The sequence below is a fragment of the Lissotriton vulgaris genome, chromosome 4_1 (assembly GCF_964263255.1).
Source record: "Lissotriton vulgaris chromosome 4_1, aLisVul1.2, whole genome shotgun sequence".
Taxonomy (NCBI): domain Eukaryota; kingdom Metazoa; phylum Chordata; class Amphibia; order Caudata; family Salamandridae; genus Lissotriton; species Lissotriton vulgaris.
In genome coordinates this window covers 415,255,444-415,327,532 of record NC_141691.1, presented here as the reverse complement: position 1 = coordinate 415,327,532, position 72,089 = coordinate 415,255,444, and positions in this window count along the sequence as shown.

The window sequence follows — 72,089 nt, the reverse complement described above, 5'->3', positions numbered from 1 at the left end:
ACGAATACTTAACTAAATGGTCTTCTCACGCCAACAGAGGTCCGTCTAATGTCTCGCAATACCAGTCATCACCAGAGGGTCCAAGGTAGGGCGGCAGTCAGGGCAGCAGTCGTCAGCAGCCGTCGGAAAGGAATAGCCACGCTGCAAAAGACCTTCGGTCCACTTCGACATACTGGGGTCGCTTGACGTGGTTCGCGAATCCTCCGGAATTTTCTTGCGGGGCTTCTCACGACCCTCAGGCTGAACCGCTACCACTGAAGCCGCCCCACGTTGGGCACCAGTTGGAGAACCGGGGCTTATGGGCCTGGCGGCGCAGGGCAAGCCTTAAATCCCCGAGTTCACCTGCCTTATCGAACAGAGACACAAAACACTCTGTTGAGCGTGGAAGCCAGATTTATTAGCTGCAGCCAAGCACAGTTATCCCAGAAGTTACACACAAGGTGGGTTCTGAGGAGACTGCCACTTCAATCCGTGGCGCACAATCTTTTATAGGAAACACATTTACAGAATTCACTCCTTACACATATAAAACGGACCAATGAGAAAAGTTGGAAAACAAGCTATCAAGTATTTCAAATATGCCCCTTTCTCAGACCCCGTGTGTTACCCTCCCAACAATTTAATCAGTGATGGTTGCAACAATCCAATTTGCAGGTGGCAGGACGTATTTGTGTTCATCAAAGGATAGCTGTGTAACAAGAGAATACAAGGAAAGAATAGGGAAGGCCAGTCGGATAAGATAATGTAAGGAAAGAATAGGAGAAGGCAAATAGTCAATCGAGACGGGGACCAGTCAACCCAGACATAGATTAACGAACTTGGCCATACCCTGACATCGGTTTCATAAACAAGGGCAATGGAGTTACACTTTAACTGAAAGGACACGCAACAGCTGGGAAAAGCAAAAACACTCAGTTCGCCGTGCGGCCTGAGTGAGGGCAACACAAAATGGCGACGAGAGACAAAATGGCGGCTAGATACGGAACGAAGTCAGAAATCAAAGAACCTCACAACTGCCCCTAAAGCAACTGGGTTCAAATCTTCGCCAGTGTAATTATGTAGGCAGAAGTAAAGTTCTTCACAGGTGACTTAATTTCACGCTCAGCACATCCTCAAACCGGCGCATCTCCAACTCCAAACAAGGGGACAGAAGGAAGGAACCAAGGGATGGGAACATGGTAGGGTAACTCAAAACATTTATACACATCTAAGAATGTTGCAATACTACTATGAGAAGGGGAACACTTCTAAACACATTATGTGTGCATGAAGAATACATAAATCACAGTACATACACTCAATGTGACATGCACACCTTTTTGTATCATGGCTCAAGTAGCATTGCTTAACACAATTCAGTTATTTTCTACATATATATTCATGTTTTGTTTTTAATTGCAAGTTTTGACATTGCAAGTTTGTAGTGTTCTTAGTGGGTGCAAACATTTGGGTGTGTGCGGTTTTGGGAGAAGTGTTTTTTTTATATAGTATTCATTTATTTAACCTACAATGAAATAAGTAGCGCCTCCTCCCTAATTTTTGGAAACACCAGGTGAGCCGCCATTTAAATGGGGGATGATTTGATGCCTTCAAGAATTATTTAGGTGCCATTAGAGCTTCCAGATATAGGAGGTAGAGTAATAAATGTTTACTCTTACACTCACTGAGTTTTGAAAGGAGATCAGTTTACACTTACCCAAGTTGCCACAGAATGAAAATGAAGACAATGGCAAGTTTTCCGAAGCAGTAAAAAAACGTGATAACTTAATGGTGCTGTGGCAACAAGGGACTTAGGAAGATATTGATTCATAAATTTCTGTGCTGCGCAGATTGTTTGTGGAGTGCCAATTTGAGGATTTCACTGATCAGCTAATAATGCATCAGTTTGTGTCTCACTGCAAAGTCAAACTAATTAGACAAAAACTTCTGGTATTAGGTAATCCCTTACTTGATGAGACTATCAAAGTGGCTAAACGTGTTTAAATTGCAGTCAGAGAACTGGAGGATAAGCTTGCAGAAGATTTAAATTCAGAAAAACTATTGAAATCTTGCCAGCCAACTACCTGTAGTAAGAAAATGGCTGCTCATGAGACTCAGGAGGTTATTAGGATGGCGGGCGTCTTTGTCCGCCCACCATCCTAACGGGGATTGGGACCGCCCGCCATAAGGGCGGGGGTCCCGTGGTGGGAATTATGATGCGCCCGCCACAGTGATGGGCACATCCCTCATTTTTAACACTGTGTAAAGCTGATTTAGTATGGGTCAAGATCAACTTTACCAGGCTTTGTGAAGCAGAGCGAGAAATGGTTGAGTTAGGTAAACCTTCAGTAAGAGCCCACGTATTGGTTACCATGTCGTTAACATTGGCACCTTGTTTGTCGATCGTGACAAATTTCTTTCACAGATGGTTATTGACGAAATTTCAATTCAATCAAATGTTTATGGTATTATGGGATGTGAAAGGTTGGGGTAGGCCGGAGGATATCCCCCCTTGTAAATGTGATGATCTTTCTCCCAAAGATACTTTACATTTTTTGTTGTTCTGCAGTTTGTTCTCTATGCCTCGGAAACGGTTTATCACATCATTACTGAAAAAGATGAACTTTAAACAATATAAACCTGCGCTATTATTTCTCCAAATGATGGAAACGCCTGAAACTATGTACTGTGTGGCCAGCTTTCTGGCAGCATCTGTTAGATTAAGGAGGTCTAGACTGGATGTTTAATGTTGTAAGCTAATTTCTTTTAGATGAGCTCCTGTAGCAGGGAAAAAATGGCGTTGAAGAATATTTGTAATAGGTTCACCAATTTGGGCTTTTTTATTGAAATGAATTCTGAATATAATTGCATAATTTTAATTCTTTTAACATGTTTTTAACTGTTTGTATTATTGTATAGTATACTTTTATAATTTTAACTAATCGAATAAAGTGGTTTTGACTTGACTTGAACATTGTGGCGGGCGGTGCTCTCTGCACCGCCCGCCCACCGCCCACCACAATGCTAAAAATGCATGTATGCATTTGCATACACAAAGCGGCAGGCACCGTGCAGTGCCAGCTGCTTCATGTATGCAAATGCTGGGGGGTACCACAGGTACCCCCGTGTGCAGCCCCCACCTCTCCTTCACTCTGGGGGCCCGCAGGGGCCCTCCAGAGTAAAGACTGCATGCCTAATGCTGCCCCGGAAAGGCATCTAACCAAGCCCATTGTAATATGGCTGGCGGTGTCTGGGGCGGTAAAGGGGCAGACGGTATTTCCGTCCGCTGCAGTCCCCCCGCCATCCTAATATGGGGGGGAATTTAGCTGCGCATGGCGGGCGGATTACCTCGCCAGGCCGGCGGTGGCTACCGCCAGCCTGGCGGGGCAATCCACCCGCCATCCTAATGGGCCCCTAAGGGAGGAGACAATGTCCCTCAGTTGAATGCAAAGTTTTATTTTAGGTGTGGAAATCCTCCACACTTAAAGGGAAGTAGGTGTCCTGCCGTGAATGTAACATGTAACTTTTGCAAAAAAGTGGGAAATCTTGCCAAAGTTTTCTTAAGGAGAACGAACACAAAAAGGTCTGTTAAGTGTGTCGGGGATTCTATTCTTGATTCTGGTGATTATGTAGTGGTAATGTATGATCTTCTCCTAGCCATTGGTGATGAGGTTTTTGACCAGGCTAACCATATCGTGAAATAGAAAAAATCAATGGTATCAATCGGTGATACCAGCACATGTGTAGATCCAGTGGTTGACATTCATGTCAGATACAAAGTGCTGAGCCTCCTAGTAGATTTGGGACCTAGGATAACCACGATCACACAGCCTGTTCACTGATATGTGGGGTGATAGCTCATTACTTCCACCTGATCATTCTCAAGTTTCATACGAAGGATGGAGTTAATAGGTTATATTAAAGACATTATAAAATTCAAAGAGAGAAGGATCAAAAACAAAATATATGTTGTAGTAAAGGATCTAAATTTTTTGGGCTGGTTTCATCAAGGGTTATTCATAATGATCCTAAGACAGGGAGCTAAAGAACAAGTACTGGTGGTTGTGAGGACGAGGCATGTGAGAGAAGCAAGAGGTTCCCCACTGTGTTGGAGAGGAGCTGAGTAAAATTAATGGATTTAAACAAAAAATTGAGAATGAAGGAAGGGGCTTTTCCAGTAAAACACAAACCTGGGGGGTCCATTTTAGTATTAGAAGTGATCTTGAAAAGGAACTTTGAAGCTGTGTGAAAAGGGGATCATTGAGCCAGCTGAATGCTCTCTTTGGCTTTCTCCACTGGTGGTGGCACGTAAAAGCTGTGGCCAATTACGTGTTTGTGTGGATCTTAGATCACTGAATAAACCAATGTATGTGGATTCCCATCTGTTACCCAACATTTCTGATGTATTCACATGTACCTCAAGTTCCACAATTTTTCCTAAACTTTATATAGCTAGCCTGTACCAGCTAGTAGAACTACCTTCCAGACATTTGACAGCATTTTTTTCCCACATTGGCACAATACTGAAGGTTGCTTTTGGCCTGGCCTCTATGGCCTGTGTGTTTCAGAGGGTCATGTACAACCTTTTCAAGAATGTTGAAGAGTTCCTGGATTTCCAGAATAATATCTTAGATTTAGAGACAAATGTTGGACATGTTTTGATTATTTGCAAATACCAAGGAGTGGTTTTGGAAAAGGAAACATTTAAATTTCTCTGTAGTGAGAAGGAGTATTTTGGACAGGTTTTCTTAGACAGGGTTTCGTTGAATCTGTAGTTGGAGATCCACCTCCCACTTACAAGGCAGGTGCCAAATCAATTTAAGTGGGTGCAAGTTTTATTCCTGTTTCCTTCCTACTTTTGCAAGCAAGTCAGGCCCATTAGTGATCTTTTTAAGAAGGGCACCAAATGTATTTGGTGCGAGAAGTTTGATATGGCGTTCCAACAGATTACGTTGCTTTTGAGTCAATGTGAAGCTCTTAACCTTATGACCAAAGGTTGTCTTGTTGTATCGCTGTACATGTCAGCCAGGTTGGTCTTGGCGATTCTCTTACACAGGTTAATGGCACCAAGGAGCTCACTATAGCCTTTGCTTCCAGGGTTCTTAGGGAGGTGGATTTGCTATATTCCGGGATCTAGAGTAGTATGTTGCTAGACAATTTTGAAACCTTTGGTAAACATTCTGAGTGGTGGAGATTGCAAGGTTTGCTCACTATGTATATTAAGGCTTTCCTCCAAACTGATGCAATACAATTTTGAGATCACTCACATTCCAGGGGGAAGGAATAGCACAGCTCATTTTCTATCCCATTTTCAATGTAAAGGTGAAGAGGGGGGGCAAGATGGAGGATGCAGCAGCGTCCGGGTGAGCAGCAGGCGCAGTGCTCTCGCCCATAATCGCTTTCCCACTTGCTATTCCACCTTTGGATCTTCTGTGGGAACACTGAATGCGGACTATGCAACACTGAATTTTGAAGCAGAAATTGAGACTGCTTGAGGCTGTCAGAGGGTCCGAGTGTGATCACTGCAGCGAAGAGCCCACGACCGACTAGAAATATACCTGGGCGGAGTGAAGTTTCGAAGCCGATGCCCCGAACTTGAAGCGCACCTGAGTGGATTGAAGGTAGTTAACCTTTGGGCGTGTGTGTATCCAGGCTTCTACTGAGGAGATACGCGTGGTTCGCTGGGGCCGGCGAAAACTGAGGCTGTTTTGGACTGTTTTGGATTTCACGGCGTGGTGTCCTGGTTTGGAGCTACGGAGCAGAGCAGGACTGACACGCTCAGGGCGAGTTCTGTGGCGTTTCTTTTTGTTGTTTTCTTTCGACCACCACTCTGAGCTGGTAGAGAAGAGGGGCGGCAACAGCAGAGACTTGAGCGTGATTACGGAATACAACTATACCTGATCAGCTACGGAGCAAACTTATGTGTTTTGGGCTGTGAAGAGTGTTGAAGATGGATTAATACTGAGCTTGAGTGACCGCGATATCAAGCAGTGTTTGTGTGAGCAGTTGCTCCGCCAGGGCTCTTGCACGGAGATATACTCTGAAATCCACAGCAAACTAACAACGGGATTTAAAGTACTGTTACTATCATTGCTTTATCTACCTGGAATGCGGCTGGATTTGTGGTGTAGTTTTCGACGTTCTCTTCAGCTCGCTTGGCGTCTTCCAGCTGCTACCTTGGGGAGGAGCTCGGACTCTGGACTTGGTCGAGGAAGAAAACCACCTGCAGAGGATACGGTACCACATCAATTCCAAGTAGTTGTGAGAGGGCGGCAGTTACGGCACCGGCACTATCAGGGAAGAGGAGGTAGGATGGCCCCCAAAAATCCTGCGACTGGCTCAGCACTCAAGACGCAAAAACCAAAGACCAGGGCAGACACGGCGGCCTGGTGTGGGGGATCCATCATCAAATCTGTCTACCATAAATCATGGGGCAAATCTGGGGGCAAATAATCTCTTCTCATTTCTCCGGCTATCCAGACCGCAGTAGCATACATGCCGTACGGGGGGATTCTTGGACTTGTAGGTCGGGCGCAATTCCAAAAATACCGGGAATGTTTAAAAAAAAGACTCAAAATACAGGAAAAGATAATTCCGCGACTATTAGTAACTAGGAGAACGATGATATTGTTAATATCCCCCAGCCTACTAATAATCATTCTACTATCCCTAGTGAGGCTTTTGATCCATCTCTAGCAGCAAGTAGTGGCAACCTGGCCCAAAAAGCTGTTTCTAAAGAGGGACATAAGTTTATGCTGGGTAGATTTCAGCCGGTGGCAGCCTCTAATGTGCCTGTCTCTACTCCTTCCTTATCTATCACAGCAGCGCAAGTGCAAGAACAATCAAAGGGACCACCTTATACCGGCAATACGCAGGCAGAAATGATTCCTCTGGGGGATGCAGATTCCATTGACTCGGCAGGGAATTTTTATTCAATGTCGGATTTATCAAATGCTTTGGAATCTGAGAGTCTAGACGGTGAATGGAGGATGATGGGAGCATGATTAGCTCAACGTATGAGCCAAGGTGCTCACTTGATGGAGAAGTTGGCGAGAGTGGAAGTCCAGACTGGGGAGGAGAGGAAAACACAGTAATTACAGTACAGGTTGATAATGAAGGCTCTTCATTAACTACATCTGTAGATACCAGAGATGAAGTGCAGCCCCCTATAGTCACGATGGGCATATTATACCAGGTCATGCTCCAACATAGAGAGGAGACAAGAGCGGAGAACTTACGCACACAAAGCGATGTCCGTAAGATGCAAAACAATTTAAGGCGTGTGGCCAAGTCATGCAGTGAGATGACTACCAGAGTTGTCGAGGCGGAAGGCAGGATCTCTGCAATTGAGGACACCTTAGTGCAGCAAAAATCGCAGCTATCATCTCCGGAGGGTCTGCGGGACGAAGTTAACAGGAAACTGATTGACCTTGAAAATCGATCCAGGCGGAACAACCTTAGAATCCTGGGTATTCCCGAAGGGAGTGAGGGGGGGAATGTCAGACAATTTGTTACGGAACTCTTCTTGGAGGCCTTTCCGGAACTATCTCATTGGAAATGGGAAGTGGAATTACAAAGGGCCCATAGGTTTCCTTTTCAAAGGAGTACTAGATCTGATGCAAATATCAAACCAAGAGCTATAATGATTAGTCTAAACAATTTTTTGGCTAGAGAATCTCTCTATGATCTGGCTAGACCGGATCGAAAACGGAGGGGGAAAGGCCTGGAGTTCTTCGTCCGCCCCGATTACTGTCATGCTACTGTCCAACAGCGCTGGCAACTTCGTCAATTAATGCCATCTTTCCAGGCTAAGGGCGCCCAGGCCTTTCTCCTTAACCCCTCTAAACTAAAAGTCATTTAGAAAGAGAGGTCATATTTTATAACATATAACAGCTTTTTGAATACCCTATCACCCTTGGAACGTTCGGGACTCTATAAGATTCCCTTGATTGAGAGTTTCTATTATAAAAAAAGGATAGTTTTTGTTACAATTTATTAATTTCTTTGTATCCAGATGATCTATTGAATATTCAAGAGAGATGGGCTCAGAAGTTGGATACTGATAACGTTATGGTAGTGGACTCTATTCTTTTGGCTAACTCTTTTGTGTTGTCAGGCAGAACTCGTACACAGCATTACATGGTTCTCTGTGACCTCTACTACACGCCAGCAAAAATGGGGTAATTTAGTTGGTACACTGTGTAGCAGATGTGGGTTACCAGCTGCTGATACAGTTCACATGTTTTACTCCTGCCCTAAAATAACCCCCGTTTTGTCGGCAATTCAAACCTTTTTAGTTCTACTGTTCTGAACTCCAGTAGAACTAACGGCTGAGCTAGTATTGATAGGGATATCTGCAGATACAGCGGCAGATGAGAAAATAAATTTTATATATGTCAATGGCGGTTTATCGGGGCTGTACCACTCAAGAATGGATTAGCCCAGAACATCCATCTTTCTTCACATGGAGGACCAGTCTATTAGCTGTGCATAATCTAGAACATGCCATCTATAAAACAAAGGGGCGGAAAAAAAGAGCTATAGGAGTGAAAATCTGGGCGCCGCTCCAGCGGTGGATATTGGGAGAACTGGAATAGGAGTATTCTTGATTTTTTTTTACTTTAGTCTGTTAACGTGATACAATTTGCATCTCAAGGTAAAAATGTTTTGTTTTATTCTGTAATTTTGCTTACTGCTCTTGTATGTAATGCCTGTTTCAAGTAGCTGTATATTATTTGTGAATTTATCGAAACATGCTTCTAACCTGACTTGCTTGCAATAAATAAATAAAGAAATCAAACATTTTTTTAAAAAAAAGGTGAAGAGGACTGTGATGGAGACTTGAAACTGTCTGATTTGTTGGATGAAGATTTTGAGGATTGCCAAGTGGTATCACTTGAAAGTCCTGAATTAAAGATATGGTTGAAGGAAGCATGGAAGGAAGCTATGTCAAGAGATCAAGTTTTGCAGCCAATCATAAACATAGTCAAGGGACGTTGGTCCAGAGAGAAGGCTCTTTCACCATTTTTACAGCCATTTTGTAAAGTGATTGATAAAATCCCTGTTGAGAATGGATTGATTTTATGATCCACACGCCATGAGAAAAAGTATTATTGCAAGTGCTCATTAGGGTCATCTTGGGGCATCACTTACTAAAAGACAGATTTGCAAGTCATTTTGGGGGACAAAAAGGGACACTGAGGTTGATGAAGTGGTGGATAACTGTGTAATTTGCAAATATGCAGAGAAAAGCTGAAATGCCTCTTATGTTTCAATGTCTGGATTGACCATGAGTTAAACTGAGCATAGATATTATGGGACCATATGATTCTTTAACAGGTGGGTCCAGATTGATAGTGGTTCTAGCTGACTACAGTTCAAAGAGGCCAGAATAAAAGATGTTCAAAGGGTGACTAGTCACAATATCGAAAGAAATATCGACTGGATAGAATATCAAGTTTTTTATATAGAATGGACAGAATATGGAATTGCAAAAATATAGTGGTGCAGAATATCGAAAAATCAGGTAAAAAATATCGATTTTCATAATATGGAGGTTAATAATATCGACAGTCATAATATAGTTATTAAAAATATCGATTTTTTTATAGTGTTTTAAGTGTTAGTATATGTTATAAAAGTATGTCATATTTTTGTAATGTATGTTTGAAGTTTTGTAAAGTAATGAATTCTATGTTATTTAATTTGTGTCTAATTCAATTCTGTAGTGGGTTGTGGGTTAATACGGGAATAGAGTAGTAATTTAATTAAAGTAAATTCAATATTAATTTTTAGGAATTATTAATTATTTTAAATGTAATTTTGTGTTTTAGTTTTGTACTGGGTTGTGGGTTTATAGGGGAATAGGGTGGGAAGTAATTTAATTGTCATTAAGTAATTATTTATTTTTATTTATTGGTATTGATAATTAATGTATTGTTAATTGTTATTTGATAATTCATTTTTATTAATTGATAATTATATTAGTTGTATTAATTTATTATTCAGAGTGGGTTGTGGGTTTATAGGGGAATAGGGTGGGAAGTAATGTAATTGTAATTAAGTAATTATTGAAATTATTTTTCGCTATTGATAATTAATTCACTGTAAATTATTTATTATTTGGTCTTTTATTTTATTACTTATTATTTGTGGTATTGAAAATTAATTGGTTTTAATTAACTATTCATGGGGAATTAATTTTTTATAAATAATATGTATTGGTATTTATAATTAATTATTAAATATATTGTATTTGGTAATTCATTTGGTTTTATTGGTATTGATAATTAATTTATTTGTATTTGGCTATTAAATCATTACTTTCCCTACTGTTGCACTCACTGGAGTGGGAATTATAATTTTTACCCTTACGCTATCCAATACTTTCCTTACTGTTGCACTCTCTGGAGTGGGAATAGTAATTGTACCACTACGCTATCCAACATTTTCCCTATTGTTGCACTCACTGGAGTGGGAATAGTAATTTTACCACTACGCTATCCAACACTTTCCCTACTGCTTCACTGTCTGGAGTAGGAATAGTAATTTGTTATCCCTACACTATCCAACATTTTCCCTACTGTTGCACTCACTGGAGTGGGAATAGTAATTTTTACCCCTACACTATCCAACACTTTCCCTACTGTTGCACTCTTTGGAGTGGGAATAGTAATTTTTACCCCTACACTACCCAACACTTTCCCTACTGTTGCATTCTCTGGAGTGGGATTACTAATGTTTACCCTCCCGCTATCCAAAACTTTCTCTACTGTTATAATTGGTGGAGTGGGAAAAGTAAATTATTCCTACCCGCTATCCAACACTTTCTCTACTGTTGCACTCACTGGAGTGGGAATAGTAATTTTTACCCTCCCGCTATCCAACACTTTCTCTACTGTTACATTTGGTGGAGTGGGAATGGTAAATTTTTCCTACCCGCTATCCAACACTTTCCCTACTGTTGCACTCACTGGAGAGAAAATAGTAATGTTTACCCTCCCGCTATCCAACGCTTTCCCTACTGTTGCACACACTGAAGTGGGAATAGTCATTTTTACCCTCCCGCTATCCAACGCTCTCCCTACTGTTGCACTCAGTGGGGTGGGAATAATAAATTTTACCCTCACACGATCCCACGCTAAAAATATTGAATATTGTTTGATATTATTACGGTAATATATATATATATATATATATGGATATAGCTGTATTAAAAAATCAAAATTAATATATATATTTTTTAATTTACATTCATTATTTATGAATTTTAAGGTTACTTAACTATTTTTAAGTATGTTTTATTTAATTATATTAATTATATTTACTATTTCATTAATTTTACATTACTTTCAAGACATTTAAAGAAATTCCATATTTTAACAAACTATATTATTTACAATGATATTTTGGATTCAATATTTTTGTACAAACTACATTATTTACAACGATATTTTGGATTCAATATTTTTGTGCTTACCTGTTGTAGATTGGAATTCGATATTCTGGTAGTCGATATTTTGTCACCAATTATTGTGTAGGTCGCTATTTAGCTCCTCTATATTCTGTAAGTGATTTGTTCATTCAAAGATCTTAAAGCTAGCACTATTGTTCTATTTGTTAGAGAAATCTTTGTAAGGGAAGGTTTTCCTGCATACATTGTATCCGGTAATGGCACACCATTTGTATGTAAGGAAATGGAGAATTCTCTTCAGGAGTTTAGGGTCAAACACCACAAACGTTTTTTATATCACCCTCAAACCATTGTGCTTTGTGGAGAGGATGAGCAGGATGGTGGGATAATTCATCAGGTGGGCTAAACACTCTAATGTTGATGTGTTGAAAGCTGTCACAGTATGTTATGGCTTTATAGGTCCATACCTCACTCCACCACCAAAATCTCTCCATTTGAACTTCTGAGGATGTAACAACCAAATACCAATTACTCTACTGCGTGGATGTTATAGTGGATAAAAAGTGAATCTCATGTGGATCTGTTGAGGGCATTGGTAAAAAGAAAAGTTAAAGTGCCGTATGGAAGCTCTCATCCCGGAGCGACCCACAACGTTACCAATTACACCAGGAACTGCGTTCCATGTTTACAGACGACCAGCTGCACCTACCGCTTTCCCACTTCAATTGCACCCTCGGCTATTCCGGATAAAGACATTTGGGAGCGAACATTCAACTCACAATATATTCACCATTCGGCTGATTTGTTGAAGCTTGTTTGCGAATTACTATCGCTGAGATTGACCACGACTGCTTGCGTGGCTTCACTCACTTCCTGCGTTCAGAGGTCTGTCGGGCCTTGACTCCATGATAGGATTGCCCCAACCCTCTCCTTCCCTGTACATGTCCTGATGAAGACCCCGTTAAAGGTTCTAACGTAGCCTACAGACAGGGGTCGAAACGTCAACGGCTCTTTCCTTTTGTGGACCTCCGGCACATGCCCCTGATAGTTCTGATTTGAGTATGTGACCGTTGAATGTCTCTAATTTAACAGTTCTTCAATGGATGCCTTGATTTTTGGCTTTTTTTGCATCTGATTTGTCTTGAACCTAATTTGAAATATTGCAATCATTGTCACTTGTTTTTTGACTGTGCTTATTCATTTTGACTTTACACTTCCCTGAGCACTTCCCTTCCCTTCCCTTTCCTTCCTTTCCCCATTTGGGGCTATTTATTGAATGTGAATGTAATTTGATAATGGTCGATATCTGGTGTTGGAAAATAAATGACAATACCTGTAAAAACCCTTTGATATTTTTTGTTTGTTAGTCTATAGTAGTGTTAGTGTGTGTAGCATACAACACGCTTCCCTTGCGGGGACCCCTTTCCTACATGTACCATATAGCGCCCAGGTCCCCGCGACTGCATGGGTTCAACCCCCTTTATTGTAACCTCCACTACCTATTGACTCATTAATTGAAATGAATTAGTTGGTTGCAACACCAACTATGCCACACACAATAGTGCCCTTTCAGACAGGTCTCAGACCTGCAACTACAGTGTCTGTGTGTCCACTTAACTCCTACTTATACTTGGCATTTAAAACTACTTGCCAAGCCTTAAACTCCCCTTTTATTACATATAGGTCCTGCTTTTACTGCACTGTGTGCCTAACTTCCTACCTCCAATACATGTCTGGGGCGGGCGACAGCTACACCTATTGTATTCCCTCTAGACAGCCACAACACAAGAAGGATAAGTGTGTCTGAGTACCCATCTACATGCATTTGCATTCTGATGGCCTTGCCTGGGCAGGATTGAAGGGAGGGGCAACCACTTCACTTGAATAGGATTTGTCCTGTCCACACATATAGCCCCTCAATATTTTCAGAACTGCATGAGAGGCATCACCCTTAAGAAAGAGCTGCAGAAGGCCTTGAGGGTCTGGGCATAGTCCCAGGTTGAAGGGGATAACAATCTAGATGAGGGGCTGAAATTGCTGAGGAGGAGGATGAACTGATTCTGGAGTCTGCTTTGGCTCTAGACCTGCCTGTAGAAAGGGCCAACAACTTGCCAGGAGCAGTAGTGGTTTCCAGAGGAAGGAGCAGCATTTTTGCCAGGAACCTACCTATCCCAGAGGACCTGGAAGACAAGAGGGAGGAGAGAAAGTTAAAGCTGGAGCATGCCAATCTGAAGCTAGTGAAGGATCAAGCTATAGAGCAGAGGAGGATGTCTCTGGAGGAGAAGAAACATAACCTTGAGTTCAACCTCTGAGAGATGGATGTCGGAGCCATCCAAATAGGGTACAATAACAGTAATGATAACTGCATACCTGCAGTGTCTACACATGAGTCGAGGGTCAGAATACCCAAGGTTGTGAAGACTAGCTCTGTGGTAGGGGGGTAATGTGAAAACATTGTTGCATGCATGTAAAGTGGCTCTGAGAGTGAACAAGGTCCTATAAGAGTTCTGGGGTGGTAGTCTATGAAGGTACCTGCCCTCAGTAGGGTGGGACATTCTTCTCACTCTAGAGGTGGCGGACCAGACATTCTACACTGCTATGAAGGCCATAATGACCAGTAAGTTTGGGATGGACACCTGAGAGATACCAACAGGGGTTCAGGGCCAATGAAAAGCCATCCACCCAGAGCTGGGTTGACTACTAAGACTATTCTGTTAAGGCACAGAAGGGCTGGGTGATGTGCAGCAAAGTAGTTGATTAATCAGGGCTGTACAACTTAATTTTAAAGGAGCACAAGAACACATTTGTTTTACAGAGCTGCACCAACATCTAGTGGATAGTAAGCTTACTGATCCTAGGAAGCTTGCTGACGAGGTAGACATCTGGGTCAGCACCAACGTGTCCAAGAAGGCATCTGGGGGTGACTCCCAAAAGGGTGTTGAGGGTTCCCACCAGAAGTCGGAGGGGGAGATAAAAAGAAGGAATTTTCATCAGGCCCCAAAACATCTTACAAGGGAAGGCGTCTGGTTTTTATTCACAATCTGGCCACAGAATAAAAACTATCTTGACAAAAGTCAGCAGCCGAAGCCCGGTAAGTGCTATGAGTGCTACGAGTATGGACACTTCAAGGGGCACACCACATGTCCAAAAAGAACAGAACCTCCCTCTGGAAGAAAGGTTCCAGGAATGGGGAGTGTGGTGCTGGGGAAGGGGTTTGTCCCAGTTAATGTGGGGGAGTTTAGTGAGTTCACCACAGTGTCCCTGGTTGACAGTGAGATGGTTCTTCAGATCAATGTGCCAATTAATACTAAAAAGTTGAAGCAATGGATCACCATCAGGTACGGTAAGGACGGTCTGAGGGATACAGGAGCCATTATGACTATGGTAATTAGTCAGCTGGTTTCCCCAGAGCAGGCAATTCCCAATGCATTCCAACAGGTGGTGGTGGCTGACAACAGAGAGGGTCACTATCCTGTCGGCCTTGTTCCATTTGAAGGTGGGGGTCAGGACTTCTGGGAGTTGCTGTGAGCCTTTCCAAGCCTGTGACCTTGGGCACACTTCCTGAAAGGAAGTGGAGCTCAAGGCTCATGTGGCGATGTTAATATTAACTGATTGGTTTGTGCTACAACAAGTTCCATTGCTGCCCAGGATGGGAGTCAAAAAGGGCTGGAGCATGGACAAATATACTAGCCAACTGCTAAAAAGGGGAAAGGCAAGGGGTGTGGGGTTTCAATCACAAAAACGGATACAGTTGCATCAATGAAAGTGAAAGATAAAAAAACTATATCTTGTTATCTAACAATTCTAGCAACAGACAATGTTTTTTGGAACTTCTGCTGCACTTACAACGAAAGCCTTCCTTTATGGAAGAGGAAAGCTCACGCGCAGTTCCCCTCGGCCCCTTGGTTTTCAGAGACGCTTGGGACCTACAAAAGCAGGTGTAAAAGCCTGGAATGGCAGTGGAGGGCAGACTATGGGACTTTAGCCAAAGTTGCATATAAGTCTGCATTGAAAGAGCTACATAAATCAATGAGAGTGACTAGGAGGGACTACATAGCGACATGCATCCGAAATGCTGACTACTCTGCAAAATAAATGTTCAGGGTGGTAAACGTTTTTCTAAAACCACACGAATTGGAGATTGAGGTTCAGTCTACTCCCTCATTGTGTTTAGAAATGTCTGATTTCTTCGACAGTAAAATTTGCAAAGTTTACAACTCCTTCTCCCCGGCTGTAAAGACCGTTAAAACAGATGTGTGCATAGGAAAAAAAAAACACAATACTCCCTTTTGGAATTTTTCCCTATTTCTCAAACGGAAGCCTTGGCAGAGACACTAAAATGTAAGTCAGGCTCACCTGAGTACCCCTGACCACCCTAACTTGTGGAAGGGTTTGGCGCACCATGTTAGCTATGTGCTATCCCACATATCTAACTTCTTTCACCTCAGGCTCCTTCCCTGACATATAGAAGCATGCCATCCTTCTGCCACTTAAGAAGAAACCTAGTACAGACTCAGGGGAAATAAACAATTATAGACCAATATCTCTACTTCCCGTGCCACCAAAAACGCTGGAGAAGCTGGTGCAGAGACAACTGGCAAATTTTTTTGAGTCACAAGGTATCCTGCATGATGCCCAATCTGGCTTCTGTGCTGGTTTTAGCACTGAGATGGCACTTCTGGAGGTGGCAGAGTCAGCGAGGATGGCTGTAGATTCTGGGGCATCAGCTATGCTGGTGCTCCTGGATCTGTCTGCAGTTTTCAGGATATCGGCATTGGAGGTGTTGCCCTTGCCTGGCTAAAGTTATTTCTCAATATTTGCACTCAAAGGGTTTTGCTACAACCCCACCTGTCTAGACCCAAAAAGCTATGGTGTGGGGTCCCTTAGGGATCGGCACTGAGCCCGCTCCTTTTTAATATTTACTTGGCCTCATTGATCACATTCATAGCCAACTGGGGAGTGAAGGCGATATCATACACCGACGACACACAGTTGGTGTTTCCTTTTAAAGATCAATTGGCAAATTCTTTTAAGATTTTTTAAGGCAGCATGAAGGACATCGCTCTCTGGATGATTAATAATAAAATGAAACTCAACGTGGAGAAAACGGAGGTGATGTCCTTCGGCAAGATTCCGCCACCTGCTGGGGATCTGTGGTGGCCAATGGAAATGGGGACACCACCCACTCCAGAAGGCTCAATAAAACACCGGGGGGTAAAATGGGACACATATCTTTTTTTCTCCAAGCAGATACAGCAAGTGACAGCCACCTGTTTTAGCAAGCTGAGACAACTGCGGAAAGTCCTCCGCTTACTGCCAGAGGACTACCCTACAGTCATTTTCCTTGCCACTGTTGTAGACAGACCTTTGTGCCCAAAGGCATGCCTCTTTGAGGCAGGTGCAAATGGAGAAGAAAAGTTTTACTTTCTCCAAACCTTTCCCAATTTAAATGTGAACCACACTGAACAGCTCATGAACAAAAGTGGGAAAAGTTTTAAAGATAATCTAAGCATAGTGTTTTGTATGGGAATCATACCCTTGCAGTACAAAACCTGTGCTAAACTCACACACGTTTGCACTATTGTGCAAAGGTGTGTGCGTAGCACAAGCCAGATAGAAAATGACACTGTCCTGCTCTTTTTTTTTTTGCTCGTCCTTTATTGTGTGAAAAAAATTGTACATTTGTCCCTCAAAGCCTGCCCAACACTGCAAGGCATGCTTCAAGTAAGTCAAACCAACCATCTGTTTTATGCCTAGTCATTAGATTCATTCTCCTCTGGACTTTTTCAATAATCTTTACCTTTCTTTCTCGCTATCTAACTCATTCTTTTCTCTCTCTACCTTCCTCTGTTTTCTCTTTTTATCTATCTATCTATCTATCTATCTATCTATCTATCTATCTATCTATCTATCTATCTATCTATCTATCTATCTATCTATATATCTATCTATCTGTCTTTGTAATTCTCAAATCGTGTTTCATTTAAGTTATGCTAGTCAGAGAGTTATTGATGGTGATTGAGTTATTAGGACAGGTGTAAAGTGTTATATTTCCCGATAATGACTACGCAGTAATCTTACTGGCATTTCAGAAATTGGAACCAAAAGTTTGATAGTTGAAATGTTGTGTGTAATTGATATTGTTGGTCTGATATTTTTCTATGGTAATGCTGTAGATAACATTTTACATGAAGGCTAACTGCACTGTATTGTTTCTGGGGATATGTAAGTCACCATTTAATCTTTTGCCGTTCGAGTTGACAGTAAAAATTATATGATGGTACAACATGAACTTTCAATTGAAATACTTTGGCGTTGTAAGCTTTTTCTAGGGTCTCTGCAATTGTTTTGTCATGTTAAGGCTTAAAATGACAAGGAAATTCGAGTCAGGTGCCTTCAAATATAGATAAATAGATACAGAAATGAGACAACTCTGTACTAGGGCAGTCACCAATTACTCGGGGGTCACCACTTTCTTCCTTCTTGCCCTCTAGCCCCTCAGCATCTATGGAGGTGTGAAAGGTAGGAGCAGTTATCCTAACCTCAGTTCAGAAAAGGAGTACCAGGAAAGAGAAGATGCTCACCTAAATAGCGGTTTGCCATTATCTGGAGTTTGGGTCCACCTTGGGCCGTATTATAGAGTGCGGTGCATTTACTTTGTTAGCACCAGCGCTATCTGTATTACAGAACAGGCTGCACAAGCATCTACAGCCCCTTCTGTAAAACTAATGCACTGCAACCTCGAGCATACAGTAGTATGCGATGCAGAGTTCATACTGCATATTCCTTCTCATTTTCCACTGGTCCAGTCCTTACACCCTCTCTTGCTCTCATCCCGTAGAAGTCCCCTACATCGTAGGTCCTGACGAGACCCCACATTCCAGCGGGTCGAAATGCCGTCGACGAATATAGGAAGTGAACCATTCACACAGCACCTATGATTGTATATGTTTGCTGTAATATTCTGTCTATTCCATAACGGTCGCTTTCCTGGAGAATAATTGTTTAAAACTTTGTAAATACCTTCACCAATTGTCACTTAACTGTTGTTTTTGGTTCTTACAAATACACTTGGGATACCTTGCACTAATAGAGATTTATTTTGTACAGTATACATGCTAAAACCCTTTTTTGAACAATACAAATTTAAGTATGGTACAAATATTGGTGTCATGAGTGCTCTATCTCTTTTACATCCCTCCTTAACCCTTACAAGACCACACTTAGAGGCACCCTCCTTTACAGGCCACCAGGACCCCGCGCACAATTTAGTGAGGACATCACGGACTTCATCACTCCACACGCGCTCCCCTCCAAAGATTACATCCTTCTGGGAGACCTCAACTTTCACCTTGATAAGAACAACGACCGCAACTCCACCACCCTTCTGGACAACCTCGCCAACCTCGGACTTAAACAACTGGTCACTTCCCCCACCCACATCGCAGGTCACACTCTCGACCCTATCTTCACCTCCAGCAATCATGTCTCCTTCAACCACACTACGGCTCTCCTCTGGACTGACCACAGCTGCGTTCACTTTACCTACAACAAGCCCAAACCAAACAACCACCCCCAACCAACTCTGCAAAGAAACTGGAACAAAATCACCATCGACCAGATCTCCTCATCGCTTCTTCTAAACCCCCCAGCCCACTCCTCAAACCCCGACCAAGCCGCCACCAACCTCACCCTATGGTTATCCAACAGCGCCGACATCCTAGCACCACTGAAAAAACGACAAAGCAAACTTGGCAGCAAGAAGGCCTCATGATTCAACGAGGATATTAAGAAATCCAAGAAACTCTGCCGCTCCCTTGAGAAGGCCTGGAAAAAAGACCCAACCACCAGCACCAAGGACGCCTTCAAAAACGCCACCCGCATACACCACCAACTGATCCGAAAGGTCAAGAAAACCGCCTTCAAGGACCGACTAGATAACAACGCCCACAACAGCAAGGAACTTTTCAACATCGTCAAGGAATTTACCAATCCCTCGGCCAACTCTAACGACATCACCCCCTCTCAAGCCCTCTGCGACTCCCTAGCCTCATTCTTCCACAACAAAATTGCAGACATCCACAACAGCTTCGACAACCAACCCGGAGACCAACCCACCCAACCATCTGCTGGACCTTCTCCCCCCTCGAACATCCTTAATGACTGGAACCCAATCTCCACTGAGGACACCATCCGCCTGATGAACTCCATCCACTCAGGATCCCCCACAGACCCATGCCCTCACCACATCTTCAACAAAGCAGACTCCATCATAGCACCGCACCTCCGAGACGTCATCAACTGCTCCTTCAAATCCGCCACCTTCCCGGAAAGCTGGAAACACGCTGAACTCAGCGCCCTTCTGAAAAAACCCACAGCGGACCCCACCGAACTCAAAAATTACCGCCCCATCTCGCTTCTTCCATTCCCGACCAAAGTCATCGAGAAAGCTGTCAACAACCAGCTCGCCGCCTTCCTCGAAGCCAACAAATCCCTCGACTCCTCACAGTCCGGCTTCCGAGCAAAACACAGCACTGAGACCGCCCTCATCGCAGCAACAGACGACATTCGAACTCTACTGGACAATGGAGACACAGTCGCCCTCATCCTCCTCGACCTCTCCGCAGCCTTCGACACAGTCTGCCATAGCACCCTTCTACAGCGCCTCAGAAACATCGGAATCCAAGGAAAAGCACTAGATTGGATCACCTCGTTCCTCACCGGAAGAACCCAGAGAGTCCGCCTTCCACCATTCAAGTCAGAGGCCACTGAAGTCATCTGCGGCGTACCACAAGGATCTTCACTCAGCCCCACCCTTTTCAACGTATACATGAGTCCCCTCGCGGCCATCGCCCGCCAACACAACCTCAACATCATCTCCTACGCGGATGACACTCAACTGATTCTATCACTCACCAATGACCCTAGCACCGCCAAAACTAACCTACACGAAGGAATGAAAGAAGTAGCCGAATGGATGAAACACAGCCGTCTGAAACTGAACTCAGATAAAACAGAAGTCCTCATCTTAGGTACCTCCCCCTCCGCATGGGACGACTCTTGGTGGCCAGAAGCCCTTGGAAAAGCACCCATCCCGACAGACCACGCACGGAACCTGGGTGTCATCCTGGATTCCTCACTTTCAATGAACAGACAAGTCAACGCCGTCTCCTCATCCTGCTTCAACATTCTTCGCATGCTTAAAAAAACATTTCGTTGGATACCCACCGAAACTAGGAAAACGGTCACCCACGCTCTGGTCACGAGCCGACTGGACTATGGAAACACCCTCTACGCCGGGACTACCGCTAAACTCCAGAAAAAACTCCAACGAATCCAAAACGCCTCAGCCAGGCTCATATTAGACATCCCGCGTAAAGAACATATCTCTGGTCACCTGAAAAACCTCCACTGGCTTCCCGTCAACAAGAGGATCACTTTGCGGCTCCTAACCCACGCACACAAAGCACTCTACGAAATCGGACCAGAATGCCTCAACACACGACTGTCCTTCTACACCCCCTCCCACCTGCTTCGATCTTCCAACCAAGCCCTTGCCACTGTACCTCGCATCAACAAAACCACCATGGGAGGTAGATCCTTCTCCTACCTGGCAGCTAAAACCTGGAACTCACTTCCCACTTACCTTCGCCTTACCCAGAACCACCTTGCATTCAGAAAGCAACTTAAAACGTGGATATTTGACAAGTAATTCCCCACCCCTCCTTAAGCGCCTTGAGACCCTCTGGGTATGTAGTGCGCTATATAAATTCTCTGACTTGACTTGACTTGACTTACTGATATCGCTATTATGCTAGATAGGGTTCCCTTGTTTTTTCCTTTCGAATTACTTGCCAGGCATAGTAGAACTGCAGAGCATGGGAACGCTAGGGTCAGGGCCGAAGTGCAAGGGCCAGCACCCTCACAAGCCTGCAGACATCATGAGCTTGTCAGTTGTTTCCACAGAATTAAGTATTCACTGACAGCTATTATGCAAGTATGACATAGTGATAGGTAACCACCTATACAGTTAAAAAGAGGGATAGAGGAAAGATGCAGACCAAGAAAGCCTTCATTAAAAGCAGTTCCCGATCAGTCACAATAAAGCTGACGCCTTCCAAATAAATGCAGAAGATCTCCATGGCAAAAGAAGAAAATATGGCTTGGGGACAAAAAAAACAGATGAAAATATGATCTTGGGGCAAACACTGGCACAGAGACTACATTGGCGTATGTCCCACATAGAGATGTCTGCAAATTGAAGTGATATGTGGGTTAGATCAGTAATGGGCGGGCCTTTAAGTGGGCCGGGTATCACTGGGTCTGAGCACCAACAGGTTTTAGGTCTCACCTGCGCTGCATAGGAGACCTTTAGCCGTCGCTCTGCTCTTATTTGAAGCACATACTCGTGCTTGTGGCGGCATCCACCTTGCGGGAGCTCGCACGGGGTGTGCCACAAGCACAAGAATGTGCTTCCAAAAAGAGCACACTGCGTGCACACGCACGCATGCACCACTCCCGGGCTTGTCTGCATGTCTCACATTTCTAGCGTTTCCGGAAAGGGTGTATTGTAGAAGGTTGAGTCTCTGGCCCTGTGGGCGGTACTTCCGCTGTTGCAAGCTTGTCCTGTGACATCCAGCCTGGGTGATTGACAGCCGTCAGTGGCAGCAGCCTGAAAGATATCACTTGTAGCCGATGCCTTCTTCTCCCAGATAGCAGGGATTCCTAGCTCCAGTGGATGCTCATAAGCCAGCGTCTGAAGTTGCTGTCAAAGCATATTCCCTTCATGCTCTGATTGTCCTCTCTGTCACCTGCTCCTGTGGTGCCATCAGCCTGCCCCTACTGTCTATGCCTGTTACCTACCTCTCCCTGACTCTCCTACTGCCCAACTGCTTTGCTAACCTTGTCCCTAACATATTCCCTGACAGCATTCTGATTACCCTGCCATTTTCCTCCTACCTTGCCCTGGTCTGTTACTGCTCTGTCTGCTGGGTGTCCCTTTCTGTCCATTCCTGCTCTTTGACTGTGGGGCCTGCCATGCCCCAGCATTGCCTTGTAATCTGCATGCTCGATGTGGGCGCTTGGCCTGTCTGACCGCTGTCTGTCTCTAACTCTCTACTGCATCCATGGACTGTTCCTCAGCCCCATGGCTCGTACCCTGCCTTGCCTCTTGTTGCCTCAGCCTCCTCGTCTGTCTGTCCTCTGTCTCTACGTTCATCCTCTGTTGAGCCGTGGCTGTTTCTGCCTGCCCACCGATAGTCCCAGTATTCTCGTTCCTGTCTCCTTCATCTCCTGCCTATTTCAGTGTGTGACGAGGAAATGTCCTGTCTATTTGGCAACTTGAGGTGAGATTCAACCATATATAAAGGGGGCCTGGGCAACATATTTCTCTACGCCACGTTGATGCAATCCGATCCGGATTAAGTTCTCCGGGGCAGATTTATGTTAACTGGTGCATCCCCAGGGATGCGCCAGTTAATGTGCGCCACAGTGAGACACAGCTCCGCCACCCATGGTGCGCCGCATTTATAATGCGGCGCACCATGGTGCAAAAACGGCACAGATGCGTGATGCATCTGTGCCGGAAAGGTGGCGCATTGCTGGAGTTGGGTCGCAAGAGCGACACAGCTCCAGCAAGGCTCGGGTGTGCCCCATCTTCACAATGCTGCGTCAAGACCTAAGCCTGCATCAAGCAGGCGCAGGGTTTTGACGCCTCATTGGCCTGAAAGTGACCGAGTGAAATTCATAGATTTCACTCAGCCACTTTCAGGAGGCGTTCCTGCGAAGGAAGGCCCCCCCTGCGCAGAAACGCCTCCTTATGGCGCAGGGCTTACAACGTGATGCATCTCCTAGATGTGTCACGTTGTAAATAGGGCACATTGTTTGTGCCGCTGTTGCGTCAAATAAAGTGACGCAATTGTGGCGCAAAGAAGCGCAAGGGCATCATAAATCTGCCCCTCCGTTTCTATCTCATTTAATGTTTTTCCAAACCACAGGACTGGTGGCTAATGAGACCGAAATCTCAAAGAGCAGTGAATTGAAAGGACATTACAATCAGAATTTGAGCACTAAAATACAAAATAGTGGCATTTAGAGTTTTCTGCAATAGCAAAATTATTTATTTAGGGTGACCGCTATCATGCTGACACTTGTGATCCAATGATAGTTCTCTGCTGAGTAAGGCTGATTTTGCTCATAGCTGTCTGGGAGTTACAAGCCTCAGATGCACGGGTGAATACCTCATTCCTCTTGACTTTTTCGAGTAATTTAACTTTGCTGTGTTAGTGAAATTGGTCTGCCTTATGCTGCACAAAGGAGAGACAATAATCGAAAGCAAATCTTTCTGTGCTAAGCTCAAACTCACTTATGTGCAACATGCCTTGCCTGTATGTCTAGCGATCCTTCTCAAACAAAAGGCCTCTGCATGAGCGCTCCATCCACAGCACCCAGGATAATGTGATGCATGGTTAACACCTATGAGGTCCAAAAGGCGAGACCTATCGGTTATGCCAATGCTTGTTCTTTAAAGTGCACGTTCAAAGAATTCCACTGCTTGTCTGAATGGGTTGGTACTTTATAGCAGTGCTTTGCTTTTGAAATAAATTCTTATAATCATGGTAATAGGATATTTCCAAAACTCTTTTTTGAACAGAAAACATGTAAACTGTATTACGACATACAGCCCCATGATTGCGTAGCAGGCCTGCTTTGTACTGCAGCATAACTGTTAAATCAAATGTGTGGATCTGCACACCTATTTAAATCTCAATAGTCTCGTGTTTTCATGAATATATAATCTTAGCATGCTTCTGGATTTAAGGGGAAGTGCCCCCTCCCCTCTGAGTGCTACAATATATGTAAGAGCCTAAGGAAAACCCTGGGCTACCAGATGCACTGCTGATGGGCTTACTGCCTTTACAAAACTTACATACAAACTTAATTATCTGTAGTAACTGAGTATTCACATTGTTTTAATTCACAACGTTATTAAATACTTGTCAGAACACATTAAAAAATATTACAATGCCTTACTATTCACATTCAAGCATTGATATCCTAACTTCTTGAAAAACGTAAATAAGCATTTGCAACAAATCTCATTGGATATAGAAATACATCAATAAACAAACTGAAATGATTGAACTAAACAAAAGTGCCTATTTCCCAATGCATTTCGGGTTCAATCTGAACCCTTCTTCAGGGGATACACAATATAGTACAGTAAAAAATCTTGAGTTGAAGAGCTTCTCCTATAAAGTCTCTACGGGACCTAGAAAACAGCAACAACAAGGATATGTGTAAAACATTTCTACTCTTATGCATACAGCAGCTACAAAAAGAGAAGTGAGACTGGGGAGCTACATGCAGAATAGCCTTCACATGGGTGCTGTTAAATGCGTGGTGACACACTTAGTAACACCAAAACCCTACACCAAGACACCGTCCAAAGTGCAAAAAATACTAAAAGAAAACCTCTACCGAAAGGATATGTCAATCTCCCTGTGCACACAAATAGGTGCATGGATCATTTACTTACAATGCCTGGATAAACGCTGAATAGCGCTGTACACTTAGACCTCTCTATGTGATCCACGGTATGCCCCAGTTCCTAATAGAAATCAGAAAACATCCTAAATGTTCACAAAGGTGAGCGTTCAATGTTTCGAAAACCGAGGTGCTCTAGGCAACGCTTACCGGCTCAAGTTTTACTTTTCATGCACGCTTCCAACGTCCGGTACGACGAGGAGCCTGTAAATAAATAAATGTGGGAACCTTTATGAGAGTTGTTCCGGCTTTAGAAGAGAATACTGTTATCAAGTCTCCGACCCACGGTCTGATACCTACTAAAGAATCCTGGCTTAGACTTCACGTCAAACACATCCTTTACTTCCGCGAGTCCACCAACCAGTCACGTGGTGCAGAACTCGCCCCGACCTTATGAAACTCCCAAAGGAGAATGAAAACAGACTCGGTCTCATAAAAACAACGGAAGAAAGGTGATAGGAACGTGCAAAATTATAAAGGTCGCCCTAGTTGATAAAAGAGATTAGTGTTAACAGTAAAATTTACAAAAGAAAATAGAATTGGGAATAAAAATAAAAATAAAAATAAAACAAAATAAAATAAAGGTCATAAAAATTGGTGCAGAGAGCTGCACTTATGTGGTAAAGCGGTCATGAGACCCTAATATTCGTGTGAAACCCTCGGCATTTCTCTAAAAGATTCCTGCATGTGTTGCTTATTTATAAACAGTGAAAGGTAATGAGAAGATGGGTCTCCAGCTTACAATTGAACTCGATACCCATGTGAAGGAGATTCCAATGTGCCCCCGTACAATCTGCAAGAACTAATACTCATTATAAAAAGCATAGTAATTCGTAGTGATCATTGAGGCCTCCTGGGATAACTGTTCCCAGATTTTTAATCCAGACTGTTTCTCTCCTTGCTAAAATAGTCTGAATGTCTAACCCTGGGGTTGCTACGATACGTTCCAAAACTGTGTATCTTAATTGGGGAATGGTGTGTTTCGCTTCTACCCAATGTTTGGCCAATGTAGAATGAATGTTCTGGTTTCTAATGCGACTCTTGTGCTCTACTATGCGCGTTTTAATCTTTCTACTGGTTCGACCCACATACACAAGTCCGCATGGACATTTGATGGCATTTATTACACCCTCTGTGGTACAGTCTGCGTTGTGCCTGAGTGTGATACTTTGTCCTGTGTGAGGGTGCATGAATTTGTTACCTGTGATAACATTACCACACTGTCCGCAGTTATAACACTTCATCATGCCTCATTCTCTGACTCTATTTGTTTGTTTTGTGGGTTTTAGCCATTCTCGTAGATTTTTGGACCTGGTGTGTGCAAACAATGGGGTGCCATGGAACACCCCTGTAAAATCAGGTTCATTTTCAATAATTTCCCATCGATTTTTGATAATGGTTTTTATCTGTGTCGTCTGAATTGAGTTTTTGATAACAAAAACTTCCCTCTTCTGTGGAATCTTTACTTTCGGTATCAAAAGTTCAGCTCGTGTTTTTTGAGAGGTCATTTGAATTGCCTTTTTTAAAATATCTTCTGTATAACCATGGTCTTTATACCGTTTTATTTGCTTGTCTATCTCTTCTTTACATCGCTCATCATTTGACGTAATTCTTTTAATGCGCAACATCTGCGATACAGGAAGATGCTTCTTTAGACTATACGGATGGGCACTTCCAAATAAAAGAGCATTGTTCACATCGGTGGGTTTTCTGTATACTGATGTCTCCAAACCATTGGTTGTTTTCCTTATTTCAATGTCCAAAAAATGTATTTTCTCTTTACTCATATCATATGTAAATTGAATCCTTTGATTCAAAGTGTTAAATGCCTGTATACTCTCCTCCAAAAGTTCTCTTGTGCCCGTCCAGAGCACCAGGATGTCATCTATGTATCGTATAAAAAGCCCTGAGTGAGCTTGCCACACTGGGTTGGATAACACAAATCGATCCTCAAAGTAGGACATATAAGTATTCGCGTAGGATGGCGCTCCTGGAAATCCCATTGCGGTACCTGTCCGTTGAATGTAGATTTTGTCTTGCCAAGAGAAATAGCTATGAAATAATGCAAAGTGCAATAGTTCCAATAATAAGGTGCCTTTTGTTTGGTCAATTTCAGAATGTAATAGTCGCCATTCTACTGCTTCTATTCCTTCTGCGTGTGCAATGGATGTATATAAAGCAACCACGTCAATGGTACAGAGCCAAATATCTTTTAAAAAAAGGTGTCGTTGTTTCTCCAATTTTTTCAAACAGTCTGTGGTATCTTTCACATACGTACTCCAAGATTGTACTAGCGGTTGCAGGTAAAAGTCAAAGTAATGCCCCAATGGTTCGTGTATTGATCCGCAACCAGCCACTATCGGTCTGAACGGTGGCAAAGTCCTGTGTTTGTGAACCTTTGGCAACATGTATAATGTCGGCACTTTAGGTGTGTGGTTATACAAGAATTTTCTTGTGTTCTCATCAATCACACCTGAGTCCACAGCGTTTTGTAACAAAATACTTAAAGTTTCCAGTAGTTCTCTTGTTGGATCTTGTTCCAATTGGATGTAAGTATCCAAATCTTGAACATGTGTGTTCACACTTTGATTGTAGTATTCTGTATCTAGTACTACTAGTGCACCTCCTTTGTCAGCCGGGTGAAAGTTGATAGCGAGATCCTGTTTTAGTTTGTTTAAAATCCGTCGCTCTTTAGCTGTGAGGTTGGTGTGTTGCAAAGTCCCATATTTGATGTTTTCCAAGTCTTTTTTAACCAACGTCTCAAAAGTGTCTATGCTTTTGTGCGAGATCGGAGACAAAAACTTACTCTTGGGTCTGAATCTCCGTTCTTCTGGAGTCAACTCATCTGTGGTGGGATTAATAGAAAAAAACATCTTAATCTTAACTTCCTTATGAATTTAAAGAGAGCTATCTCAGTTTCAAGTGCATTGGATGTGTAAGAAGGGACGAACTAAATACCTTTACTAAGTATCCTCAATTCCTCTGCATTCAAATTCCTCGCAGAGATGTTAATCACAAGGGAGTTCCCTTCTTCACCTGCACCCATGTGAAGGCTATTCTGCATGTGGCTCCCCAGTCTCACTCCTCTTTTTGTAGCTGCTGTATGCATAAGAGTAGAAATGTTTTACACATATCCTTGTTGTTGCTGTTTTCTAGGTCCCGTAGAGACTTTATAGGAGAAGCTCTTCAACTCAAGATTTTTTACTGTACTATATTGTGTATCCCCTGAAGAAGGGTTCAGATTGAACCCGAAATGCATTGGGAAATAGGCACTTTTGTTTAGTTCAATCATTTCAGTTTGTTTATTGATGTATTTCTATATCCAATGAGATTTGTTGCAAATGCTTATTTACGTTTTTCAAGAAGTTAGGATATCAATGCTTGAATGTGAATAGTAAGGCATTGTAATATTTTTGAATATGTTCTGACAAGTATTTAATAACGTTGTGAATTAAAACAATGTGAATACTCAGTTACTACAGATAATTACGTTTGTATGTAAGTTTTGTAAAGGCAGTAAGCCCATCAGCAGTGCATCTGGTAGCCCAGGGTTTTCCTTAGGCTCTTACGTATATTGTAGCACTCAGATGGGAGGGGGCACTTTCCCTTAAATCCAGAAGCACGCTAAGATTATATATTCATTAAAACACAAGACTATTGAGATTTAAATAGGTGTGCAGATCCACACTTTTGATTTAACAGTTATACCCTCAGTGCCCAATTGTGTATCAGCACCCACAGAAACACAATGTCTTGGCAAGATATTGCAAATTTAACTACAAACTAGGCAGAAACCAAGGTTTATTCTACGAAAGAAGCAGAAACCATATATGCTTTAGTGAAGGAAGTAAGGGAATATGGAACGGCTACGGGTTCCATGACACAGCAACTGAAACAGTTACAATATTTAATGAGAAAGGAGGTAAATCAATGTCTACACGCTACAACCTTGATAGAATACCACAAAGTCAGACGTATACCCCGAGGTTTGAGAATTGCTCTCCGCCCCATGCTCTTCAAATTTAACAAGTCTTTTATGGCTCGTTGGTATGCCATCCTGAATAAATGTTCTCTGGATCTCATCTTACTCATTATTGAAGAAATCTCATCATTGTTGGGTGAACTTACCTTTGATATTAACAAACTCAAAGATGAAATCAGTCAACGTATGGAACAAGAAAATTGGAATCAAGTACTGGAAAAAATCAACAAGGACCTTGACTCACATGCTAAGAAAGTTCACGAAAGAAAAACCCGAAAATTCCGCCGAGACACAATAGATTATAAACTGGACGAAGTTTATACGTGGGCCGAGAAATATGCACAAAGGAGGATTTTCAAAAAACCTGGAGCCACATCATCAGAAGAAAGTATTGTCACAGACCAGGATCTCTCTTCACAAAGGCCGCCAGTGTCCCTGGCACACTCCACAGTGGCAACAACCGAAACAACAGCAACAGTTACCACAGCAAGTAATGTGCCTTTTTTAGGGGAAGGTTCCATGACCAAAACTCCACCGGACAAGGTCCCCACAAACTCTGAAGAAACATCCGGCGTGGAAAAACCAAAAGTCACCAAGGAACAAGGAAGACCACAGAGGCAGGTGAAGAAGGGAACTCCCTCGTGATTAACATCTCTGCGAGGAATTTGAATGCAGAGGAATTGAGGATACTTAATAAAGGTATTTCGTTCGTCCCCTCTTACACATCCAATGCACTTGAAACTGAGATAGCTCTCTTTAAAGTCATAAGGAAGTTAAGATTAAGATGTTTTTTTTCTATTAATCCCACCAAAGATGAGTTGACTCCAGAAGAACGGAGATTCAGACCCAAGAGTAAGTTTTTGTCTCCGATCTCGCACAAAAGCATAGACACTTTTGAGACGTTGGTTAAAAAAGACTTGGAAAACATCAAATATGGGACTTTGCAACACACCAACCTCACAGCTAAAGAGCGACGGATTTTAAACAAACTAAAACAGGATCTCGCTATCACCTTTCACACGGCTGACAATGGAGGTGCACTAGTAGTACTAGATACAGAATACTACAATCAAAGTGTGAACACACATGTACAAGATTTGGATTCTTACATCCAATTGGAACAAGATCCAACAAGAGAACTTCTGGAAACTTTAAGTATTTTGTTACAAAACGCTGTGGACTCAGGTGTGATTGATGAGAACACAAGAAAATTCTTGTATAACCCCACACCTAAAGTGCCGACATTATACATGTTGCCAAAGGTTCACAAACACAGGACTTTGCCACCGTTCAGACCGATAGTGGCTGGTTGCGGATCAATACACGAACCATTGGGGCATTACTTAGACTTTTACCTGCAACCGCTAGTACAATCTCTGAGTACGTATGTGAAAGATACCACAGACTGTTTGAACAAATTGGAGAAACAACAACACCTTTTTTACAAGATATTTGGCTCTGTACCATTGACGTGGTTGCTTTATATACATCCATTGCACACGCAGAAGAATAGAAGCAGTAGAATGGCGACTATTACATTCTGAAATTGACCAAAAAAAAGGCACCTTTTTATTGGAACTATTGCACTTTGCATTATTTCATAACTATTTCTCTGGGCAAGACAAAATCTACATTCAACGGACAGGTACCGCAATGGGATTTCCAGGAGCGCCATCCTACGCGAATATTTATATGTCCTACTTTGAGGATCGATTTGTGTTATCCAACCCAGTGTGGCAAGCTCACTCAGGGCTTTTTATACGATACATAGATGACATCCTGGTGCTCTGGACGGGCACCAGAGAACTTTTGGAGGAGAGTATACAGGCATTTAACCCCTTTACTGCTAAGGCATTATTCTTCTTCTCATATAATTTCCATTGAAATCAATGGAAAGTCCATGACGAGTTACCCTTGTCATTAGCGCCGAAGAGGTTAACACTTTGAATCCAAGGATTCAATTTACATATGATATGAGTAAAGAGAAAATACATTTTTTATACATTGAAATAAGGAAAACAACCAATGGTTTGGAGACATCAGTATACAGAAAACCCACCGATGTGAACAATGCTCTTTTATTTGGGAGTGCCCATCCGTATAGTCTAACGAAGCATCTTCCTGTATCGCAGATGTTGCGCATTAAAAGAATTACGTCAAATGATGAATGATGTAAAGAAGAGATAGACAAGCAAATAAAACGGTATGAAGACCGTGGCTATACAGAAGATATTTTAAAAAAGGCAGTTCAAATGACCTCTCAAAAAACACGAGCTGAACTTTTGATATCGAAAGTAAAGATTCCACAGAAGGGGGAGTTTTTGTTATCAAAAACTCAATTCAGACGACACAGATAAAAACCATTTTCAAAAATCGATAGGAAATTATTGAAAATGAACCTGATTTTACAGGGGTGTTCCATGGCACCCCATTGTTTGCACACACCAGGTCTAAAAATCTACGAGAATGGCTAAAATCCACAAAACAAACAAATAGAGTCAGAGAACGAGGCATGATGAAGTGTTATAACTGCGGACAGTGTGGTAATGTTATCACAGGTAACAAATTCATGCACCCTCACACAGGACAAAGTATCACACTCAGGCACAACGCAGACTGTACCACAGAGGGTGTAATATATGCCATCAAATGTCCATGCAGACTTGTGTATGTGGGTCGAACCAGTAGGAAGATTAAAACGCGCATAGTAGAGCACAAGAGTCGCATTAGAAACCAGAACATTCATTCTACATTGGCCAAACATTGGGTAGAAGCGAAACACACCATTCCCCAATTAAGATACACAGTTTTGGAACGTATCGTAGCAACCCCAGGGTTAGACATTCAGACTATTTTAGCAAGGAGAGAAACAGTCTGGATTAAAAATCTGGGAACAGTTATCCCAGGAGGCCTCAATGATCACTACGAATTACTATGCTTTTTATAATGAGTATTAGTTCTTGCAGATTGTACGGGGGCACATTGGAATCTCCTTCACATGGGTATCGAGTTCAATTGTAAGCTGGAGACCCATCTTCTCATTACCTTTCACTGTTTATAAATAAGCAACACATGCAGGAATCTTTTAGAGAAATGCCGAGGGTTTCACACGAATATTAGGGTCTCATGACCGCTTTACCACATAAGTGCAGCTCTTTGCACCAATATGTAAGACCTTTATTTTATTTTATTTTATTTTATTTTTATTTTTATTTTTATTCCCAATTCTATTTTCTTTTGTAAATTTTACTGTTAACACTAATCTCTTTTATCAACTAGGGCGACCTTTATAATTTTGCACGTTCCTATCACCTTTCTTCCGTTGTTTTTATGAGACCGAGTCTGTTTTCATTCTCCTTTGGGAGTTTCATAAGGTCGGGGCGAGTTCCGCACCACTTGACTGGTTGGCGGACTCGCGGAAGTAAAGGATGTGTTTGAAGTGAAGTCGAAGCCAGGATTCTTTAGTAGGTATCAGACCGTGTGTCGGAGACTTGATAACAGTATTCTCTTCTAAAGCCGGAACAACTCTCATAAAGGTTCCCACATTTATTTATTTACAGGCTCCTCGTCGTACCGGACGTTGGAAGCGTGCATGAAAAGTAAAACTTGAGCCGGTAAGCTTTGCCTAGAGCACCTCGGTTTTCGAAACATTGAGCGCTCGCCTTTGTGAACATTTAGGATGTTTTCTGATTTCTATTAGGAACTGGGGCATAACGTGGATCACTTAGAGGGGTCTAAGTGTACAGCGCCATTCAGCGTTTATCCAGGCATTGTAAGTAAATGATCCATGCACCTATTTGTGTGCACAGGGAGATTGATATATCCTTTCGGTAGAGGTTTTCTTTTAGTATTTTTTGCACTTTGGACGGTGTCTTGGTGTAGGGTTTTGGTGTTACTAAGTGTGTCACCACGCATTTGACAGCACCCATGTGAAGGCTATTCTGCATGTAGCTTCCCAGTCTCACTTCTCTTTTTGTAGCTGCTGTATGCATAAGAGTAGAAATGTTTTACACATATCCTTGTTGTTGCTGTTTTCTAGGTCCCGTAGAGACTTTATAGGAGAAGCTCTTCAACTCAAGATTTTTTACTGTACTATATTGTGTATCCCCTGAAGAAGGGTTCAGATTGAACCCGAAATGCATTGGGAAATAGGCACTTTCGTTTAGTTCAATCATTTCAGTTTGTTTATTGATGTATTTCTATATCCAATGAGATTTGTTGCAAATGCTTATTTACGTTTTTCAAGAAGTTTGGATATCAATGCTTGAATGTGAATAGTAAGGCATTGTAATATTTTTGAATATGTTCTGACAAGTATTTAATAACGTTGTGAATTAAAACAATGTGAATACTCAGTTACTACAGATAATTACGTTTGTATGTAAGTTTTGTAAAGGCAGTAAGCCCATCAGCAGTGCATCTGGTAGCCCAGGGTTTTCCTTAGGCTCTTACGTATATTGTTCTGCAGCATGGCACTGCTGCTAATGTTCATACAATCCTTAGCGCCTCTGGCCGGACGCGCCCTGTCGCCTCTCCACATCCACATCGCTGGTATTGGGCTGTGATGCAGCACTGGGCCTGGTGCTGCGGCGTCGTTCTTGTACCACCGGCAGGGACAGGCTGCTTATACTGGATGTGCCCTGACTGGCATCATCCCCCCTCACCCTTGCATGGCCATGGCCACACACCTCCTGGTTTTGGACAGCGGTTGTGAACTGTTTCAATGCCCTAGCAACATCCTGGCAGCATTGCACCATCTGTAGTTGCATTGCCAGGGAACGGCGTGAGAGTTGGGCCATAGCATTATCGATCAGATGGTTTGACCTGGTTATGCTGACAGGCGGGTCAGCAGCTGGCGGTGGCGGCGGCGGCTGATGTCCTGCTGTGACACCATGATCTGTGTGTTCTCCCTCAGCGCAGCCGTTAACACCTGCACGCTGTCAGTGAGCTGGCTCACATTTCGCGCTGTTTTATATAGCTGCAGCTGCATGGCTGCCATGTGCCGTGCCTGCTTTTGGTGGACTGCTAGCATCCGGCGTTCAATATCAAGACCAGGATCTTGGGCATGTTGCCCCCAGCCAGATCGTGTTGCTATGTTGCCCTGCTGCCTCATCCAACCACTCGACTGTGAGCGCACAGTGGCTGTGCGCCGTGTCTGCCTCCTGGTGGTGGTGTGGCCTGTTGCACTGCCATGTGTGAGACATGTGGTGGTTGTGCTCTTCCTGTCGCTGCAGGGGTGGCCCTGTCCACATGGGGAGGTGGTGGTACTGGTGCCGGTGTGTGGGAGGGTCCTGGTCGTGGGGCAGGTTGGATCTCTCCCTCGGTGTCCTCTGGGTTCTCCTCAATTTGGAGTGCCTCACTGTCAGTGCTGTGTGGTTCTGCAGCACCTGTGATGTAAATGGGTGCATGATTAATGATATGCATCTTGCACTTGGGATGTTGCAACATGCATGCAGGCTTGCTTTTCCTGACTGGCACTAGGGACTTGTTGTACTTGACAGGTCTGGCTGTATGTGGCTATCAGGGAACTATTATCACGCTACAGGTCCCACAATGCAATATGGCATTTCGTATGTGCATGGCCTGCATTACTGGGGTTATCAAATGGCTGGCTCTGGAGGCATAGGCATTGTTAGGGGACGGTGTCGTAGTTGCATGGCACTTACCTTGGGATTGTTGGGAGGGTCGGAAGGTGTCCAGCCGGGTGACCCCCACGCAGGCTGCAGGGTTGATTGTGTCCTCCACCAGGTCTTCAAGTGGACTGTTGGGCGCAAGTGTGGGGTCTCCTCCTCCCGTGGCATGTTGCTCCCCCAGCCTTTCTGCAATGCGCTCTTTGGCACGACCTCTGAGGTCGTACCACCTCTTCTTCAGCTCATCAATGGAGCGCTGGGTCCCTCAAACAGAGTTCACCTTGGACCGGATGCGCTGCCAAATGCGCCTCTTCTCTGCTTCAGGCACCTTCCGGGATTCCTTGCCAAACAGCCCGTCATGGTCCTTGCTTACACCCTCGATGAGGAACTCCAACTCCTGCTCAGAAAATTTGATTTTGCATTTTCTGCCTGGTGCACTGCTTCCTGCTGCTTCCTGGGACATTCTGGTTTAGTGAGTGTGTCCTGTTGTGGTGCTGCAGGGAGTGTCTGGTGGAGCTCTGTGAAGTGCTTCTTCCACTCTCAGGCTCTGTGTTCAGAATGAGTGAGGGAACTGCCTACCTCCTGGCTGTGATGTCATCATTGTGCTCGAAATGCGACTTCCCGTTTTTGCGACTTCGGTAATTGCGAAATCGCAATTTCAGCATGGGAAACAGGCGATTCTGCGAATTTTGTACAATTTTGCAAAAATCGCAATCAGCAATTGCGGCCGACTGCAAATCGCTTTTTTTAATCGCTTTTCTTGATACATCCCATTCTGCAAATTCTAAATTGCGATGCAGTATTTTTCGCAATTTAGAATTCGCAGAATCTGGGCTTGATGCATCTGGGGGTTAGTAACAGCAAAATACTTTTAAAGCAACACATTTGTCAAGATTTGCACCTAAAAGCCGATTTTTAACGTTCACACAACACAATCAATTTACACCAAAAGACGAATATGGACAAAAAAAAACCTCTGTAAACGAAATCTAATGATACATAGAAAACAAATTCAGCAGTCAAAGGAATGAAATGGCTGCTCTTTTTAAGGAAAAAAAACATTCAGCACGAACTGTTCAACTCCTCAAAGAACCTAAGATATATTTCAGTTTTACTGTGCATTTTCAGTGAGGTGTCGGTTTGTGGTTCTTTGGCACAGTGAACTCGCGGCCAGAGTCTGGATATACAGTTACCACTTATGGAGGTTCACTTAAACAGCACAAAAGAGAATGATAGAAATTCTTGAATTAGTCGGAACCAGTGAAAATAGCTCGGGGAGCATTCCATTAAATCGTTATCAGCTTATCTACAGGCACATGCATCAAAGGAAAAACTGGTCACAAACGGGCAGATTCTCAGAATCTGCCCCTTTGCGACTGGTAATTTTGGATTTGGATGCATCATCCCAAATGCAAAAATCGCAATTTAAGGAATCCCAAAATGAGATTCCTTAAATGCAATGCATGAAAGTTAAAAAACTTACACATAGATGCATCAAGCATCCATTCTGCTAATTCCAAAGAGCGAAAAATAACGAATCGCTATTTAGAATTCGCAGAATGGGATGCAGCATCCAATTCGCTAAATGTCTGTGAATCGCAACCCCCGGCAATTGAATCAGCTGTTTACAACCCCCTAATAGCGAAACCGCAATTACCGATTTCGCAAATAGCGATTTCGCAGCTTACGAGATCGCAAAAACTTGAAGTCGCATTTTGAGCACAATGATGACATCACTACGAGGAAGTAGCCTGCTCCATGCATCATTTGGATCACAGAGCTGGATACAGGAGGAGGCAGAGCACTGAGCTCCAAGAGACACACCCTGCAGTGCCAATACAGGATTTAAAAAAAAGCACAATGTCCCAGGAAGCTGCAGGAACAAGTGATAAACCCAGGCAGCGCAAAATAAAAGTTAGCATAAAACAACTGGAGTACCTGATAGAAGGAGTGAGCAGGGACCACAACCAACTGTTTGGGAAGTTGTCCCGGAAGGTGCCTGAGGCTACCAAGAATCGCATCTGGGTGCGCATCAAGGCCAAGGTGAACGCAGTGGGAGTAACGCACCGGTCCATAGATGACTTAAAAAAGAGGTGGTACGACCTCAGAGGCCGTGCCAAGGAGCGGATAGCAGAGAGACTCAGGGAGACAAGGGCCACGGGAGGGGGACACCCCACAGTCCCTGAATACACATCCATGGAGGACCTAGCGGAGAAGTGTGGCTCAATGATTAGAGCAGCAGACCCTGATGCAGAGGTCTAGCCAAGGACCAGGGTTCAATTCCCCGCCTTGGTGGGTCTTGGGCTCAAAATTCCACGGACCTGATAATTCTCGCCTCAGTGCCTATTCCAATCATGGAGTCCCACTCTGCAACTCTGGGCAATAGCTTGCTTAATCTCCACAACGCCCCCCACAGCGCTAAGGATGCCTGGCCTCCACCTTGGGGGTGCCCAGGAGTGGACGCCTCACAGGGAAAGCCAGGATGGGTCCCACAGCTGTATTTGTACAAGCACCTTGAGACCCTTGCGGGTGAGTAGTGCGCTATACAAGTATCAATTTACATTTTTACATTTACCTAGTGGAGGACACCATCCATCCTGAAGCGTGCGTGGGCGTCACTCAACTGGACACCTCCCGCGCCACACACCAATCTCAAGGTAAGAGCCATGCTACTGCGACCCCGTACCCTAACAATGTCCATGCCCCCAGTGCAATCCATATTTGTAACCACAGTATTCCAGTCCCTGCTCCTCCCAAATTCCCAAATGCATCGTGGAATCTGTAGTGTGTAAATGTGCCTTGATAGCCACACACAGACCCCTAACACCAGTCAGGGAATGCAGACATCAAGCAATAGCGAGCCTGCAAGCATGTTGCTACATCCCACTGCCTGAATCATATCATTAATCATGCACTCATCCACATCGCAGGTGCTGTGGATGCTGACACGTCTGACAGTGAGATACTCCACACCTCAAGAGAGGGAGGGGGAGAGCCAGCCTGCACCTGCACCTGCACCGAGACCCAAGGCCACCTCTGCAGCTACAGGTGGAGCACAAGTTAACAACCTCACCTCTCGGCACGTATGGAAGTGGAGCAGACCTCACCTCCACCCAGGAGGAAGACACGACGCACACCAAGTGTGTGGGCCCATTCCAGCAGCAGGTTAAGGAAGCAGCGCTCCGTGCCCACCACAGCAGACATGGAGCAGCAAGCACACAACATGGGCCTGGGCGTTGAGGCTCAGATGCTTGCTGTGCATCTTAATCAGGTGCAGCACATGGCAGCAATGCAGCTATATAAAACAGCACACAACATTAGACTCCTCACAGAGAGTGTGCAGGAACTGACCACGGCTGTGAAGGAGAGCAACCAGCTGATGGTAGCGCAGCAGGACATCACCCGCAGACGCCACAGGCAGCTGCTCACATGGCTGTCAGCCTACACACGTTCCAATCACCTGATTGGGAATGCCACTTCCCAGCTCTCGAGCAGATCTTTGCCCATGCAAATCCAGATGGTCCAATGCTGTGCTGATGTTGCAAGGGCACTGGAGCAGGTCACCAACGCTGTGGAGCACCAACAGGCGGTACACCACAGCAGTGCTGGGGGGGTGATGCCAGCAAAGGGACATCTAGCCTCAGCAGCCTGTCTGTGCCGGTGCAAACAGAAAGGCGGTGCAGTGCCCGGGCCAACACTGTATCCCGACATGACCAGCCTAACGTGGAGGGTGAGAGGCAACTGGGTGCATCCGGCATGGAGGCGCTAGTAACTTAACATTTCCAGCAATGCTGTGATGAGGTAACCATGCACGCCATCTCAGGTTACATGAGCTTGGATTTCTGAAAACAGTACCCCATTTTTTTGCTGATGAAAGCACATCAAGACCTTGTGAATTAAACAAGAGCTTTATTTTTTAAAACAAATCTTCCTCATGTCAATCATTGTTGTGGCTTGCATGAAAGCAGTGTTGTGTGAGGGGTATGGATCCACTAGAAATAGTTCTGTGTGATGTGCCCGCGGCGCATGTTACCTTCAGCAGGATTCTCCCCGTGTGCATGATGCACATGTGCAGGTGGCAGGTCGTCCCCACTCCGACTCACTACCAGACACCTCAATAGGTATCCTCCACTTGGTGGCAATATTGTGCAGCATGGCGCATACGGCAACGATGCGGTAGCCAATCTCGGGACGGTATTTAAGGGCCCCACCAGTCTTGTGGAGGATGCAGAATCTTTTCTTTAACATGCCAAATGTTCGCTCTATCACATTTCTGGTTTGTACATGCACACCATTGTACCTCCGTTCCTGTGGTGTTGCTGGGTTGAGGTATGGGGTTAGGAGCTATTCACGGAGGGAGTAGGCGCTGTCACCTGAAGGGAGGAGCAGAGGGTCAATGCCTGTTATGTGCGGCAATATGATCTTAACATTCTGTATGTGGGCATGTGTACTTACCTAGGAGATGTCCCTCGACCCTGACCAAGCGGGTGTGTATGCCGCTGTGCCTGAAGATAAAGGAATCAAGCGTGCTCCCTGGGTATTGTGCCACAATGTCTGTGATGATGGTTTTCGAATTGCAGACCACCTGAATGTTGAGGAAGTGATATGACTTGCTGTTCCAGTACATGTATTCAGTCTCTGCGGGTGGACAGACGTGTATGTGGGTGCAGTCAATGCAGCCAATTACATGCGGTTTGATAGAAGTCCTGTTTGGTTTGCATTAAGTCCTGTTGGGTTGTTGGGAAGGTGATGTGGTGATGGATCTAGCTCAGCATGGCGTCCAGGAAGCTCTGTAAGAACCGTGAAAGTGTACTCTGGGATAAACCCCCTGCAACTGCGACTATCCCCTGGAAGCTTCCGGAGGCCAGGAGGTGCAGGCAGCACAGGACCTGGACATGGGTGGGCACGGCAATGGTCCTCCGTGTTGGGTGCTGAATCAGGGGCTCAAGGTCTCTGATGAGCTTCAATCTCATAGCCCCATTATGCCTGTATTTGGAGAAGATCTCATCTTTAGTCTGGCCCAGTAGTGTAATCCGCAGCCAGAAGATGCGTTCATGGATCCTGGGTCTGTTCTGGGCTGTAGCCTGGAGCCTCAGCCGCCTTACCACGATGTAGAGACCTGCCAGTGTGACTTTCCTCATGCTCCTCATGAGTCTCCTTAAGTGTGCTTGATTTAGCCAACACCTGTTTGTGATTTCAGATTATTCTTTTTTTTGCCACTTTGACTTCATGGTTACCACCTGCTTTGGCTTCTCCTTAAATTGCGACTCGTAAATAGCGAAAATTTGTGTTTTCGCTATTTGCGTGTGGATAGCGATTTATTTGCGAATTCTCAATGAAATTTGCAGATTATGTGGCGATTAGGTATTAAGGAATCGCAGGGGGGTTTCTATGGGTTTAGCGATTCTTTCTTTTGCGATTTCGCAAAATATTGCTTTTCGACTTCATGCATTGCGGAAGGTGATTTTGCAATCACAAATGCTGTTTCTCAGCTATTGCGATTGCAATTTCGCTTGATGCATCTATGCCTTAGGACCATATGTATCAAGCCTTTTTCCCGTTGCAAACGGGCAGATTTTCAGAATCGGGCCATTTGCAAATTGGAAAAAGCCTTTTGGGATGTATCATCCCAAAAGGCCATTGCGAAATAGAGAATTAGTAAATTTGCGATTCTCTATTTTCTTAATGCAATTAAGGAATTACAATTTGCGATTCCTTAAATGCAATTCTGGAAGCCACAGAAATTTGCTATGTGGCCTTAAGGAATTGCAAATTACCACAAACTTCCAGTTGGTGGTAATTTGCGAATTTCTTTAAAAAAACACTTCTTTGATTTTTAAAAGTGCCATATGTCGCACATACATGCCCTTAAGGCATGAATGTGCACAGAAATGTGCACACAGGCATATTTCAGGGGTGCAACAGGGTGTCCTTTTGGCACCCTTGCAACCTTGAAATTGCATTCTCAAATTGCGTTTCTCTAATTGGTAATTCCAAATTGAGAATGTCTTCCCATTCATTCCTATGGGCCTCCTTGCCCATAGGAATGAATTGGAAGGTATTTCTTAATTGCGAATCTCAATTTGCGATTCGCAAATAAGGAATATGTAGGATTCGCAAAATTTTTAGCAAATCCTACATACACTGCATTTTGCGATTCTCTAATTGCGATTCGCTAAAAATTGCAATTTGAGAATCGCAAAACTCTTTTTTGATACATATGGTCCTTAGCGATTTCGCTATTAGGAGTAGCAAATTACCATGAAGTTAAACTTCATGGTAAATTGCAAAAACTTTGAAAAATTCACTTTTGTGCATTTTTCAAAGTTTCATGTTGCGCACACACATGCCCTTAGGGCATGTGTGTGTGCAACATATGTGCACAGATCCATTTCAGAGGTGTAACAGGGTGTCATTTAGACACCCTTGTACCCTTGAAATTACATGAGCAATTTGCGAGTACCTACTGGTACTCACAAATTGCTCATGCAATCTCCAATTTAGTCCTATGGGCCTGGAGGCCCATAGGAATGAAAATTGGAGAGCATTCCTTAATTGCGAATAGCAATTTGCGAGTAGCAACTAAGCAATGCATAGCAATCGCTATTTTTATAGCAATTCCTACATACATAGGCTTTTGCGATTCCTAAATAGCGATTCCTTAAAAATCACTATTTATTAATTGCAACTCCTTCTGTTGATGCATGTGGTAGACTATGTCAAAATCATATACCAAAGGGGCGTGGCCAAGATGGTGGTGTTAGAGGACGGAAAGCTCCGTTGCTCCCGGCGGCAGCCCGGATAGCACCGGCCCCCGGCCGTAATTGCACTTAGTGACGGCAGCGGAAGAGGTGCTTTGTGCGGTATGGCCCGAAGCTTCTGTTGGAGAGAGTGTTCGCCGCTGGGTCTCTGCCGGGGCTCGTGAATTGGTGGAGCCCGATCGGCGGCCAGGGCTCAGGGGCCCAGAGAGGCGGTGTGGCACGGCCTGGTTTTGCGGCCATAGAAGGAGATAACTGGGCGAGTGGTGGTAGCCGCGATTATTGCCGGTGTCTGCTGGAGACGATTTGCGTCAGGAGTGGCACGGTGTATGCTGGAGACGCTTTGCGTCAGGAGTGGCACGGAACACGCCCAATGAGCCTGTAATAGCCTTCAGAGAAGTGCCTCAGTCGGGGACTCTACAAGAAGGAGAGTGTTGGCAACCTTGTGGTGGCAAGTGCACGGAGAGTGGCCCAGCCTGGCATCTAGGGGGCGGAAGGATACAGACAGAACAGGGGCTCCATAGCCCGGCTGGACAAGGGATTGGCGGAATGGCTGCCTGGCTATATATCGAATAGAGGCCTCATCTGGGGAGTGCGGGGTTGTGCGATGTCCACATCCAGATCACGCAGGGACACATCGGTGAAAGATCGCTTTGCCAAGGTCCAGGAGAGCCAGAAGCGGGACGCCCTGTCGTCAGCTACAAAATAGGTACCGTCGGAGAATGCTTCGGACTCGGAGCCCATCACTAAGGCCTTCTTGGAATCCCTGTTCACGTCCCTGAGAGATGATAGCCACATGCTGAAAATGGAATTCGCGAGTGAGCTACCAGAGGTTCACAAGGATGTGGACGGTATCGGAGAGAGGGAGGCGGAGCTCGAGACAAAGAGTGACAACACAGACACTGAACTTGCAGCTTTGCAACAAGAAGTCGTCTGGCTCCATGATCAGCAGGTGGGTCTCCAGACGCATCTGGAGGATCTTGAGAATCGTTCACGGCGGCATAACCTAAGGATTCGTAATGTACAGCTCAATGACGAAACAAGGGACCTGTTTCACTATGCCAGAGAGCTCTTCAACCATAATTTGGGGCGCCCGCTGGAATCGAAATTGCATCTGGACAGAGTTCATCAAGTCGGGGCTGTGCGCGCCGCTACGGCACCCCCCCTGACATACTAGTCGGTGTACAAGACTTTCGTACAAAGGAGGAAATTCTGTAGAGGGCCAGGCAGGCGCCTCCGGTGTCATTCCGGGAGCAATCACCGGTCCTCTTCCATGATCTGTCAGCGCTAACTCTACAAAAGCGCAGGCTTTCCGGCCAGTAACGGCCCATCTACAGCAGCAAAAAACTCCTTATAGCTGGGGCCACCCATTCCGCTTAGTCTTTAAATTGGACAATAAACTGTACCAGTTACATTCTGTCTCGGAGGCCTGTTGATTGCTGGGCATTGAGCAGCCAGCAGAAGACCATGAAGCTGTGAATCAGGTGACCGATAAGGACGACTCCAAGACCAGATAGCGTATGCAGGGTCTGCGACAGCGAATGCAGAGGGTTAGAGAGCCACGGTCGAGGCGGCTGCCTTGGACGGTGCCCCTCCACAGACTGGCTAATGCCTGTGCAGTACTTAATGTTGCTGTCCTCACTTTTTCTGCTTCATGGTAAGGGTTGTCGGCAGGAGGGGGAGCGGATGTGGTGATGGAGTGTTCCACGAGTTACCCCACTATACCATGTTTCCGGTCATTCGAGGATGAAGGACAATCTGGATACGTTTTGTCTGATTCTTTTGGGGTTTTTTGTTGGGGTAGGGTAGTTGGGGGGAGGGTTAGTTTGTTCCAAGTCCACAGAGCTGTGCTGGGAGGGTGCAGAGCATTGTCTACAATTGACCTTGAGGTGCGGGACTTTCCCCATTTGCCCCTTCCCGGTTGGCAGCTGCCTATTGGCTCCTTCTGGTGTTTCATACGTAATGCCTAGCACTGAACTTAAGATTCTTACGTTGAATGTCAGGGGGTTAAACAACCCAGTGACGCGCAAGGCGGTCCTTTCACTGCTTGAGCACACACAGGCCGATATCTGTCTCTTACAGGAGACGCACTTATTGCAGAGAGACTGTCATCGTCTTCTGTCTCGTAGTTTCCCCTTTCAATTTTTCTTCTCCGCTACCATGAAGTCCGCGGGTGCCGCGATTTTGGTGGCCCAGTGATTTTGGGGTAAGGTGTTGCAAAAGGGGGCTGAGATACGGGTGAGGCTTTTGACATATAGGTTCTCCTTGGGCTCCTTAGTAAGCCTGGGCGTAGTTCGCGTAGCCGCACTCCGCGAGCTACGCGAAGATGCACTTGCACTCCGCGAACTACGCATAGCTCCGCGAGCATGCGTAGTAGCTTGCTTGACCCGTTCGCGATCCATTTTTCGTCTTCGAGAGCGCCGTGGAACTCTGGAACCTGCTCAACACCACATCTCCAGACGTCGCCTTCCTCACGGAAACATGGATGAACGCCTCCTCAGCGCCCGACATCGCCGTTGCCATCCCGGACGGATACAAGATCACCCGAAGAGACCGCGTCAACGAGACAGGAGGAGGCATCGCCATCGTCCACAAGAACACCATCCGCATCACGACCAACTCAGACGACACCCTCACAGCCGCTTAACATCTTCACTTCCAGATACACACCGACCCCAAGACCACACTCAGAGGCACCCTCATCTACAGACCCCCAGGACCTCGCACACAATTCAGCGAAGACATCGCAGACTTCATCAGCCCGCACGCTCTCGCCTCCGCTGACTACATCCTCCTAGGGGACCTCAACTTCCACCTGGAGAACAACAACGACAACACCACCACCACCCTGCTGGACAACCTCGCCAACCTCGGACTCATGCAACTGGTGAACACCCCCACCCACTACGCCGGACACACGCTTGACCCAGTCTTCTCCTCCAGCAAGTACATCTCCTTCAGCCACTCCACCGGACTCCACTGGACAGACCACAGCTGCGTCCACTTCAGCTTCAGAAAGACCACGACTCACCACCACCCACAACAGGTTCCCCGCAGGAACTGGAACAAGATCACCACCGACCAGCTCAACCCCAACCAAGCAGCCAACAACCTCACACACAGTGGATCACCAATTGCGCTCGCCCAACCAGCCTCGACCAGTCGCAGTCCGGCTTCCGCGCCAACCACAGCACCGAGACCGCCCTCATCGCAGCCACTGACGACATCCGAGCCCTGCTCGACAACTGGGAAACAGCGGCCCTCATCCTCCTGGACCTCTCCGCAGCATTTGATACGGTCTGCCACCGCACCCTAGTGCAGCGCCTCAGCAACATCGGAATCCAAGAGAAGGCACTGGAGTGGATCATCTCGTTCCTCACCGGAAGAACCCAGAGAGTCCGTCTCCCCCGTACAGATCAAAGGCCACCGAAGTCATATGCGGCGTACCACAAGGATCATCACTCAGCCCCACCCTCTTCAACGTCTACATGAGCCCCCTCACTGCCATCGTACGCCAACACAACCTCAACATCATCTCCTACGCCGACGACACCCAGCTGATCCTCTCCCTCACCAACGACCCAGGAACCGCCAGAACCAACCTACACGAAGGGATGAAAGACGTAGTCGAGTGGATGAGGAACAGCCACCTGAAACTGAACTCAGACAAGACGGAAGTCCTCATCCTTGGATCATCACCCTCCGCCTGGGACGACTCCTGGTGGCCCCCTGCCCTGGGCAGCGCACCCAAACCAACGGACCACGCACGCAACCTGGGCTTCATCCTGGACTCCTCCCTCTCGATGACCAGACAAGTCAACGCCGTCTCATCATCATGCTTCAACATCCTACGCATGCTCCGAAAGATCTTCCGATGGCTCGCCACCGAAACCAGGAAGGCGGTCACACAGGCACTCGTCACCAGCCGACTGTACTACGGAAACACCCTCTATACCGGAACCACAGCCAAACTCCAGTAAAGACTCTAACACATCCAGAATGCCTCCGCACGACTCATCTTGGACATCCCCCGACACAGCCACATCTCCGGACACCTGAGAGACCTTCACTGGCTCCCCGTCAGCAAGAGAATCACGTTCCAACTCCTCACCCACGCACACAAGGCCCTCCACGACCTGGGCCCCAGGTACCTCAACAACCGCCTGACCTTCTACACTCCCACCCGCCAGCTACGATCGACCAGCCACTCCCTCGCCGCCGTGCCACGCATCTGAAGATCCACCATGAGAGGAAGATCCTTCTCCTACCTGGCAGCCAAGACTTGGAACTCCCTCCCCATCCACCTCCGCCTGACCCAAGACCACCTCTGCTTCAGGAAGCAACTCAAAAAATGGCTGTTCGAGCAGTAGAGGACCCCCCTCCCCCAAGCGCCTTGAGACCCTCTGGGTGAGTAGCGCGCTATACAAATATCCTGATTGATTGCCTGCATGCTCAGGATGTGTAGTGCGCGAAGTTACCCATGAGGTTTGTCCCGCCCGCTCGCGTCCCCTTATTTCCGGTCACTAGTAACATGTTCGCGAGTTATTCTGTGCCAGATTGCAGTTTCTGCGTGTTCGGCAACTCGATCTTACCGACAAGCATCCTCGTGCACGCGAAAATGCTATTGAGAGCGCGAGAACTACGCTACGCAGCAGTTTGCGGAGTATTTGACAACTTTGCGTTCTCCGCGGAGCGCGGAGTTGCCGAAACTCCGCAAACTCCGCGAACGGAGCGTAGTTCTTCGCCCAGGGTTACTCCTTAGTTTTCACTATAGGTTTGGTGTAAGCTTCCAATGAGGGTCAGGAGAAATATTTTCATCTTGCGCTTAGCGAGGCTTCCAATACAACAGATCATCTTTTTCTGCTGGGTGGGGACTTTAATTTAGTTTTTGATAACTCCCAAGATAGGTCCTGTCAACGTACTTCCCAGTCGGGAGCACTCTCCCCGGAGGGGTTGGCTCTTCTGCGGGAGGTGGGTTTAGTGGACCTCTATTATCCAATGCACACAAGACATATGCATGTTTAGATTACATACTTGCTTCCACATCACACCAGGCGCTCACGACGGGGGTGGACATCTGTCAGACCATGCACCAGTGACAGTTGTGTTTTCCCTCCCACCGGTCTCGCGTGTGATGCGGAGTTGGAGGCTGCGGGAACCATTGCTACAACGTAAGGAGGTGGTCACACATCTAGGGGAGGTCATATCTGATTATCTTGAGCATAGACCGACACCACACTGGCGACACAATGGGCAGTGTTAAAGGCAGTGTTGCGGGGGTAGCTTATTGCAATTTCTGTGGCAGACAATGTTGAACGCGCACGTAAAAGGGAGGAGCTTACACATCAGACGAGGGAGCTGGAACAAATGCACCAGTGGACGGGGGCCCCACGGGTTTGGAAGCAACTTAAGGCTTTGCGGATCGGGCAGAGTATGCTGCCTTGCGGTTGAAACATACATTTTATACTGGGGCTTGATCGTTGTGGGCGCCTGCTGGGTAATAAGCTGCACGAGGTGCGACAGAGTCAGACTGTACATGAGATTCACACACAGCAGTGCCGGCGAGTCACAGAGGACGCTGCTATAGCCTCCACTTTTAGAGATTTTTATGCCGCCCTTTATGCCTAGTCCTCCATTGAGTCACGGATTGGGAATCCTTTCTTGCTTCCATTCCTCTCCCCGCTCTTACGAAAGAGCAGGTGGACATCCTAGATCGTGATATAAGGCCAGAAGAGGTAATCGCGGCCAATTCCCGTCATAAGCTAGCTAAGGCGCCTGGGCCGGACGGCTTTCCAGCAAGTTTTTATAAGACATTTTGTGCGCAAGTGGCCCCCCTCTTGACAGCCCTTTTTAATTCATTTTTGGAGCCGGAGCGATCCCCAGAGATCTGCTGAATACCACTATTTCTGTCATCCCTAAACCGGAGAAAGACAGATCGCAATCTGGGGCGTACTGTCCTATTTCGCTTCTTAACATTGACCTTAAGCTGTATACTGGCATTGTAGCGGCTCGGCCTGCGCCATTTATGAGTTGTCTGATTGACCCGGACCAGGCCGGGTTCATCCCAGAACGCCAAACTGCAGACAATACCAAGAGGGCCCTGAACTTGAAAGAGAAGGCCACATGTACGACCGGAGAATTTATGATGCTGGCGATCGATGCTGAAAAGGCCTTCGACCGGGTCCACTGGCCATACCTGGAACAGGTTCTAATGAAGGCGGGCATGGGGGAGAAATTTCGCACTTTTATTATGAACTGCTACAAGTTCCCAACCGCGATGGTCTGGGTCAACGGTTGTACCTCTCCCCGATTTTCTATTGAACAAGGGTACGAGACAGGGGTGCCCGTTGTCGCCCCTGCTCTTTGCTTTCTACTTGGAGCCGCTGGCGCAGAGGCTGCAGTTGGATCCGAAGGTGCAGGGGATTAAATTCAATGGGTACACACACACAATAAGCTTGTATGCCGATGACGTGCTACTGTCCTTGTCCCAGCCCAGGGATTCCTTGCCGGCATGTCTTGAATCCCCTGAGGAGTTCGGGCGAGCGGCGGGATTTAAGGTCCACATGAGCAATGCCGTGGCCCTGGACCTCTCCTTGGACGGATCCATGCGGAAATTTTTGCAGGAGTCCTTTTCTTTCCACTGGTCAACTGAAGCAATCCCTTACTTGGGGATTCAGTTGGCTGCTCCTCTCCCTGATATATTTCGGATTCGATTAGGCGGGAGCTAGGTAGATGGTGACACTTTCCCCTGTCGTGGCTGGGGAAGATGGCGGCAGTAAAGATGACGATTTTTCCACAGATTCTTTATTTATTCCGCACTATTCCACTGCAGCCACCGAGAGGCTGGATTTGCCAGACCAAATCAGGACTGGCTAAGCTAATTTGGAATGGTAAAAAACCTCAGATGAAGGTTAGACTTGCGATGCTTCCCCCCGAGAAAGGGGGTATTGGCTTTCCGGACCTGCTTCTCCATTTTCAAGCGGCTCAACTGTGCTTCCTCGTAGAGTGGAGTAGATGGGAGTCGGAGAAGATCAAGCGGTTGCGAGTCGCCCGCTTCAGGAGATCCCCTTTCCCCGCCTGCAACATAGACCCCCCAACCAGTACGCTTCGTATATCACCAGGGTCCCCATGGAAGTGTGGGATCGCATTTGCATCAAACATGAGTTCACCTCTTTTCCGTCCCCTCTCACGCCTTTGCTGGAGAACCCTGATTTCACACCAGGACAAGACACTGTGGCCTTTGCAAAATGGCGTCCGGTGGGGTGCCGCTTTCTGTATCGCCTCTATGCGGAGGGGGGAGTGTTATCCTTTGCGGATTTTCGACAGGTGTATGGTCTGCCCGAGACGGAACGGCTCAGATATCTTCAGGCCCGACACCGGGCACTTAACGGCCAGGTGCGATCCTCGGCCGACCGACGTCTGTGACCCTATGAATACTGGTTATTCACACGGAAATCTGACAAAAATCTTATCTCTGACCTATATAGAATGCTACAGGCTAAATACACGCACATATATAGTTCAGGGAAGGCGCAATGGGAGAGGGAGCTGGGACGGAACCTCAGCCAGAAAGAATGGGAGGATATTTATTATAGGGCCTGGCATTCCGCATACGACATGGGCCTTACAGACACACTCACCAAGGTCGCAACCTATTGATATTATACGCCGGAGAGGCTGCACGAGATTGACCATTCCAGGGAGGCAACATGTTGGCGGGGGTGTGGAGAGACGGGCACTTTGGTCCACCTGCTTTGGGACTATGATCGGCTTCAGGGGTACTGGAAACAAATCCTGGATGAGGTTGATGTCCATTTTGATACTGAGATCCCGCGGCTCCCCTCTTACGTACTGCTAGGGTTACAGAATCCCGTCACCTATCCAATATGCTCCCGTAGGGGCCGTCTCATTGCTATTGCCTTGGGTTCTGTGATCCAGAATATTTTGCTGCCCTGGCGCACTGCACACATTCCCACGTTCCAGGGTTGGCTTCATCGTTTATGGCATGCGTTGGGCATGGAGAAGCTTTCCCTAACATTGGCGGGGGAGGGGTTAAGTACTCTGAACTGTGGCAACCCTTCTTGCCTTTGCTAGCCTCGGAGTTTTGAGAAGTTACTTGTCCTCGATATCTGCGATTATTGCGTCTGTCAGAAGAGGATCAGTCGGGGAGGGGTTGAGGGGGCAGAGACTCAGAGGAAGAGGGTTAGTGGACTTGGAACTTGGGTGGCGGGTGGGTCGAGGGGAGATTTAGGAGGTGTGGGGGGGTTGGGTGTTTTTGGATTTTCTTAGTCATTGGTCAAAATTGTTGGTATCTACAGTGCACTTGTTTTTGCATTTGGCCCTCTAACGTACCCTGGCTTTGTCGGTTTTACTGCCTGAGTTTGCTATCCTATAAAGAAATGCGGGGTTGGGGCCATTGCAGTCTATGTATGCATTCTGACTTGTCAATAAAGAGATTTAATACTAAATCATATACCAAATGTTACGTTTCTCTGACGTAATACAGATTTTAGCCAGATAACATTTAAATGCTCACACCAGGGAGAACAAGGTAGAAAATTATTTTAAAGCCCTTGCAATATAGGAAATCCATATAACCTACTAACAATGTGGCCAGGTGCATAAGGTTTTAACAAAGACAATATTTATTTCTTGAATCATTTTCATCAATTTATGGTTCAAACTGATTTTGTACCATTGATTTAAAAAAAGCAGATTTTGTTCAAAATTAGTTTCAGATTCCATGTTCAAATAAAGGAATGTGCACTGTTAAACCCTGAAACAAAGCATTATGTATTATGTCTCATTTCCCATCATTCTAACAAGAGCAGTGCAAAAAACATGTTTGGCCTGATTTATTCAAGTGCTGTGTTCATGTTATGAGACCCAAAATGTTTCTCAAAATCATGTGAATGGGGTGTGTGACGTGGGTGGGGGCCCAAGATAGAGTGCCTCATCTGAGCTCCTGGGTGGGACTCCAATTAATGTCCGTAACCACTCAGGTCTCTGCTTGGGAGTGGTTTGCGCATTAAGGGGCATATTATCAAGAACGTCGATAAAAATTATCGCCGGTTTAGTGGCAGAAAACTGCTGCTAATGCGGCGATAATGGGGTTGATAATATGTCCTTGAGAATTCCAATAGAAGTCCATGTTCTGGTGTGAACATGGGCTTCTATTGGAATTCTCCACTGCATATTATCAAGCCCATTATTGCTGCTTTAGCTGCAGTTTTCTGCCGCTAAACCAGCAATAATTTTTATCGACGTTCTTGATAATATGCCCCTAAGTAAGTTACACTCTCAGAATAACCTGTGCTTAAATAAATGGCTTGGCAGCTTGGCAAGAGCAGGCAGAGGAAACCTGCAAAATACTTGGACAAACACACAGTAATACAGTGAAAACACTGTAAGAGGACTCCACACCAGTTTAGAAACATAGTTAATATGTTATCTGATTAAAACAAGACCAGAACGACAAAAATCTAGAATTATTTAAATCAAAATACAAAATGTCAAAGAGTGAAAGCAGTTATAGCGCTTCAAAACAAAATCGCTTCAACTGGGGCTGTAACGATGTGCTTGACGGAGTTGAATCTCAAAGTTTGTGGCTGACCTCAATGGAGTGCAGGCCAGGTATGGAGTCCTACAGACCCCGGTTACAAAACCTAGGAAATTATGACAACACAAAGATGCTGTGAGGCGCTGGGGAGGTGCAATGTTCATGGGGCCAGTATGGCATCTGTTTCTTGCTGTCGTTGCTGGTCATTGGTATGTCAGTGCACAGGACTGTACAAGGCACAGGAGAGGTGATGGAGCATTGGCGACTAGGTGACGGTTCCATTGGTGGTGCAGGGTTGATGAAGTGTCAAGAGTCAAGCCACTCAGCATCGATTTTGCAGGGTTCAAGTAACATCACGGGACCACCGGTGCAGCGGCGGAGTCAGGTACTACGGACTTTGGGTGTGCGGTACTTGGGAATACCTCTGTGGTGGCTCTTCAGAGGTGCTGCAGTGGTGTCAGGCCTGCATTGCAAGTGGCAGTCATTGGGTTAAGTGGGGATGGTGGCTCTAGTTCATTCAGTGGTTCAGTGTCGAAGAGTGGAGTCATCCCTGAAGGCACACTCAAAGTTGATAATCTGGTTTCTTCTGACTTAACTGTGAAGTCTTTGATGGCCCTGAGACTTCCATAGGAGGCAAGATCAACTCAATCCATTGGAGAAACTGTGAAAGCAGGATGAAGAAAGCAAAGTCCAGTCTTTTCACTCCCGGGACAGAAGCAGAAGCCATGTACAGCAAAGTAACAGTCCCTCATGGCAGCAACACAACTCATTTTCATGGCAGAATGTCCTCTATCTAGAGGTGTTTTAAGTACATGGTGTCAGAGATCCAACATTTATACCCAATTCAGCCTTTGAAGTAGGCACAAGACTCTGGCCTTCCTGGCCCTGCCTCAAGACACAAGGGGGGTAGATACTGCTTTATGAGGAGACATGAACAGCCTCATTCAGGTGGAAGTGCCAACTCCTCCCACAAATCTAGCTCAGGAAGACCCATCAACCTGGTAATGGGCCATCAGAATATTCAGGGCACATCTTCGCTCCCTTTACATGTGAATGTCTACAGTGAATTCACAAAGCCCAACTGTCATCCAACCCAGACATGTATTCTAGGCAGAGAATGTTCAGCAAGAAGATGGACATTTTCTAAAAGTCAAATTTTCAGATCTGAAATTTAAAAACCAACTTCACCAAAGATCTGTTTCTAAATTGTGAGCCCAGAGACACCAACCTTCAATTTTCTATAAGCTCCCAATTGGAAGATACACTTGTAAAATGTTACAAGTCAATTTCCATGGTAACCTATGGGCGAGGTTGGCATTGGTGTAGTGAATTTGTTTTTAGCAGTTTTTCACTACCAGGACATGCAAAACTCACTTGTACACGTCCTACCTTTTAAATACACTGCACCCTGTCCATGGAGCTACCCAGGATCCACCTTAGGGTTGCCTTATATTGAATAAAAAGGGATGATTAGGGCCTGGCAAGTGGTTGCACTTTCCAAGTCAAAATGGCAGATTAAAAATTGCACACAGAGACACTGCAGTGGCAGGCCTGAGACATGTTTGCAGGTCTAATCCAGTGAGTGGCACAATCTATGCTGCAATCCCACTAGTAGCATTTGACTTACAGAGTCTGGGAACACCTAGTGCACTGTACTAGGAACCTACTAGTAAATCAAATGGGCCAATCATGGAGAAACCAAATGCCATTACATTTTAAACAGGGAGCACTTCTACTTTAGCACTGGTCAGCAGCGGTAAAGTGCCCAGAGTCCTAAAGCCATCAAAAACTAAATCCAGCATACAGTCAAAAACAGGAGGTCAGAGGCAAAAATACAGAGAAAACCATGCCACACGATGCGTGGCCTATCACATGTCTCCCCAGATGAGAGTGTATGAGAGCTACCCAACCTCCCGGGGCTTCTCATCACTAAGGCTTAAGAATGTGGAAAGATCATCAGCAGTGGTTTGTTCTGTTCCAGGGTGGTGTTCCCCCAGAAAGTCCATTCCCTGTAGGGAGATGGACCACATCAACAGTTTAGAATTCTCACACCTCATCTGCATTACCCATCTGAGGGACCTATGGTCTGTCTAAACCCAGAACTGAGTCCCAAACAATTAGAGTCCAAGATTCTTCACTGCCCAGACCACAGTAAATGCTTCCCTTTCTATTGTGCTCCACCTCTGTTGCCAGGAAAGTAAACTTCTACTAATAAAGACTACAGGTTAATGCAGGCCCTCTTCATTTACCTGGGAAAGCATGGCTACCACACCATGCTCTGTGGCATCAGTTTGCACCATACATTTCTTGGAGAAATCAGGAGTCAGGAGCACAGAAGCTGTGCACATGGCCTCTTTCAGGGTGCCAAAAACAGTCTGGCAATCCTCTGTCCATATCACCTGCCTGGGCTAGTTCTTGAAAGTCAGTTCTGTCAAGGAGACAGCAAAGCATGATGTACCCCTTGATGAATCACCTGTAGTACCAGAGGAGACCTAAAATGACTATCACCTCTGTCTGAGTGTTGGGTAATGCACAAGCCAGAATGTAATCAATCTTTGGCTGTAGGGGCTACACCTTGTCACTCCCTACCTTGTGTCCCAAGTACACCACAGACCCATGCCCTAGCTGGCATGTGCAGGCCTTGTTAGTAAGGGCTGTACTCTGCAGGGCCTTCAACACCTTCTGAAGGTCGTACAAATGGTCCTCCCAATTGGGGCTGAAGACTGCAATGTCGCCAAGGTAGGCAGCACTGAAGTAATCCAGCCCAGCCACAACCTGCTTGACCGACATCAGGAATGTGGCAAGGGTGTTCCTCAACTCAAATGACATGAACCAGAATTGGTAGCGCTCTTATAGTGTTGAGAACGCTGACCTCTCCTGTGCCACCTTGGTCAAGGCAATCTGTCAGTACCCAGACATAATGTCAATTGGGCTGAGAAACATGACAGCTTCAAGCTAATCAATGAGGTCATCAGATCAGGGTCTGTGGTGAACATCAGTCTTGGTGACTGCATTGAGCCCACAATAGTTAACATAAAACTGTACTTCAGGTGTGACACCAGATGGGGCAGCCTTCTGAAACTAAATCACTGGGCTGGACCAAGGACTGTTGGAGGAATAAATCACCCCTAGCTCCAGCATCCTAGAGACCTCCTCCATGATGTTTTCTACCAGACAACCTGTAACACTTGTGCAGGATGTCCCGGGTGTCAATATCGTGGGTTTACCGTTGTGTGACTCCAGGGAGTGAGAACAGAAAGGCAAACTGTCCCCGCAACTGGCGACAGTCCCTCTGCTGTTCTAGGGTCAAAGTAGGGGAGAGGATTACACAGTCTTGCGCTTCTTCATCGCAAATGGCCCATCCTAGGAGTCTTAAAGACCACAGGGCTCTACCATGGCCATCGCTCACACTCTTTGGCTAGGCTTTAACTCAACCAGAGTCTTATTCTGGGAATACCAATGTTTCATATTCTCCTAGCTAGCTTCTAGATTCTCCTGGGTGACTTTCTGGAAGCTGGTTGTGTGGATCCAGAAGGCCAGCTTGTAACTGAATAGATTCTGAGGTGGCTTCCTGGGAGTTTGTTCCTAGCTCTCCTTTTCCAAACCGAGGGCCAATACGCTGTTCGACAACCTCGCTATCCTGTCCGTAATAAACCACAAGATTTATTTATTTATTTATTTATAGTGTTTTGTATAGCGCGGACAAGACCCGTGGGTATCAGAGCGCTTAACAAGGAAAGAATTACATATAGACAATTATAAAAGCAGTACTAACAACAAGAGAATAATGAGGTCGAAGGCAATATACTGTATGGACGAGATTAAATATATATATTCATAATGACTCTGCAATTAGCATTATATGGCGAGCAAGGCTTGGCTTGTGTCATGGTAACAAACCATGCTCGTTGAGGTAGGGTTAAGAGGCGTTCCAGTGCATGTCAAGGATACTAAGTATAAATAAATCAAGTGCGGTAGAAGTTATATAGTATGATTGTGACATATAGTTAAAGGTTCCACATATATGGATAAATAAATCAACTGAGATAGAAGTTATATAGTATGACTGTGAGATATAGTTAAAGTTCACACATATATGAGGTAGTAATAATGTGTCAAGTCTCGGCTTGCGCACGGCATCAGTTCATTATCCGATGATGATCTTCCAATTTTCCATGAAGAGGGCGTCCCTCAGTTAGCGTAATTGATCATCCCAGTGATCCGTAGGTTTCACTAAGTAGGGTATTTACTCATCAAGTGGCTCTTCAGTTCTCGTTTGAATGTTACTGTATTTTGAATCTTCCTGATGTTTGGAGGGAGTGAGTTCCAGATTCTGGGGGCAGCTCCCGAGAATGCTCGGTTGTAGGTCTTTCTCTTGTGGAAAAAGGCTGGTCGTAATAGCAAATCTTTTGCGCTTCTAGTTGTTCTGTTACCTCCTGAGAGCTTAAGTTTCTTGGCTAGGTATCTAGGCGTGTTGTAGTGAACCGCTTTATGCGTAATACAGGCCATCTTCATTTGAATTCTAGCCTCGTAAGGTAGCCAGTTTAGTGCTTTCAGGTGAGGAGATATGTGATCGAATTTCTTCGTTCCCGTAATGAGTCTCGCCGCTGCGTTGAGGCAGGCTTTAAGTGGTGCTGTGGATGTTTTTGGCAGGCCCGCAAATGTGGTGCAGCCGTATTCGATCCTCGAGATGACTAGTGATTGGATAGCCAGTTTTAGATCTGTCTTAGAGATAAAGGGTTTCAGTTTTCTTAAGTAATTCAAGTGGAAGCGGGCGCTCTTGGCCATTGAGTTAATATGGTTTCTCATGTCGAGGTTCTTATCTAGTGTAATTCCTAGTGATTTGGCTGAGTTAACTAGGGTCGGGGTGCAGTTTAGCGCTGTCACCAATTTAGTCCACTCTTTACCTTCAGATTGGCTCCTTGTCGGTGAGATTAGCAGGAATTCTGTTTTCTGGGCGTTTAGTTTCAGATGGTTCATTGTTAACCATCGCAAAGCTCTCTTTAGTGTCTTGTTCATTAAGTCAATGTCCTCAAGAGAGGCGATCTTTATGTATAATTGCGTGTCGTCTGCATACATATGATAGGATACCTGTGATTTTTGAAGGATCTCAGTGAGAGGTTCTACATATAAGTTGAATAGATCTGGGGATAGCGTTGAGCCTTGTGGGACCCCGATTGCGTTGGGGCTCGGGGAAGAGATTGCTTGGTTAACCAGGAATCGCTGAGTCCTGTTCTGTAGGAAAGAATTGAACCATTTCAGCACGTTTCCAGACAAACCCATCCTGTCTTGCAGTCTGGTCATTAGCACTTTGTGCTTTACCGTATCAAATGCTGATGATAGGTCTAAGAGGATCAGTAGGCAAGATTGATTTCGGTCTAGGGCTTGTAGGGCGTCATCGACAATGTGCAGGATCGCAGTTTCAGTACTGTGCCCTGTTCTGAAACCTGATTGGCAATCATCCAGTAGCGAGAATTTAGCGATGTGTTGACTTAGTTGGCCCTGCACGCATTTCTCAATGAGTTTAGAAAGTAGAGGGATGTTGGTCACTGGTCGATAGTTGTTCGGGTCTGTAGCATCAGCTGTCGGTTTTTTGAGGATGGGCATCACCTGCCCTGTTTTTATGTTATATGTTATATGGGTATTTGTTACGCGCACAACTACTCTTGAGTATCCTGGCGCGGATCATAACCACAGAGAAGTCCTAGAGAGAGCACAGCATTGTATTAGTAGGCTTAATTAAAAAGGTGAGTTTTGAGCAGCTTTTTGAAGCAGTTCAGATCTTTAGTGTCCCTGAGAGTGAACGGCAGGGCGTTCCAGAGGGTAGCTGTTTTAACCGAAAAAGATGAGCCACCTAGTCTAGAGCGCTTGAAGCGTGGAATTACCAGCCTGCGTTGAGAAGCCGACCTGAGATGTCGGCTGGGCACGTGAAGTGTCACTCTTTTCTTCAGATACGCCGGGCCAGTATCATGTAGGGCTCGGTGAGTGAGAACCAGAGCCTTAAATTGTACTCTTTGGGCCACTGGCAGCCAGTGGAGTGTGGCCAGTTGTGATCTTATACTGATGTGTCTAGGGATGCCCAGCAGAAGTCTTGCCGCCGCATTCTGGATAAGCTGCAGCTTATTTATCAGAAAAGAGGGGGAGCCCAGGTAGAGAGCATTGGCATAGTCCAGTCGGGACAGTATCAGGGCTCTGGCAACTGTTTCTTTGGCCGGCTGGGGCAGGAGAGGAAAAAATCTGCCTAGGGATTTAAGGGTCCCAAAGCAGGCGCCCGTCAGTCTTTTAATCTGCTCTGCAAATCGCAGATCATCATTAAACCAAATGCCCAGATTCTTGGCAGGGCCCCCCTCGGAGAGAGGACGGGGGAAATCGGGGGGCCAAACCAATTCAATAAATTGGTCTGGAAAGTGACCATATAGTATAATTTCCGATTTTCCCTCATTGCATTTAAGCCTAGCCTGTGCCAACCAAGTGAATACGGCCGCCAGACACCTTTGTGCTGTGGCCGTTTCAGATTGTGTTTTACCCCAAGTGAACAGAAGCTGGGTGTCATCGGCGTAGGCCATAATTTTTGCACCCAGCTTCTCAGCCAGGTAGATCAGAGGGGTCATATAGATGTTAAAAAGAAGTGGGCTCAGTGTTGAGCCCTGTGGGACCCCCGTCTGAACTAACCTGGCCGAGGAAGAATGAGGGGGCATCCAAACTTGCTGATACCGTGAGTCCAAAAAGGACTCCAGCCAGGACCAAACGGCCCCCGTGAGGCCGATATCTGTGAGGCGAGCCAAAAGGAGTTGGTGGGGGACCGTATCAAAGGCGGCAGAGAGGTCCAATAAAATTAGTACCGCTCTGCCGCCCCCGTCCGTACACTCCCTGATGGCTTCCACCACCTCAACCAAGGCTGTCTCTGTGCTAAAGGAAGACCTAAAGCCCGACTGGGCAGGGTGAAGCGCCCCAGATTCTTCAACAAAGGCGTTAAGCTGACGAAAGATCACCTTTTCACAGACTTTCGCCAATGCTGGAAGCAAAGAAATGGGGCGGTAGTTTGCTGCGACAAGAGGGTCTGCTGAAGGCTTTTTTAAGAGGGGCAGAAGTTTTGCTTGCTTCCACTGTCTGGGTACCGTTGCCGATTGCATTGACCAGTTTACCAAGGCTGTAACCTCTGCCACTACACAATCCGCTACTCCAGCTAAAACTCTTGCCGGACAAGGGTCCGCGGGGGAACCTGATTTGAGGGCTTTCAGCAGAGCAAGAATGTCTGTTTGGTCAGCCATAGTAAATTTGGCCAGACAATTGCTCGAGAGAGTACCTGGCGCCTCTGCTAGCGGAAAAGTAGCCGCTGCACTTAAGGCAAATCCCTCTTCAATTAACTTAATTTTATTAATGAAAAAGGTTGAGATCTCCTCACACCAGTCTGCGGAAATCGGAATCTTTTTTTTTTCTGCTAGAGGAGACAGAAAGCTTTGGACTATAGAGAAGATCTCCTTATCATTATTCTCTGCCTTTAAAATTCTAGTTGCAAAGTAAGCGCCTTTTGCAGTCTTAATTGCAGCATAGTATTCTCTTTGAACTCGACGAAGGTCGGCTTTGGCTTGAGGAGAGTAAGCAGCTCTCCAATGCCGCTCGGATTTTTTACATGCTCTTTTTAGTTCTCCGAGTGCTGGCGTATACCAGGGTTGAGATGGCAGACCGCGTCGGTGGTTTTGCGGGTCCGGTTTAGAAGTGGCCTCTACACCTCGGCAGATCCAGGCATTGAAGTGGTCAACTTGGCTCTCTAAATCACTAGCGAGAGCCATCTGGGAGTGCTTAAGGGTTTCAACCAATCCAGGAATATTAATTTTCCGTACTTGGGGGCCAACCGGAGGGGAAGAGTGGCGAGATGGTGATGTCACTACCCAAGAAAAGTGAATGACCGCATGGTCGGACCAGATAACCGGCAAGGGATCTTTAAGGGAGAGTGTAAAATTGGAACATATCAGGTCCAACATGTGTCCACGGGAGTGTGTAGGTTTAGCAACCCACTGTGTTAAGTGTGTTATGCTTAGTAGGTCTTGGAGAGCCAACACGTCTGAAGAGCCAGGTGCATCCCAGTGAATATTAAAATCACCAAGAAGGAGAAATTTCGGAAAGCGTAAAACGCGTTCCGCTAGAACCTCTCCTAAAGAGCTTAAAAAGGAACCAATCGGCCCCGGCGGTCTATAGATCAGTGTGCCTCCTATGGTACAATGAGGGGAGAGAATAAAGGAGAAGTCAAATGCTTCTCCCTCTGAAATGCTCAAAGATATATCACAGGAAAATCCCCAAGCTTCTCTGAATACAACAGCCGTGCCTCCCCCTCTTCCCAAGCAACGGTCGGCCCTGGCCAAGCGGTAGCCACGTGGGACAGCCAATTCCACCACCGGGGCACAAGAGTCGTTAAGCCACGTTTCAGTGATAAATAAAAGATCTAAATTATTATCACTGATGAGCTCGTAGATGTTTTCGGCGTGTTTTACCATGGAACGGGCATTGATGAGGGCTGCCTTAATAAGAGAGTCGCGTTGGATTTTGGGCATCGAGTGTGATGGAAGGGGAGGGAGCTGGAAGTTGCACTCGTTGCATTCCCACCCTCTATCGGGGTATGGAGGAATCCTTTGCTGACCTACATGTGAGCCTTGGTTAAGAGAGAGCAAAACATCCCGACTGTAAGTAAGTGGGCTCAGGCTGGTTGGGACTAAAGGAGCAGTCTGACCGGCCCTGGGCTCGGTCCAGGCGCGGACGGGCGCAGACGGGCTTACCTCAGGCGCACCTCCGGCGCGCCATCGGCGCGCCCGCTGCGCCCGACCGCTGCGCCCTCGCCAGCACATAGTAATAAATAAAGGGGTAGCGGGAGGCGCGGGCTCCTGTCTCCGCCCTCCGGCTTGCTGGTATGTCCCTGATTGGTCCGCCTACCTCCCTATGAGCTCTCCACTCAATCGGCACACAGCCGTGGTGGAACGAAGCTCGGGATTGGGCGACCAAGGAGCTAGTGCATCAGAGGAGCAGCCTGACTCGCTGTCGTCCTCGTAGATGTGTCCAATGAGGCAAGGGGATGACCAGATACAAAATACAGTTTTAAAAAACGGAGGAGCAGCCTAACTCGCTGGCAACCTCAAAGTGAAAAGATATCATGTGCAAAATACGCTATTTTAGAAGGTTAAAATACGTGTCACTCTACAGACAGACAAAGACATCAGGGTATTTTTAAAAAAAGCACTCTAACATTTGCTAGCGCTAGCGCGGTGGCAGCAGCACTTCAGAGTAGTAGGCTGCGCGCTCACCCGTGCCGGCTTGAAATAGCGGGAGGCGCGGGCTCCTGTCTCCGCCCTCCGGCTTGCTGGTATGTCCCTGATTGGTCCGCCTACCTCCCTATGAGCTCTCCACTCAATCGGCACACAGCCGTGGTGGAACGAAGCTCGGGATTGGGCGACCAAGGAGCTAGTGCATCAGAGGAGCAGCCTGACTCGCTGTCGTCCTCGTAGATGTGTCCAATGAGGCAAGGGGATGACCAGATACAAAATACAGTTTTAAAAAACGGAGGAGCAGCCTAACTCGCTGGCAACCTCAAAGTGAAAAGATATCATGTGCAAAATACGCTATTTTAGAAGGTTAAAATACGTGTCACTCTACAGACAGACAAAGACATCAGGGTATTTTTAAAAAAAGCACTCTAACATTTGCTAGCGCTAGCGCGGTGGCAGCAGCACTTCAGAGTAGTAGGCTGCGCGCTCACCCGTGCCGGCTTGAAATAGCGGGAGGCGCGGGCTCCTGTCTCCGCCCTCCGGCTTGCTGGTATGTCCCTGATTGGTCCGCCTACCTCCCTATGAGCTCTCCACTCAATCGGCACACAGCCGTGGTGGAACGAAGCTCGGGATTGGGCGACCAAGGAGCTAGTGCATCAGAGGAGCAGCCTGACTCGCTGTCGTCCTCGTAGATGTGTCCAATGAGGCAAGGGGATGACCAGATACAAAATACAGTTTTAAAAAATGGAGGAGCAGCCTAACTCGCTGGCAACCTCAAAGTGAAAAGATATCATGTGCAAAATACGCTATTTTAGAAGGTTAAAATACGTGTCACTCTACAGACAGACAAAGACATCAGGGTATTTTTAAAAAAGCACTCTAACATTTGCTAGCGCTAGCGCGGTGGCAGCAGCACTTCAGAGTAGTAGCAGTCAGTCAGGGAGGGTTCCTTGTGCAAGTGAGGCGTTTATTATCTCGGTCCAGATCGGAATTAGAGTGTGACTGATTTCTCTTACACACTTTCCTGGTAAAGGGTCTTGATAGTGGTTGTTCGGTCTAAGATCCGCCAGCGTTCTGGCGATCTTTTCCTGGTCGTATAGTTCAAATGTGTCCCATTTTGCCTTATTTTTAGTTTGGAGACTCTCTGGTGAGATATTGGCCTCGTTACTGGGTGGAGGCAGTGTCTTAAGGTTAGTTGCTGCAATTGTGAGTTCATCTTCAAGCAATTTAGATTTTTCCGTGAAAAATGAGGAGAATTCCTCGCAGCTTATGGGAGTTTTTGTATTCTCTAGAACCGTTTTGGCTAGTTTATTTGACTGTTGTTTTAAAATCTCGAAGAGTTTTCGTGGTCTGTTTATGGCACTGTCCAATTCAGCTCTGATAAATTCTTTTTTGGAGTTGATTGTTTTTTTGTTGTATTCTTTTCTTGTTTTTCTGAGTGCTTTCAGCTCAGGGGAGGAGGGATGTTGTCTCCACCTCCTTTCGGCCATTCTCAGTTTGCGCCTGTCCTCATTCAATGATTCATTAAACCAAGGATTTTTTGGTTTCTCTGATACCTTTTTCAGTTTTTGGGGCATGGTGTCATTGACGATATTACCGATCGAGGTTATGTAGTGATCCGTCAGCTCATTGACATTTTGCTTATTGTTAGGTGGCTTCAGGTCTTTCTCACACCTTTCAACCAGTAGTTCAGTATTAGCCTCTTTTGTGTCTCGGATCAGTTTCTTGAACTTGCGTGGTTGCACGGTCCTGCCCTTTGTCATTGTAGGTATCGTGAATGTTATGATGTGATGGTCAGACCAGTCACATGGGTCTATAGCAAGGATAGATGTCTCATCCTTTCTTGAGATAATCCAGTCTAAGGTCGCTCCTTGTGAGTGAGTAGGTTGGTTGCAAGCTTGTACAAGTTTTAGCTCATTGAGGAAGTCTTTAAGCGAGTTGACCAGTTTATCACCGCCGTCATTCCAATGGAGGTTAAAGTCACCTAGGAATATGTTATTGGCGTCCGAGTTAGAGTTGGTCGTTATGATCTCCATCAGTTGTTCTGTGAACTTTGCGTTCTCTCCTGGTGGGTGGTAGAATGTATGCAGTTTGCAGCTTTAATTCTTTGGTGTTCTCACATTAATACCAAGGTATTCACAGGATTCTAAGGGGTCAGATTGGAAATGGCAGACCTCGATCTCCGACCGGTGAATGCAAGCTATGCCTCCTCCCACATTCCTTGGTCTGTCTAGCCTGACGATGTTATATTGTGGCGGTATTAGGAGATCCATGGTAGGAGATGATGATTCATTGAGCCATGTTTCCGTGAGGATGGCCAGGTCGATTTCCTTATTGATGATGAGGGCGGCTATGTCTGCTGCATGTTTAGTTGCCGAACGACAATTAAGTAGAAGGCAGTTCAGGGGTTTCTGTGATTTAACGAGTTTTCCATTATCCGATTCGGATGCAATAGGCTGAATATGTTGTAGATTTTGGTGAATTGCTTTCCTGTCATTCTTTCTGGCCGTTCTACTAGAGTCAATAGGTACTGTTTTGATATTCTCCTCCTTACTACGGGCAGGTTGTTCATAAGACCTGAGTAAGGCCAGAGTTTCTTCATTCGACAAGGGCTTGGTCCTGTTAGGTCTGTTGTGTCTAAGTACCAGATTCTGGATGTGTGAGACCTTGGTGTGCGTGCTTATCGTCATCTCCCAAATTTTTCCAATTGTCTGTGAGACTTTCATCGAATTTTGCGCCAGGTTACCTACGAGTTTCTGGAGCACCTTGATTTCTTTCTGTGTTCGGGATGAGTTCTTGTGTGAGGTAGACCTGGCTGGATGAGCATTGCAGTTTGCTCTTCTCTGCGACTGATCTGATCTCATTCCCACAAATCTTTTCTTGGTAAGGGGTGTTTTTGTGGATAGGGATCTGTAGGATTCCGGTCTCGTATTCGAGGGAGGATAGGGAAGGTCGATATCATCTGCCTTGCTCATTTCATTAGCTTCATAGAGGGATTCGCTTGGAGCTGGGGTACACTCTTCCAGCGCGGTGGAGTTATGCGTTAGCGGCAACGGCTCTTTCCTTGGGACCTGATTCTTCACTTTGTTTCCAGGGTTGGTGGGCATCGCTATCCTTTCTCTCTCAGTCTCTGGTGTTACCATCGCATTTTCGGTTAAATCTCCGGTGTTAACGGTTTGGTTATTCTGGCCATCTGATTGATTGGTGTCTCTAGTATTGGAGTCGATGTTTTCAAGTGTGATATCTGGTAGTGTCAAGTTTTGTTGGAGGTTTGGTCCTTCTAAGTATTCCTTTAAGTTTTGGAAAGTTAGCTCAAAGTTCTCGAGTTCTCTGTTGGTTGCTTGAATCAGTTCTTCCTTTTGGGTCGGGCTCTGCTCTTCATTGGCCAGATTGGAAGACCTCTCTGTTCTTTCAGTCTTATTCTCTAAGGTTACCTTCTCAGTTTCCGTTATATCTCCAAAGCTGGGAGTTTGAGAGTTGTGGCCCCCTGGTTGGTTGATGTCTCTAGTTGTATTGACACTGTTGTCCCGCGTGACTTCATGCTGGGTCATGGGTAGTTGGTATCTTGGTCTCTCCAGAGTTTCTTTTACTATTAGGAAAGTTTTCTCAAATTCCTCAAGGTCCCTATTGGCTGCTTGTATCAACACTATTCCCGTTTTATATATAAAGTGATGCATAGTTCAGCATTGCAACTTCTTGATGGGGAAGTCATTATTTTTGTGCCATGAGGGATGTTTTTCATATCTATTATGACCAGCATTTCTGTGAGGGCATTGCGCCATTTCGCTGTTTTATTTGTGTGGAAAATCAAGTCATTCATTATGGTGCCTTTAACCATATCAAAGTATGGGTCGGCGAACAATATGTCCGGGTTTTTTCTCAATGTGTTATGTTTGAACTTTTTGGCAGCATTTTTAGATAGAGTAGAAGGATATTTTATACTCTGTGTTTTAGGGCCTATCGTCACTCGGCCTCTTTAGTCCATTTTCAATTCCTGTTTTCAGCCTATGTTGATTTGGTCTGAGTTGATCCCTTGTCAGTGAACAGTGGTAATCACCGTATTAGACACAGTATTGACAGATAGATCACGTACCAAAATTTCAAAGTTTCGTGGAGGGTGCAGTTCCTCTGCTGAACTCCAATTATATCTTTCTAGTTCCGTTACCATGTCGTAGGAATTAATTTCCCTGTCCCTTAATGAGTTAAGAGAAGTCTGGTATGGGACTAGCCATTACAAGATGTCCGTCGTTTCAGTATCTATTGTTGTTCTGTGGGGGAGGGCATTATCTAAGTTTCCACTTCTGTAGTAAGTCCCCTTTCATGTTGGAATATATCCAGCCCCCTTTCAGTGATGGATTGATCTATCACATGTTCTATTATAAATGATCTATCACATGAAGCACATGTTGATGTTTTGCTGGCGATGGGTACACAGACCACTTTCAGTGTCTATGCTCCTGTGTTGATGTTTTGGTGGCGATGGGCACACAGTCCCCTTTCAATGTCTATGCCCCTGTGTTGTTGTTCTTAGCTGGCGATGTGTCGATAGGGTTGGACCATTTCCTTCTCCTACTTTGCCCGTATTCTATGTTTGCTCCTCACATATGCCCAATTGTCAAACCCCCTTCGCTGTTCCATCGGGCTGAATCTCTTGCCAATGATTATAGGCAGTAACGAGAAGATCGTGTGAGAATGTCTTAAGCGGCCGCCTCTTAGTTCCCCCGGGTTATTTTCCTCGTATGTATTAAGGGGGGGTGGGGGGGGGGCCGCGCGATCGGGCGGGGCTGTTCGTACCTTGTCTGTCGTTTGCCGAATGTTGCTCCGCTCCTTCTTTATGCCGTGACCGGATTGTGCCCGCAGTCCTCGGAGGTGCAGTCTCATATTCCTCTATTACCCAGCGTCGGAGGTATGGTCGCGGAAGCCTCTTCTTTACCAGCACCGAGCAGCTCAGGTTGACGTCGGATGGCTCCCATTGTCAGCCGCTCCTCTTCCGAATGTCCTCCGAGGTCCGTCGTCCGTGGAGTCCGGTAAGCAGGGTCAGCCTTGTTGTTTACTGCCCAAGTATGTTGTCTCCCGCGATTTTACTTTCTGAGCCTTCTGTTTGTAATCACTGCTCGCTGCTCTGTTTCTGCAGTGTAAGCTTTGATGATTCTGGGTCGCACTCAGGGTTATTCAGGGATTTATTTTGTTTTTTGGAGATCCCTAACCCCCGAGCTCTTCCCTAGAGCTCTTGTCCGGCGGCCATTTTATCAAGTTGATTTTTTTTCACTAGATCACCCTCCACCTCCGTATGCCATTCCGTCTGCCCCGTCTGATGACGATGAGGATTTCGGGTCAGATCAACAAGAGGCGCGAGTCACCCGTTCTATGCTGTCCATTGAGCATTCATCCAAACTCAGACAGGCTGCTCGTAAAGCATGTCGTAGTTCTGCTCCTGCTTCCGATCTTTTAGATAGCATAAAAGGGTGGCAGGAAATGGAGCAGTTATATTTTACTGAGACGTTTGCCTCAGAAGTTATTGAATTTTTTCGAAAATATTCTACAGACTTAGAACCTGATGATGTAGCAGCTGATTATATGCACATGCGTGATGGTCTTTTTGTTCTCTCCCAGGTAACTGATGCGATCAGGCGTTTGGTTAAATTACGCTTGCGGGAGGAGAAAAAGACTGCAGATGCAGCTGCACGGAAATCTCAGACCGGAGGGTCGCAAGCTTCTATCTTCGGAACAGATAAGACAATGACAGTTCATGCGAAACCTATGCGGGAAGCCGCGCCTTTGTATGTTCCTTCTAAAGGAGCAGGTACAAGTGATGATAAAAGTTCTATTGATGCTAAAGGTTATTTTATCTATAATTGGGTGTATACTCCTTGGATACTCCTTGGAATAGGGCAGATGTAATGGCACTTAAAACAGCATTACCTGACCCGCGGAAAAATCCAGCCGCTTTCTATGAGGAAGTTGAGGGAGCCATTAGCTCTTGCACTATGACCTTGTGGGATATTGATTTATTTTTTGGATTGATATTACCGCCGGATATGTGGAGGACCGTTCGTAAAGTTAATGATCGTGTAACTTTTGGCGCGGAATGGAAGGATTTAGAGCAAATGGATGAGGAAAGGGAACCCGCTCAAAAGCCATGTCAGTTGATATTAGATCTTCCCGCAGCTATATTAGTTAATCTAAAAAACGATCATTCCCCCTAAAAACATAGATTGGACTGTTCTAGCGACGTGTAAGCAAAAGGTAGATGAATCAGTTTCTGATTTATTTACGCGCTTTGTGGAAGCATTTCATGATTTTAGCGGTCAGTCCTTGACAGATGATATGAGCAGACATCTTTTTGTTGATAAATATGTTACGAATTTGTTACAGGGATAGCTAGCCGTTTAAAGGTCAGCTCTTGGACTACATCTTATCCAGCATCTGTTTTGACCATGGCTCAATATTATGAGCATCAGGAATTAGAAGGAAAAGGGAATGAGGACAAGTCTAAGGAATTAAAAACGAAGGTTATGTTGGCTCAAGCTTATGGTCCGCCTTCTAGAGGTTATGACAGAGGCGGACGTGGATCTTATAGCTCTTCTTACACTCGTTCGAATTTGTCTATTAATCAATGTGGGTATTGTAAGAAATTTGGGCATTGGGCGGCCGATTGTCCAGTATTGCGTTCCCAACAGTATTCAGGAGGTCGGGGACAAATGAGAAATCGCTCAGGATATTCAGGGCCTAGGGGAAATACGAACTATCGCGCTAGGTTTTGTAGTGTAGTTCCTATATTCCCTATAGGCACTGCACATTGGAATAACATAAACAGCAGTGTAGACGTAGGACTGAGGTCTTCTAGGTCTATACTGACTATGTTAGACTTAATTTAGGTTTGCGCCAGCTAGCACAGAGGTCACTGGAAACTTTCTTGACTAAATAGGAAGTGATCAGCTTCCCTCGCTCAGACAAGAAGGGATTCAGCTTCCGACAACCGCATAAACATGACAACTTTGCTCCCTCAGAATAAGAGTCAATCTCTAGAGTCGTGTAAAAACAATAGACAATTATTTCACTCAGTCAGATGTGCATTCACCAGAGTGCAGAGAAGAGAGAGACGGGCGTTTTCAATAAAAGGTATGATTTATTGAACAGTCTTCCTTCCCATGCAAGAGAAATGAATTGCCACAATTTCAAGACTTGTTATGATAAAAAGTGCTTACAGTAAAAGGAGTATTACGAAATAATACTGTAAAAGCATTGATATGGTTTCTTAGCCATAAGATAGTTAAAATGAATAAAATACATACAATATATACATTCATATATACATTGGCTACCGACCTCAACTGGTGCTTCTAACTACACCTACCCCGGTGTACCTGCCCTAAGCTTAATACGTGGGAGGGAGTAAGTAAGTAGCAGTTTAAGTTAAATAGGTTTTGCCAAGAGTCTGAATCAAGAATTCTCTCTAAGGGTTTAGTCAGCACCGTACCTCTGGAATAAAATGTAGGAGGTCTGGTATCTCCCTCTCAGGACCCGATATCCCAGTCACCCGCAAGGGTAGGCTGGAAACGCCGGAGCTGGATTTTCTCGGCAGGAGAAAAGACAACGTCTTAATCACCGCGTCAAAGAGGAGGGGCAGCGTCCGTGGGCTTCTCGCATCTGCTGGGCTTTCTGCAAGGGGACAGCTGTTCTGCTCCAGAATTCACCACCACCGTGTGTTTGCTTAAGGCAACGTGGGTATATTTATACCTGAAAGGTGCCGAGTTTGACGTACGTTTTGGACATAAGACGTCAATAAAGATGTCACTAAGAACTGGTCGTTCTTACAGTGCTCGCAGGAGTTCTATGACAAATCATAACAAAGCAAGCGGGGCTTTTCCAGGTTGCTGGGGGTTTGGTGTGTTGAAAGAACTCGGTGTGCTCTCTAGGAATCTAAGGAACTAGCTTCTGCTGTGTCATGAACTGCAGAGGCGAGTTAAAGAAATATGTCTCTGATTATTATGCCATTATATGGATATTAATTGATTATAGCCGTATAGGGGCATTAGGTCACAATATTGATCGGGTTCCTAGATAAAACACATCACCCACTCCACGGTTTTATGTCCATCAATTACTAAAAACTTAAGCAATAAAGATGTCTGTGTATTCCAACCCACCCCAAAATACATTTTGCATTTGAAATGGTGTATACGAAATACATGAAAATGATAATAGGTACTGTACGTTTTAAGCAGTGTAATCATTCAAAAAAGTTTTGTATATATATTCAGTTGAACGATTTGTGAAAAATTACACATGAAATGTCTCTCAATACAGAAAAGAAGGGCGAGACTATTTCATCACATATAAATACAGTTGCTGTAAAATGTGCTAGAGGCTGAGGTAATATTTTGTCTCTAGATCTACATAAAATAGAAGCTCAGTTCTTTATGAATAGTTCTACTTTAAGCAAAGTACGTGTGCCAGAAAAAAGGTAAATATTTTGGAATTTTGGGAAAAAAATTATTTCATGATGAGCAGGGCAAAAAATAGTTCCAAACGTTTTTCAGTAGCTCTTGTTTATCAAAGCCGAAGGCCGAATTCATGGGAACACTGTGTGCCGGATTGTTTTCCAAAAAGTTATTGTTTCTGTTCAGGGGAGAACATCATTTCAGACAGACTCGCAAAAAATGGGTCTACATATTCAGGTGACAGTTCGACCAAGTTTGATAATGCTGTAACCTGGCAGTCCTGAGAATGATTGCTATCATTGATGTCGGGATCAGCAATGCTCACAGAAGGTCGTACCTGGGTGATGTTGCTTTCATTTCTTGCTTCACTGCCACCATCTAATCGTAGCGCAGGAGTCTCAACGAATGTCGTCATCAGGCTTGGTAACCGCTGGGGACAACACGATGCATGAGCCGTTACTGGACCTAGCAACGTATCAATATCCATTGGTACTGCTGATTGTAGTGCAAGACAGGTGTCTAACAGGCATTCCTCTCCGCATAGCATACATCGAAGCACAGATAAGATGCAGTTCTGCCATATAGGTCTGAATGAAAGAAACCAGGTCATATTCAGATCTCTTAGCCCGGCTAGTCCAAGGACTTTAGTTATGCGGTCCCGGTAGCGTATTGCTAGGATCGTTTCTTCCATTGTCGCTGGAGCCATGTCTGTGTTTTGGCTTGCCATATCGGAGCAGAAGGGTCAAAAATAAAATACCTGCTACGAGTCCCAAAAGTAGAGGTAGGCCGCCAAAGACCGAATGGACAAAATTGGGAAAGATGCCCAGGACTGCTTCGAAGGGTGTTAACAGTCCCGAAAAAATTGTCTTAAATACATTCGAGATACCACTGGCATTCAACATATTTAGGATTTGGCTTAACATTTCTACGAAATGTACGGGGCAATTTGTTGATAAAAGTGTATGTATCTCTGCCGTTGTCCTTGCAACTTGGAGATCATACGTCTCTTTTGATGACGTGATGGGCACTGTTGTCTGTAAAAGCACAGACTTCATTCTGCTTAAAGTATCAATTCGTATAGAAGAGATATTCAACGGAGGCCAAATCGGAGCCTCTGAGTCTCCAGGGCCATTTGGAGAAAATGCTTGCATACAGCAAGTGACCATGGAACTGACGCTTAAGAGATATGCTTTCCCTGGCACCAAGCCACAACAGCTGTGATCTGTTATTAGAACGTAACTCCTGTTAGAAAGTCGTCTAAAGAATGGCTCTATCTGTGTTGCAGTTGTGCCATGCTGGTGGCATGAAAGGTTATTTGAAGTCCCCTCACAGGCCCCATGCAAGTTAACACCTTGGCACAAAAGTATACCGCTTAGTGATTGTTTACACTCATTACCACTAAGAAATACATTTTTGTTATTGTCACTATAACATGTGTGTGTATAAGGTAATTTCCATGATGACTTAATGTATCCTTTACTCAACCTTTCATACTGGCCTGCTGGTATATACTTTAGGCAATTTTTAAATTGGAAAGTTGTTATCGGAATTATGATTATTCCGTGTATTATCCATTCAATGACAGGTCTTTCTGACATTGTCAATGGTAATCTCTCAAGTTTTTCAATGCTCAGGATTGTATAGTCTGCTCCTTTCTGTGCCAAACTGATTTGTTTATCAGTAAGGTTAAAGATAGAAAACAATGACGTTGTGTTGATTAAACGCCATGGCACATAGCCTGAACACAGGTTTTGCAACGTCCAGCCTAGCTGTACAATAGAACGTAATTGGGACTGGCCATGTTGTAACATTAGCAAGTCCTGGTCTAATATATCGATAGCAGATGATAAAATACTGTCCAGTGAATATATTCTGGAGGACAGAGTCATTAACCCATTGTCCACAACAGAAAGTGATTTTTCCAAATTAATACGATCAATTTCTCGTATTTTCTCTGCTGTCTCAATTTGAGTCACGTTCCATGCCTCGTAAGCAGCGTATATACTGGCCGCTATGAAACGTTTTTGACGCTGTTTGCGTGGTCCCATTATGAAATCGCGCAAGTCAGCACCATCTATAAGTAAAGACAAGTGTTGCTTAATGTGTGCCAGTGTGGATGTTTGTAACCATTCAAGGCATAGTTTCTCTACACTGTATGTTGTTACTATCCCTGGATGTTGTCTCTGGGAGTATCTAGGGTCTGGTCTGGTCCTTTTTAACCCCTGTATTTTGTTCAGGAATCTGTCTTGACAGTTATTTGTGTCTGTAGGCCAGATTAACCACTTTTTCCAATCAGGATGTGTTCTGTTGTCATGTAAAATTTGGGATACGTCTACCTCAATATCTGTGCTTGTATTATCAGGTATTGGCTTTGGAATAGACGGTTTGTTAAGGTCTTTAATCTTGGCTAGGCCAAGACAGGTCGTTTGTTGAATTGTGTCATTCAAGAAAATTATTTGTTCCGGGGTCATGCAGGCTCGAAATAATGCTTCTAGGCCTTGTACCTGCCAATCTTTTGTACCCCAGATGGTTTTTGTTTCAATGTTGTTCTTCCAGAAATCAAAACCAAATGTAATCATTTTTTCATAAAATGCTTCTGAATATATCAATTTAGTATTTGTCAGCATTGTTTTTGTCCCTGTTTTATCTAACAATTTATAATAAAATGTTTCTGCATCACTTGTGTTAAACCCTGAGAAGTATTGGAATTTCTCATAGAATGTTTTTGAACTGCTTTTAGGTGGAGTAGCACAATGTTCCCATTGGTTATATTTAAAAAAAATTCTAGGTTGAGCAGATTTATGCAAATAGTGGTCTGCATAATGAGTAAAACAGTACATCTGTTCATAATTCGATGAACCTTGCAAATAATCATGTTCTGTAAATTTTGCTGACAAAACTAAATCTGACATCATATTATTTATGCTTTCAAAGTCCCAATCATCAGAGAATGTACTTGGTTTTACGAAGTCACTTAATGAAACCTTAAACTGATGAGGATATTTCAAGAGTTCAACCGGGCCATATATTTCGTAATCTGTTCTGTCCCAAACTACCCCGCCGGGTATTGGAATGGCTGTGACATTCACTGATGATAGTTCTCTTTTCTCGATGTGAGATGATTTGTGTGGCTTCAGAACTAATTTGATGTTCTGACTTGCTGTGTCCATTGTACTGTAATACATTTTCCTAAAATTAAAACTAACATTAGGCATAGTAGGAGTATAAGTACCCCTGATACAATCCAATGTTCAATAAATGGTGCATTTAGATATGCTTTTTTGAGTTGATGAAAGAGTTCTGTTGCTTTTCCTTTAAAAGTCTTTGTTGTTGGCGTCACTTCAGTGTCATTTTGATCTTCAGAAAAGTTATCGAAATTGATGAAGTAGCCAGATGCAGTTCTGTCAATTGTTGGAATTGTTTTCTCAATTTGCCTTTCATTAGCACATTCTGATGCTACATCATTGTAGACTGGTGTTTCATGACAAACTGTTTCAATTTGGGTTTAAAGAGGTACAAGTT